The sequence below is a fragment of the Typha latifolia genome, chromosome 12 (genome assembly GCF_019914945.1).
Source record: "Typha latifolia isolate L0001 chromosome 12, TyphaL0001v2, whole genome shotgun sequence".
Lineage (NCBI taxonomy): Eukaryota > Viridiplantae > Streptophyta > Magnoliopsida > Poales > Typhaceae > Typha > Typha latifolia.
This window is the reverse complement of record NC_133097.1, coordinates 2,325,562-2,397,650: the sequence shown is the minus strand read 5'-3', so window position 1 is coordinate 2,397,650 and position 72,089 is coordinate 2,325,562. Positions and strand designations below refer to the sequence as shown.

At 42.6% G+C, this 72,089-nt stretch overlaps 1 non-coding gene across 1 annotated transcript; it reads right to left on the bottom strand.

The window, feature by feature from the left end:
- Nucleotides 1-37,128: 37,128 nt before the first annotated feature.
- On the bottom strand, nt 37,129-37,235 carry LOC140799465 (small nucleolar RNA R71). The gene has a single exon (XR_012110999.1). It is a non-coding gene; the product is annotated as a small nucleolar RNA R71 (small nucleolar RNA).
- Between the last annotated feature and the right edge of the window lie 34,854 nt (nt 37,236-72,089).

Genomic DNA, 72,089 nt, shown 5'->3' with positions numbered 1-72,089 from the left:
GGAGTACTTGGGGCATATAATCTCTGTAAAAGGAGTGGAAGCCGACCCAAGCAAGATCAAGAATATGGTGGATTGGCCGATTCCTACTAATCAGAGGGAATTGAGGGGATTCCTTGGATTGACAGGGTACTACCGGCGATTTGTTGCCAACTATGGCAAAATTGCTGCCCCACTGACCTCCTTACTCAGAAAAGGTGGGTTTTAATGGACGGGCAAACCAATGGAGGCCTTCGAAGCCTTGAAGATAGCTATGTCTACAGCTCCGGTACTAGCACTACCAGATTTCGGCAAGCCCTTTGTGGTGGAGTCCGACTCTTCGGGTGAGGGCATTGGAGTAGTTTTGTTGCAAGAGGGCAGACCCGTGGCATATATGAGCAAAGCATTGTCAAGTCAGTCGCGACAGCTATCTACCTACGAGCGCGAAATGCAAGCGATTCTACACGCCGTCACCAAATGGCGACCCTACTTGATTGGCCAACAATTTACTATCCGCACGGACCAGCGTAGCTTACCCTACTTCATGGAGCATCGTGTGCACACCCCAGCCCAACAACGGTGGGTCACAAAACTCCTTGGGTATGACTACGAATTAGTCTACAAAAAGGGGATTGAAAATCGAGCCACCGATGCTCTTTCGCGCCAACCGGACACAAGTGAGCTTGCCTCTCTTTCAGCACCAGCATTTCCTATATCTTCAGATATGTGGGGAACCAATGCAGAAGATCAGACCATGGAGGAACTTAAGCCAGAGTTCAAAGATCGCTTCACAAACTTCAAACCTTGAGGACAAGGTTGCGGAAGCATGGTGGATTGATACGATTCGGACTTCACCGACGTCGTCTCGAGCATGGATTCACTTTAGGAGTGTTTTTATTTCATGTTTTAGTGTTTAATTTCTATTAAAATAAGTTTTCTATAAGTCGCGTTCGAACGCGGGTGGAGTGAGTTCGAACGCACTGTGAACACCTGCATCGCGTTCGCAAATACCGACAGGCGTGTTCGATCACGCGTTCGAACGCTTGCATCGCGTTCGCAAATCCAAAAGAGCGAACTCGGTGCGTTCGAACGCGGTCGACGAAAATTATGTTTTTAGGGTTAATTTGAGTTGTTGGTTAGCCTATAAAAGGATGTGGTAGGCAACCAAATTGATTATTGATTATTGAGATTGAGTTTTGCCTTGCCTCCTTCATCTTCTTCGCTCCCGTTCTCTCAATCCCCGGCGACGCCGCTTCTAACCTCCCTCGTCCGTCTAATCACCCTAGTCCCTTAGGGGTGGCCCTCTTCTTCCCCTTCATCCAATCTATCCAACACTTGCCCTAATCCTTCCATTAACCACAACCCTTCCACCATCACTTTTCACCGGTGCCACCACATTAACGCCGGTCAACCTTCAACCACCATTACCTAGGATCATGTGCCTCCATCCAGAGATCCAAAACAGACCATCTAACCTTTGTCCACAAATCGGACGATATCTTGAGATCCCCACATCCGATTCGCCTGCAACTAGATTTGTTGGAAAGATCTTTTCTGGGGCTACAACATATCAAATGTCACGTCGATCCGACGGCGGCATATTTCGGAATCTTATTTCAAAGTTCCATGCCAGATCTAGTCCAGATCAAGAATTGGAAGAGATCGACCCTTCACCAAAAATGCAAGATCGTATCAAGCTGGTATCAGAGCTCCATAGCCAGAGGCATGATTGTATCAAGCTGGTATCAGAGCTCCATAGCCAGAGGCGTGATCGCAACATGTTCTTCCGCACGGAACTCGCCAGACCACATTCGAATGCACAATATGCGTTCTTTGTATTTGCGAACCTGATGTAGGCGTTCGCAAATGTGTTTGAACGCGACCCCTCCTGCATTCGAACACGACTTACAGAAATTTTATTTTAATAAAAATAAATAACTAATACAATAAAAAAAGATCCTAACTAAGTGTATCAGCCCACCATGCTTCCCCCACCTTGCCCTCAAGGTAAAAAGTCAGAGAAACGCTCCAAGATATCAGTCTCCAACTCTCATGTTGCCTCATCAGATGGCTTGCCAAGCCACTAAACTAGAATCTTCATCTCTAATCTAGTACCATGTCGTCGTCGTCGCCTAGCAAGTACTCGAACTAACTCTACGATCTCTGTCCCCTCCAATGGCTCCGATAAACTTGATCCAATGACCTAATGATCTCCAATCCGCTCCCTCAGCAATGAAACATGGAAGACAGGATACACTCTCGACCCCTCCGGTTGCTCTAAACGATATGCAACCAGTCCAATACGCTCCAACATACGAAACAGACCAAAGTAGCAATGTGCTAACTTTTGGTTACGCATCGGATGCAAGGTCACCTGTCGATACAGTTGCACCCTCACAAACACCCAATTGCCGATGTCGAACTCCTGCTCCCTTTGGCTGTGATCATAAACTTGCTTCATGCGGTTCTCAGCAGGTTTAAGATGGGCACGCAACGTCCTCAATGTGGCGTCTCTATCCATCAAAGCCAAGTCCACCTCCGTCCGATCTACAGATGCCACTGGATCATAAGCGCGTAATGTCGGAGCTGTGCGTCTATACCCCGCCTCAAATTGAGTCATGTCAATGCTGCTATGGTAGGCGGTGTTGTAGGACCACTCCGCCCACGGTAAGAACTCCAACCATCGTCTCAGCATCTCTCCAACAAAGCATCTCAAGTACTGCTCAATGCCTCGATTAACCACCTTGGTTTGGCCGACCGTCTGTGGATGGTAGGTCGAACTAAAATTCAATCGAGTCCCCTGCAATCTGAAAAACTCCATCCAAAAGTTACTCATAAATACATGATCACGATCCGAGATAATCGTGTGTGGCATGCCATGTAACCGAGCAACATCTCTAACATAAATTTCAGCTACTAACATAGTTGAAAATGAATGTGACAATGCCGAAAAGTGTGCATACTTGCTCAATTTGTCATCCACCACAAAGATAACGGAATAACCACGTACTAGCAGAAGTAATTCAGCCGGTTTCAATGTGGTTGCCTTAGCTCTTTGACAGACTTCGCAAATACGGAAAAAACTCCTCACATCCCGCCCTAATTCGAGCCATGTGCAACTCTAAGATATCCTCCTGTAAGTCCTCAAGACACCCTCATGACCAGCCTCTGGAGTTTGGTGGAAGTGCTCCAATAATTTTTGCCGCAATCCATCATTTGTGGGCACTCGAATGCATCCGCGATCCAGCAGTAAACCGCCTCGATTCTCTAACTCTGGATGTCACTCCGGACCATCCATCACCTCCTATAATAATCTCAAAATATCTGGGTCAAATGTACATGCATACCTTAACTCGTCAAGGAAGGGAAAGGTAGGAGAAGAATAGGCTGCAAGCTCGTCGGTATCGGGTTGGCCCGATAGTGCATCCGCCGCTCTATTTTCTGTTCCCTTCTTGTGTCGAATTTCATAATTATACCCCAACAATTTTGTTACCCATCTCTTCTGTGCCAGAGTGTGTATATGCTGTCCCATAAAGTTTCAAAGACTCCTTTGATCGGTTCGGATAATGAATCGTTTACCAATCAAATAAGGCCTCCACTTTGTCACCGCATGCAGAATTGCCAATATCTCTCTCTCATAAGTCGATAATTGCTGAAATTTTTGTGACAAAGCCTCATTAAGAAAGGCTATGGGACGTCCTCTTTGCATTAGTACAGCGCCTATGCCAACACCCGAAGCATCACATTCCATAATGAACTCTTTGGTGTAGTCCGGTAGCGCTAGAACGGCTGCCGTCGTCATTGCTATTTTAAATTTTTTAAAGGCTATAGTAGTTTTATCCGTTCATCTAAAAGAGTCTTTCTTCAACAAAGTAGTGAGAGGAGCAGCGATCTTGCCATATCTGGCGATGAATCGGTGATAATATCCAGTCAGCCTCAAAAATCCTCTCAATCTGGTGGTAGTAGTAGCAATAGGCCAAGCAGTCATACATGCAACCTTTTGAGGATCCGCCACTACACCATCCGCTGAAATGATGTGACCTAAATACTCCACTTGTGGTACTCCACATAGGCACTTGGAGTTCTTGATCTTCAATTGGTTTTGCTTCAACAAATTCAGCACAACCTCCAAATGCCGCCAATGCTCCAATTCAGTCCTGCTATACACCAAATTGTCACCAAAAAATACCAAGACATACCTTCGCAAGAGAGGTCTCCTTGTTGATGTCATCTTCCTTGTTTCAACCATTAATGGAGGTCTGAGGTTTAGCTGCCATTCACATATGTATAGAAGCTAGCCAACAAGTCGTAAAATAATATGTAACCCTAATTCTAGAGGATTCCTGTCAATCGGGTTCGAACGCACCAAAAGCTCCATCTCTGTATGTGCAAACGCGATGCAGGCATTCGAACTCGCCCAACCGTGTTCGAACGCACAATATGTGTTCTAAATTTTTGCAAACCTGATGCAAGCGTTCGCTAGGGCGTTCGAACGTGACCCCTTTTGTGTTCGAATGCGACTTATAGGAATTTTATTTTAATGAAAATAAACAACTAATGTAGTAAGAAAAGATCCTAACTAAGTGTATCATAATAATAATAATCATTAATAATAAATATATGACACAAAAAAAACATTATTGGTTGCGTGGCACGAATGTGCCATGCGAACAAAGCTGACGTTGTGGGTGCCACGCACCCCCAGCCGCTAGCCCGGCCAACTGGGTCGGGCCAGCGGGGGCGTAGTGGACCCCGCCGCCACACCCTTCACCGCCTCTCTCTCTCTCTCTATAGCGCTCTCTCTCACTCTCTCTCTTAGCCTCCTCTCGCTGTCAATCACCTCTCGTTCTCTCTCGAGCTCTCTTTCTCTCCTTCTCCTACCGATGCCGGCCTGCCGCCATCGCCGCAGCGCCCTCACCGCCCCCTTTCTATAGCTCTCTCTCTCCCTCTAAGACTCTCTCGTACTCTCTCTCTCACTCTCTCTTACCCTCCTCTCTCTCTCAATCGCCTCTCTCCCTCAAGCTCTCTCTTTCTCTCCTTCTCTTACTAATGCTAGCCTGCGCTGTCGTCATTGCCGCCACCGCCGCCGCCACCACCACTGCCACAGCCTAGGTGAGCCTCCCTCCCTTCCATTCTCTTCTTCCTCTTCTTCTTCTTCTTCTTTTAATTCTTTTCCTCTACTTCTTTTTCCTCTCTTCATTTTACCTTCTCTAGCAATAAAAGACCTGTCTAAATTACTTATGTTATTTAGTTAATCCAAATTAGATTTCTAGATATTTAAATTTTCAATAAATATATATTTAGTAACATGGTTATTAGATAAGTGTAATTAGTGTAATTTCAGTTCATTATAATTATAGATATTTGTACATAAATATATTATAACTTCATATATTTTTATTAGAATAATACATTGTCTTTATAATTAGGTGTATACATATATACAACTTATTATACATTATTATGCATGTAATAAAATAGTAGGCTTACTTAATGTTTATATTACATGATTAAGCAAAGATTATTTTATGTGCAACTCTTAATTTGTTTAGTAAGAGTAGTAGTGACAAAATAATTAAAGTATAATTATATAATATATGTACTTGTATTTTAAATTATATTATTGTACATGTAGCTCTTTTACGTTTTTTATCGAAAGAGGTTGACTATTATATACTTAATATATAATTAGCAAACTATGGTTTTATAAATAAATATAAAATTAGAATAATAGCATATTAATATAATTATACTTAAATATATGATATAAATCTAATCATTTAATAAAAATAAAAGAAGAAATTCTAAACCTAATAAATTATCATATGTTATCCAAACGGATTCTAATTGGATAAATAACTAACTATATAATATGTAGACATTTTCAGATCCCAACCCCCTTATTTGAGACCCCATGGACCCAGCTAGTGATGAGTTGATACTCAGTTGACGGATGTAAGAGATACGTAGTTTGTGTCTTCTAAACAAACGGTGAGTAGTCTTATCTCCTATATGCCTTTCTCAAATTAGGATATATTATATAATTATATATATGTCTGTTTTGGCCTCTAGCATAATAATATGACTTTATCTAGAGATAATTTCAGGCGAGCATATTTTCTCATGCATTTTATCAGGCTGATCTAGGATATGAGTACATTGGTGATATTTAGAGATGATTGGAGATAATTATACTATTATAATTTTATGTCAAGATGATCTCTATCATGAGTGTGCATGTGATAAACTAGCAAGAGTATGCATGTGTTAGATACATAGTTGGAGTTTGTATTGCATCATCTTTCTCTTGGGTTCTTTACCACCTAAATTTATGAGTTGCATGATCTATTGTAGTATTGGATATATGTATATAATCTATTATGTATTAGAAAATTATAAAATACATGTGTATGTGATGTGATAGCTAGAACAGTATATGGTCCGGACTGGTACTGGACATACTCTTAGCATATGGCACAGTATGGTGATGGCTGATGGTTGTACTCTTAGTGTATGACATGGTACAACTATCATTGATATACTCTTAGCATATGGTAGGGTATGATTATTTACTAAGATACCCTTAGTGTATGGCAGGGTATGATTATCTTCTAAGATACCTTAATGTATGGCAAGATATGATTTATCTCCAGAGATACTCTTAGCGTATGACAGGGTATGCTTTGAGCTTGTGGCATGATATGTATCGAGTTTGGGGTCGGGTACCGTAGTCCAACATCGTGGATGATATTCAGAGTTGAGATGGACGACTGTGATAGTGAGAAATATATGGATTGTATTTGATTCTAACATACATGATATCGAGTTATTAGCATGCATCATGCATCGATATTGATATGACTATTATCACTAGATCATGATTGTTATATTTCATATGTTATAATATTAGATGATGTTATATTATAATTTCATCATGAGATATATTTTTGGTTGAGAAAATAATATGCTCATCTATAATAATTGATTTCATTTATATATATGTTATCGAGGATACATATATACATGCTTTGATACACTTAGTTAGAATCTTTTCTTATTTCATTAGGTGTTTAATTTTATTAAAATAAAATTCCTGTAGGTCGCGTTCGAATGCCCTTGAGAATGCCTCCATTAGGTTCGCAAATACAAAGAACGCATATTGTGCGTTCGAACGCGGTCGGGCAAGTTTGAATGCCAGCATTCAAACGCCTGCATCACGTTCGCACATACGGAGATTGAGCTTTTGGTGCGTTCGAACACGATCGGCGAGAATCCTCTATATATATGTGGATGGCAGCCAAATTTATTATGCTATTGGATTCTTGATTTTTGGCCTCCTATCATCTCTCTAATCGCTCTCCCTCCTCCCTCTTCACCATCCTTCTACCTCTACCGTTGGCAAGGTTTCTCCAAACTTCTAATCTCCCTCATCTGTCGAGTCACCCCCCTTCTTTGGGATCTCGACCACTTCGTTCCCTTCGTCAATATCCTTAATCACATCCACCATCCACCTTTATCTCCATACCCATCCATAACTCTAACATCCACTCCACCCGTCACCACCACTATCACCCACGTTATTTCGTATTTTCATCCCTACTACAGTTCGAATTTGCAAAGGGTGTAAATACGAAAGTTGTAGATCAGAAAGTTGTGGATCTAACTCAATTAGTTTCATAATTTTCTGACTACCAGAGAATGTCGGACAAATATTTTCCCACGGTTGCATGGACTGATTCCTATAATATATCCAAATCTTGAAGGAATTGCTGCGTAGCCTATCTTTGGACACAAGAACCTAAAAATTAGTATCATACCTTATCATTGGTATCAGAGTAGGCAAACCTCAGACTTCCATTAATGGTTGAAACTAGAAAGATGACATCAACAAGGAGACCTATGGAGAGCACATTGACAAGGGATGACTCAATCCACAATGACCCTAATCGTGAGGTCGATTCCTTTGGAGCGACCACGGCAGGACCAAGTCAACCAACATCCATGGGTACGAATATGGATGAACTTAGGGGCATGTTCCAAACATTGTTGCATAGAGTTGACACAATACAAAAGGAACACAATGAATTCAAGGAATATGTCGTGAATTGATTGGGTTCATCATCTCCTCGACGACGATCGGAGTTTCAAGAAGGACCAGCGATGCGACCTCATCGAACCGAAACCTCACAAGTCTAGGTGCGTCCTATGAGTGTCAACGATCCCCTCTTACCTATGCCTACACATCATCCCCCACCTCCGTTACAAAACCCAAGACCGGTAGTGGTGGAACCCGAGAGGTGTGCGGCATCGGTGCGTTTTGTTAATGAGGAGGATTAGCACTTTGAGGATGAGGTTGATCCTTTTGGAGATGGTGATGGACGTGCTCGAGGATTTAGAGAAGGTGATCAACATGCACAAAGGTTTAGACCTGAACAAGGATCTTTCGTGAACCCGACAATGCTATTCGGGGGAGAACCGCACACTTGGACTTTCCAAAATTCCAAGGCGGTGATCCAACGGATTGGGTGTTTCAAGTTGAACAATATTTTGATTGTCAAGGTACAGCGGAAGATGCAAAGGTCCAGATGGCAAGCTTTCACCTCCAAAGAACGGCATTGCATTAGTATAGATCGGTTATTTGTGGTGCTGGATTTACCTGATGGGCTAATTTTTGTAGGAGGATTACACGTAGATTTGGGATAGCGTCATATGAAGATTTTGCTACCACATTAAGCAAGATGGTTCAGAAGACCAGTAGGATTTGGCCTATCTTCTTCAGTTAGGACCAGTAGGAGATGAGCCTTAAATAAGTTCAGGTACTACTATTGAATTGTCTAATTTATTAGATAACTTTTCTGGATTGTTTGAGGAGCCAAAGGAGTTACCATCGAGAAGAGGCGGTGGACCATCGCATAGAGATTGTACCTAGGGCTGCACCGGTGAATGTGAGGCCATATTGATATCCACATGTGTAAAAAGAAGTTATCTCCAAGATGGTAGCCGAGATGTTGGAGCAAGGCCTCATTCAACCAAGTCATAGCTCATACTCATCTTCCGTGCTATTAGTGCGAAAGAAGGATGGGACATGGCATTTTTGTGTCGACTATCGGGCACTAAACGCTATTACTGTCAAGGACTGGTATCCTATTCTGATTATCAAGATGTTGTTCGACGAGCTTGTAGGGGTGACTATATTCAGCAAGCTTGACTTGAGGGCCGGGTATCATCAAATTAGAGTTCACCTAACGGATGTGCACAAAACTGCATTCTAGACTCCGGACGGTCATAATGAGTTCTAGGTGATGCCTTTTGGTCTCACCAATACTCCAACTACATTTCAAGGCCTCATGAATGATATATTTCGGCCTTTATTGCGAAGGTATGTCTTAGTATTTTTTCATGACAGTTTGGTGTATAACAGGACTGAATTGGAGCATTGGCGACATTTAGAGGATGTGCTGAATTTGTTGAAGCAAAACCAATTGAAGATCAAGAAGTCCAAGTGCCTATGGGGAGTACCAAAAGTGGAGTATTTAGGCTAAATCATTTCAGCAGATGGTGTAGCGGCGAATCCTCAAAAGGTTGCATGCATGATTGCTAGGCCTACTCCTACTACTACCACCGAATTGAGAGGATTTTTGGGGCTGACCGGATATTATCACCGATTCATCGCTGCATATCGCAAGATCGTTGCTCCTCTCACTACTTTGTTGAAGAAGGACTCATTTAGATGGACGGATGGGATGAAGCTACTTCAGCCTTTGAAAAACTGAAAACAGCAATGACAACAGCGCCCGTTCTAGCTCTACCGGACTTACCCAAAGAATTCATTGTGGAATGTGATGCGTCAGGTATTGGCATAGGAGCTGTACTAATGCAAGGAGGACGTCTCATTGCCTATCGTAGCAAGGCTTTATCACAAAAATCTCATTAATTATCGACTTATGAGAGAGAAATGTTGGCAATTATGCATGCAGTGACAAAGTGGAGGCCTTATTTGATCGGTAGACGATTCATTATCCGAATTGATCAAAGGAGCCTTCCATACGTTATAGGACAGCGTATACACACTCTGTCATAGCAGAGATGGGTCACAAAATTGTTGGGGGTATTATTATGAAATTCAATACAAGAAGTGAACGGAAAATACAGCAGCGGATGCACTATCGCGCCAACCCGATACCATCGAGCTTGTAGCCTATTCTTCTCCTACCTTTCCCTTCCTTGACGAGCTATGGTATGCATATACATCTGACCCAAATGTTTTGAGATTGTTGCAGGAGGTGATGGATGATCCGAAGCGCCATCTAGAGTTGGAGAACTGAGGCGGTTTGCTGTTGGACCGTGGATGCATTCGGGTGCCCGCAAATGATGGATTGCAGCAGAAATTATTAGAGCACTTCCACCAAACTCCAGTGGCTAGTCATGAGGGTGTCTTGAGGACGTATAGGAGAATATCTTAGAGTTGCACGTGGCTAGGATTGAGACGAGATGTGAGGAGTTTTATTCGTGCTTGCGAAGTCTGTTAAAGGGCTAAGGCAACCACATTGAAACCAACCGGATTACTTTAGCCTTTACCTATATCAGACCGTGTTTGAGAAGACATTTCAATGGATTTCATAGAGGGTCTTCTGCTGGTAATTGGTTATTCTGTTATCTTTGTAGTGGTTGACAAATTAAGCAAGTATGCGCACTTTTCGACATTGTCACATCCGTTTTCAGCCAAGTCGGTGGCTAAAATTTTTATTAGAGATGTTACTAGGTTACATGGCATGCCATGCACAATTGTATCCGATCGTGATCGTGTATTTATGAGCGACTTTTTAACTGAGTTTTTGAGATTTTAGGGGACTCGATTGAACTTTAGTTTGGCCTACCATCCGTAGATGGATGGCCAAACCGAGGTGGTCAATCGAGGCATTGAGCAGTACTTGAGATGCTTTGTTGGAGAAATGCCAAGACAATGGTTGAGTTCTTACAGTGGGCAAAGTGGTCTTATAACACCGCCTACCATAGCAACATTGGCATGACTCCATTTGAGGCGGTGTATGGACGCACGGCTCCAACATTAGGTGCTTATGATCCAATGACATCTACAGATCGGACAGAGGTGGACTTAGCTTTGATGGATAGAGATGCCCCATTGAGAAGGTTGCGTGCTCATCTTAAACTTGCTCAAAACTACATGAAGAAAGTTTATGATTGTAGCCATAGGGAGCAAGAGTTCGACATCGACAGTTGGGTGTTTGTGAGGGTGCAACAATATCGACAGGTGACCTTATGTCCGATGCATAACCAAAAGTTAGCACATCGCTACTTTGGTCCGTTTCGGGTGTTGGAGCGTATTGGTCCAGTTGCATATCATATAGAGCTGCTGGAGGGGTCGAGAGTGCATCCTGTCTTCCATGTTTTATTGCTGAGGGAGTGAATTGGAGATCACGAGGTCGTTGGATCAGTTCTACTGGAGCCATTGGAGGAGATAGAAATCATAGAGCCAGTTTGTGTACTTGCTAGGCGCAGACGACGACATGGTACTAGATTGGAGATAGAGATTTTGGTTGAGTGGCTTGGCAAGCCATCTGATGAGGCGACATGGGAGTTAGAGACTGACATTTTAGAGCGTTTTCCCGACTTTTCATCTTGAGGGCAAGATAGGGGAGGCGTAGTGGGCTGATACACTTAGTTAGGATCTTTTCATATTACATTAGGTGATTATTTTTATTAAAATAAAATTCCTGTAGGTCACGTTCGAACGTAGGAGGGGTTGCGTTCAAATGCCCTTGCCAACGCCTGCATTAGGTTCGCAAATACAAAGAACACATATTGGGCATTCAAACAATATCGGGTGAGTTCGAACCTGTGCGTTCGAACGCCTATATCGCATTCGCACATACAGAGATGGAGCTTTTGTTGTGTTTGAACGCAATCGGGCACATTTGTGATACGATCACGCCTCTGGCTATGGAGCTCTGATATCAAGCTTGATGCGATCTCTCCTTTAGGGCTAAAGATCGATCTTTTCTAATTCTCAGATTTGGACTAGATCTTGCACGGAACTTTGAAATAAGATCCCGAAATGTTCCGCCGTCGGATCGATGTGAAATTTTGATATGTTGTAAGCCCATAAAAGAGCTTTCGAAAAAATAAAGTTTCAGGCGAATCAGAGTTGGGGATCTCGAGATATCATTCGTTTAGTGGACGAACGTCAGGATGCTCTATTTTGGATCCGTGGATGGAGGCACGAGATCCTAGGTAATGGTGGATGGTGGAGGACCGGCGTTAATGGGGTGGCACCGGTGAAAAAGTGGTGGTGGAAGGGTTATGGTTGATGGAAGAGTTAGGGCAAGTGTTGGATAGATTGGAAGAAAGGGGAGGAAAGGGCCACTCCTAAGGGATTAAGGTGATTGGCCGGTCGAGAGAGGTTAGAAGAGACGTCACCGAGGATTGAGAGAACGGGAGCGAAGAAGACGAAGGAGGCAAGGCAAACTCAATCCTCAATAATCAATAATCAATTTGGTTGCCTACCACATCCTTTTATAGGCTAACCAACAACTCAAATTAACCCTAAAAACACAATTTTCGTCGACCGCGTTCGAACTCGCCCGACCGCGTTCGAACGCACCGAGTTCGCTCTTCTATATTTGCGAACGCGATGCAGGCGTTCACACTGTGTTCCAACGCACCGCATTCGAACGCACAGTACATTCTCTTCACCACGTTCATAACCCTATTCACAAACCGCGTTCGAACTCACTCCACCCGCGTTCGAACGCGACTTACAGAAAACTTATTTTAATGGAAATTAAACACTAAAACATGAAATAAAAACACTCCTAAAATGAATCCATGCTCGAGACGTCGTCGGCGAAGTCCGAATCGTATCAATCCACCACGCTTCCGCAACCTTGTCCTCAAGGTTTGAAGTTTGTGAAGCGATCTTTGAACTCTGACTTAAGTTCCTCCATGGTATGATCTTCTGCATTGGTTCCCCACATATCTGAAGATATAGGAAATGCTGGTGCTGAAAGAGAGGCAAGCTCACTTGTGTCCGGTTGGCGCGAAAGAGCATCGGCGGCTCAATTTTCAATCCCCTTTTTGTAGACTAATTCGTAGTCATACCCAAGGAGTTTCGTGACCCACCGTTGTTGGGCTGGGGTGTGCACACGTTGCTCCATGAAGTAGGGTAAGCTACGCTGGTCCGTGCGGATAGTAAACCGTTGGCCAATCAAGTAGGGTCGCCATTTGGTGACGGCGTGTAGAATCGCTAGCATTTCACGCTCGTAGGTAGATAGATGTCGCGACTGACTTGGCAATGCTTTGCTCATATATGCCACGGGTCTGCCCTCTTGCATCAAAACTGCTCCAATGCCCTCACCCGAAGCGTCTCACTCCACCACAAAGGGCCTGCCGAAATCTGGTAGTGCTAGAACCGGATCTGTAGACATAGCTGTCTTCAAGGCTTCGAAGGCCTCCGTTGCTTTGCCCGTCTATTGAAACTCACCTTTTCTGAGTAAGGAGGCCAGCGGGGCAGCAATTTTGCCATAGTTGGCAACAAATCGCCGGTCGTACCCTATCTATCAATCCTAGGAATCCCCTCAATTCCCTCTGATTAGTAGGAATCGGCCAATCTACCATATTCTTGATCTTGCTTGGGTCGACTTCCACTCCTTTTACAGAGATTATATGCCCCAAGTACTCCACTCTTGTCTCCCCAAAGAGACTTGCTCAGCTTAACTTTTAGCTGGTTTTGTCGCAAGATATTTAATACCTCCCGCACGTGCCGCAAGTGCTCACTTCAATTCCTGCTGTATACTAGAATATCATCAAAGAAGACAAGCACGTACCGACGCAAGAGTGGGCGGAAGAGGTCATTCATCAGCCCTTGGAAGGTGGCCGATGCATTGGTGAGCCCAAACGGCATGACTCGGAACTCATAGTGGCCATCGTGAGTTCGGAACGCCGTTTTGTGTACATCTTCAGGGTCGACTCGGATTTGATGGTATCCCGCTCTTAAGTCAAGTTTGCTGAAGTAGGCCGACCCCGTGAGCTCATCCAGCAACTCCTCGATCACCAGTATTGGATACCGGTCCTTGACAGTAATTGCATTCAAGGCTCGGTAGTCGACGCAAAACTGCCAACTCCGGTCTTTCTTCCGAACCAGCAGCACTGGCGATGAGTAGGCACTTCTACTCGGTCGAATAATCCCTTGCTCAAGCATTTCCTCCACCAATTTATTGATCTCTTCCTTCTCGACATGCGGGTACCGATAGGGTCAGACATTTGCAGGTTCAACCCCTCGAATGATTTGGATGCGATGGTCATGACGACAGTTCGGCGGTAGTCCTCTGGGTTCCTTGAAGGGATCCTAAAACTCCTGCAGCAGCTCTTCCATGTCAGAGGCTACTTCCCTTGGTGGTGGATGTTCTGGTTCAACAACAGCCGTTTGCAATAGTAGAGCTCGATCCCCTGCACAAGGAAAACCCACAAGTGGTTGCAATGTCGGCCCTTGCCGCGGTTGATTTCCATCCAGTAGCACCCTTCTTCCATTCCTCTGAAATGTCAGTGTGAGGTTTGAGAAATCAAATGTTACGGGCCCCAAGCTTCGAAGCCATTGAGTCCCCAAAACAACATCGGCACCTTGCAAGGCCAACGGATAAAGATCCAATGTGAAAGTTTGGCCTTGCACCTTCAATTCTGCACCTCCACAAATAGAATCCGCTCGCAATGTGGTGCCATCTCCGATTATCACATCGAACCCTTCCGTGGGTTTCGACTCGAGCCCAATCTTCCTATGGAGCCTCTTGTCAATGAAGTTGTGGGTGGACCCGGTGTCAATCAAGATTCTCACTGTGGTTTTCTTGACTACCCCGTTCACCCACAAGGTCTTTGGTGCAACTGTCCCCGAATAGGCGTGGAGGGAGATTTCGGCTATCATGTCCTCCACGGGTTGCTCCTCAGCTTCTTCTCCTTGATGTCCAGCCACATCTGCACCTTCAGCTAGAAACTCATCCTCCGCTTCTTCCAATCCATCGATTAGCATCACCGATCCCATCGGTTTGGCGCAGCGATGCCCGGGTACAAACTTCTCATTACAACGGAAGCATAGGCCCTTGGCTCTTCTTTCTTCTACTTGGGTTGGTGTGAGTGCTCGTCCCGAACCTCTAGGTGCATACTTCACATCTTGGGATGGCTTCAAGGGTGTTCGAGGAGGTACCACTGTAGCAGCAACCCTTGGTACTCCGATAGTATTTCCCGCCGCTATGTTTGGTTGAGCTTGATTGCGGCTTCCTTGGCTCATCCAACTCTGTTTCAAGTGTATCTTCATGGCCCTATGTTTGTTTTCCATAAGAACCGCATCTTCGAAGGCCTCCTTTAAGGTTCTAGGCCTTAAAGCCCTCACATCGGCTTGTATGTCACCCCGCAGCCCGGAGATTAAGGTGCTGCGAAGTTGCTGATCCGTCCATGGTGGATGACATCGGCTACTAATCCTCTCAAATTCTTCTTGGTATGACACAACCGTGGTCTTTTGCACCATCTTTGAGAGGAGAGCATCAAAGTCTTCATATACCGATGCTCCAAATCGCCGTATGATATCGGCGCAAAATTCAGCCCAAGTTTCGATAGCCTAAGTGGCATTGGCTGCTTGAAACCAATGAAGCGCCGCATCCTAAAGGTGGAAGCTCGCAAGCGTCACCTTGTACTCTTCCGCCGTTCCTTGGTATGCAAAGAATTGCTCCGCCCTATACAACCAATCGATCGGGTCGCCACCTTTGAACTTGGGGAATTCGAGACGCATGACTTGTCCACGGATGCCATTGTCTCGTTCGGGATCATGTCCTTGTCTAACCGGGGGAGGATGCACCATGAAGGGTTGATGATCCCTCCTTCGGTTTTGATTAACTTGCCGTGGTTCCGGATCGTATTGACCCGCCCATGGATCTTGATCTCCAAGGCGGTCTCCATAGTGGTTCACCGGTCGGATGGGTTCACCTGCAACTGGACCTGGTGTAACCATCCTTGCTGGCCTCTGCCCATAGGGTGGTGGTAGCAGCGGCTCTTGTGGTTGCAAAGGCTGAACCGGTGGCGGTGGGTTCAAGGGGGTGGACTCGCATCGTGGGGTCGATGGTGCTTTCCCGTTCGCCATTGCTTCCCTTGTCGCCCGTAGTTCCCGCATCATCTCCATCATCATCTGGTTGTTGATGGCCATTTGCTCTGAAAGAGACCCCAACATGGCTTGAACGCTAGGTTCTTCCGTATTCTGATTAGATCGGGCGGTTCCACGGGTGGAAGTCCCTGCAATCGTTTCTCCCTCCTCTATTAGGAGAATCTCTTCTTCATCATCTCGCCGTGCAGCCATGGATCTGGTTGTCGTCATTGGAAGTGCTTGTCTGAGGAACGGTGGCTTTGATACCAGCTTGATACGATCACGCCTCTGGCTATGGAGCTCTAATACCAAGCTTGATGCGATCTCTCCTTTAGGGCTAAAGATCGATCTTTTCTAATTCTCAGATCTGGACTAGATCTTACATGGCATTTTGAAATAAGATCCCGAAATGTTCCGCCATCGGATCGACGTGAAATTTTGATATATTGTAGACCCGGAAAAGAGCTTTCTAACAAATCAAGTTTCAGGCGAATCTGAGTTGGGGATCTAGAGATATCATTTGTTTAGTAGACGAACGTCAGGATGCTCTGTTTTGGATCCGTGGATGGAGGCACAAGATCCTAGGTAATGGGGTGGCACCGGTGAAAAAGTGGTGGTGGAAGGGTTATGGTTGATGGAAGAGTTGGGGCAAGTGTTGGATAGATTGGAAGAAGGGGGAGGAGAGGGCCACTCCTAAGGGACTAGGGTGATTGGCCGGTCGAGGAAGGTTAGAAGCGGCATCGCCGGGGATTGAGGGAACGGGAGCGAAGAAGACGAAGGAGGCAAGGCAAACTCAATTCTCAATAATCAATAATCAATTTGGTTGCCTACTACATCCTTTTATAGGCTAACCAACAACTTAATTTAACCCTAAAATCACAATTTTCGTCGACCGCGTTCGAACGCACCGAGTTCGCTCTTCTGGATTTGCGAACGCGATGCAGGCGTTCAAACGCGCGATCAAATGCGCCTGTCGGTATTTGCGAACGCGATGCAGGCGTTCACAGTGCGTTCGAACGCAAAGTACATTCTCTTCACCACGTTCACAACCCCGTTCACAAACCGCGTTCGAACTCACTCCACCCGCGTTCGAACGCGACTTACAGAAAACTTATTTTAATGGAAATTAAACACTAAAACATGAAATAAAAACACTCCTAAAGTGAATCAATGCTCGAGACGACGTCGGTGAAGTTCGAATCGTATCAGTTTGAACGTGATTGGCGGGAATTCTCTAGAATGAGGGTTAGTTATTATTTTAGGACTTGTTGGCTAGCCTCTATATATATATGGATTGCAGCCAAATTCATTATGCTATTGGATTCTTGATTTCTTGCCTCCTATCATCTCTCTAATCGCTCTCCCTCCTCCCTCTTCACCATCCTTCCACCTCTACCATTGGCAAGATTTCTTCGAACTTCTAATCTCCCTCGTCTATCGAGCCACCCCATTCTTTGGGATCTTGACCACATTATTTCCTTCGTCTATATTCTTAATCACATCCACCATCCACCTTCATCTCTATACCCATCTATAACCCTAACATCCACTCTACCCATCACCACCACCATCATCCATGTTATTCCATATTTTCATCCCTGCTAAATACGAAAGTTGTAGATTAGGAAGTTACGGATCTAACTCAACTAGTTTCGTAATTTTCTGACAACCGGAGAATATCTGACAAATATTTTCTCACGGTTGCGCGGACTGATTTCTATAATACATCCAGATCTTGAAGGAATCATTGCAGAGCCTATCTTTGGAGACAAGAACCTAACAAATTGGTATCAGACCTTATCATGCTTATTCAGTATTCAGTATATGATTTATTCTCTATTTGACATCACTGATTCGGGGTAAAGTCTATTCATTGAGTCTTTTTCTTTTCTAATCCCCGCTAAATATTATGATACATGATAATGACTTAAAATATCCTAAGAAGATATTTTAGATCAAAGATGAGGTGAGCTATAGATGTGAGATGGTATAGAAGATAGTTTATTCAGATATTGAGTTGTACCATTATTTGATATTTGTATTTCATTGTATAAATGATTATTTGTATAATATGGGTCGGATTATAGTGTACTCATGTATCAGTTATTTTAGTTGTATCTTAATGGTTTGTCGTCGCTTGTGTAGGCCCTATCATATTCTGTAGCTGTCTAGTATGGCTGTTGTGGTTTTAGATATGGGTATGTTACGAGTTTATTTAGTTGACAGTATGATATATAATATGATAGATTATGTGAGAACAGGTGTATCTTGTGCGTGGCGGGCCTGCCCGTCCTATCGCATTCACTGCATGTGCCATGTGGGCACGTGGGTGTACACATGCTCGTGTCGGCCTGGGGCATTGCAGAAACCCTTGGCTACCTCAATAGGACCTCAGTTCTATCCACTTCCTAAGGGGATCACACATGTCAAGCACTTGATTAGTGAAGGAAGTTGGGAGGAGTTAGTAAGGGAGGTGTTCCCTATGGAGGTCGCAACAACCATTCTTAACATTCAGTTGGGATCGACGGCAGCTACTTCTCAAGATAGCTCATTTGGAGCCATACTCAGATAGAAGGGTTTTGAGCAAGTTCCTTTTATAGGGAGCGATGCAGTGAAGATAGGGCAAGCGCTTCTTCTCTTAGCAACACCAACAACATATGTGTAACAACCTATCCTTAAAAAAAAAATCTATTATGGGCACGACGTGGCCGACCTCATGCCCATGCATGAGACATGGGGGTGCCACGCACCCCCTAGCATTGTCGCAGCCAACTGGCTGTGGCAGGCCCCAACGCCGCCACAGTCGCCACCAACCCCCACTGCCTCTCTCTCTATCTTTTTCTCCTCCCCACTCTCTCTTTCAGTCTTTCTCTCCTCCCCGTTCCCTCAAACTCTCTCTTTCTCTCCCACTACCGACCCGCCGCCGCTGTCATCGTGCTACTGCAGGTGAGCCTCCTCCTTCTTCTTCCTTCTTCTCTCTCTCTCTCTCTATCTCTATCTCTCTCTCTTTCTTTGTTTCTTGCCTCGGGCTCGAGCTCGGCGGAGCCGAGCCGTTGGCAAGAGGCTGGCCGCTGGATGGCCACCAGCAGCCAGTGCCCTCCCCGCTAGCCCGGGTTCGCAACCCCCTCCCTCCCCTTCTCTCTTTTTTCTCTTCCTCTTCTCTCCTTCTTATTCTTTCTTCTTTCTTCTTATTTCTTATTTCTTCTTTCTTCTTTCTTTCTCCTTTCTTCTCGCTTAGCTTCTCCTCCTCCTCTTTCTACACAGTGCTGGGCTCGCACTATAATAGAGGTTTATTTATTTGTTTTATTTTAGTTTTGTTTATTTATTTAGTTAGGTATTGCTTTCTTAATTAATATAGATGACTTATTTAGACATTAATTATTTTATAATGATGTATATTCTTCAACATGATTATTGTTAATTATAATTAATTAATGATTAATTAGATTATAAACTATTACACATACATATAGGTAATACTTATATTTATTTATTTATTTACTTATATGTCTATTAGATTAATAGATAGATCTATAAATTATAATTATTAGATTTATATTCTAATATTCCTACGATATACATTTTAAGTAATTCTATTAATTTATTATATATTATTATTATTCTGCAACAAATAAAATACTAGGCTTATTTAGCTATTTATTTATTATTTTATCGAGTAAAGACTACATAGTCCCTAATTAATCAAGATAGAGTATGAATTATAAAATTAATTATAATTAGACCTTGTCTATACTTATAGTTATTTAGCCTTTTATTTTATAATTATATATTTAGAAATATTTTTATATAAATGGAAACATACCTCTTCTCCTTATACTATAATTAGCATTTTATGATAATAGTATAATTAAAGTATTTGAATCGTATCTGTAATATAGATCTAGTTATGTAATCAAAAATAAAAAGAAGTGATTCTAAACCTAATAAAACTTTAGATTTTACTTGAATTAATTCTAATTAGATAAACGACTAACTTCATTCTACTTAAACATTTTTAGACTTTGAATTTCCTTATTTGAGACCTCGTGGGCTTTGCTAGTGATGTGTGACGGTTGATTGGTGGACGTGAGGGATACGTGTATTGGATCTTCTGATCAAGATGAGTAGTCTTATCCCCTAGACGTCTTTCTCAAATTAGGTTATATTATATATTATGTACATACATGTTTTGGCCTCGAGCATGATTATATGACTTTATCTAGAGATGATTACAGTCAAGCATATTTTATCATGCATCTAACTAGGCTTGATCTTGAATACGAGTATGATGATGATATATAAAGGTAATTAGAGATGATTATAATGTTATAATTTTATATCTAATTGATCTGTAGCATGAGTATGCATGTTGTGATAGATTAGCATGGGTATGCATGTGTCGATTATATGATTGGATACTACATTGCATCATTTTTCTTTTGATTTCTATTCCACCTAAATTCTTGTTATGCATTGACTTGTTATCGTACTGGATATATGCATATGATCTGTCATTTAGAAAGAAAGCATAAAATATAATTGATAGGATAGTTGATAGAAAGCGTGACGATACCCGAGTGGGCGCGAGGGTCAAGACGCGCTTGGTGGATGATTGATCGCTTGTCATAGTCGCGATCCTATTGGCCATACGTCCGAGGTCGTTAGTTTGTGTGCGTAGTAGACATTCGGAACATATCGTTCGCTAGGGCATATGTGGTGAGTTATCCTCACAAGATTTCTATCAGCTAGAAGGGTGCCTGGTCTAGATGGATGTTGATACCCTTAGCAGATGGCATGGTATAGTTATATTTGAGATACTCATTGCGGATGGCAGAGAGTATGCTTTGAGCCTTCGGGCATGATGTTGAGACCCAGTATCGGGTGTTGACTGTGCAAAGTGGTCTAGTATGATGATGACATATAGAGCTGACATTGATGGCTGAGATGTTGAGAAATGCATATGATTTCATTACTATTTGATTACCTAATTATCGAGTGGTCAATATACATCATATATAGTTGCACTTGATATCATAGCATGGTCATGATCAGCATGCATCATGTGTCATATTAGAGAGAGAGTTATAATGTAGTATGACATGGAGATTTGTTTATTCATTGTCAAGGATTATATATTTTTATCAGTTATGACATGTTATCTTCTTTTCATTTATATATTATTGAGAATACATTCATATACTCATGACATGATGCTCTTTCTGATTTATATTATCCAGTAGATGATTTACTCTCTATTTGTCATCACTGATTCAGGGTAAGGTCTATTCACTAAGCCTTTTGCTCATAACTCTCTCTTTATTTCTTTTCTAACCCTCACAGATATTATGGTACGTGATAGCGACTTGAGATATCCCGAAAAGATATTTTAGATTGATGATGTGAGCTATAGGTGCGGGACGGTATAGATGATAATTTGTATAGAAATTGAGTTGTATCATTGTTTGTTATATTTGTACTTTATTGTATTAGACGACGAGTTGTATAATACATGTCAGATTATAGTGTACTTATATATTAGTTGCTTAGTTGTATTTTGATGGTTTATCGTGGCCTATGTGGGTCCTGCCAGATTATGTAGTGGTCTAGTGTATATTATTGTAGACTTGGATATTCATATGTTAGCAGGTTTATTTAGTTGATAATATGATTTATTTGGTGTTAGATTATGTGAGCATGGATATGCTACCAGTTAGTATTTGATGATGTCATAATTATATATGCACAGGAGTGTATCTGTGCATGACGGGCCCCGCCCGTCCTGTCGCGTGAGCCGCACGTGCCGTGTGGGTACATGGGCGTGCACTGCCTATGTCGGGCGGGGGCATTACAATATGGAATCCCAGTGCTAGCGGTGCAATCCTAGTACTAGCAATGCAAGAACTCCATACCGATGGTGAAGACATTCATTTGGAGAAGTTTAGAAGGTGCAATCCCAGTACTAGCGGTTCTAAACAAGTGAGTACCTATTGTTAACCATTGATGCCCGATGTGCAAATTAGTGGAGGAGACTATCGAGCATCTATTGTTGGGATGCAATGCTGTGAGGGCCATCTGGTTCGACTCGATGCTCGGAATAAGACTAGAGAGATGCCCCTAAGCCTGGAGGGATGGATCCTATATATAATGGATCATGATATGATTTGGAACCAAGATAGGCTACGCAACGATTCCTTCAAGATCTGAATGTATTACAGGAATAAGTCTGTGCAACCATGGGAAAATATTTTTCAGATATTTTTAGTAGCTATAAAATTACGAAACCAATTGTGTAAGATCCGTAACTTCCTAATCTATAACTTTCATATTTACGCCCTTTGCAGATTCGAAATATAGTAGGGACGAAAACACAGAATAATGTGGGTGATAGTGGTGGTGACGGGTGAAGTGGATGTTAGGGTTATGGATAGGTATTGGGATGAAGGTGGATTATGGATGTGATTAAGGGAAGTAGACGAAGGGAATGAAGTGGTCGAGATCCCAAAAAAGAGGGGTGACTCGATAGTCGAGGGAGAAACCATGCCAACTGTAGAGGTGGAAGGATGGTGAAGATAGAGGAGGAAGAGAGAGTTTAGAGAAGATAGAAGGCAAGAAATCAATAATCCAATAGCATAATGAAATTGGCTGCTATCCACATATTTATAGAGGCTAGCCAACAAGTCCTAAAACAATATGAAACCCTAATTCTAAAACTTTTCTGTCGATCGCATTCGAACGTGCCTGATCGCGTTCGAACGTACTCAAAAAGCTCCATCTCTGGATGTGCGAACGCGATGCGAGCGTTCAAATGCCGGCGTTCGAACGTGCCCTACCGTATTCGAACGCACAATATGCATTCTCTGTATTTGCGAACCTAATGCAAGCGTTCGCAAGGGCGTTCGAACGCGACCCCTCCTGCATTCGAACACGACTATAGGAATTTTATTATAATAAGAATAAACACCTAATGTAATAAGAAAAAAATCCTAACTAAGTATATCATATCACATAATGAGAGACCGGCTCACCTATGTCTTCACACTAATGTGGAGCATTTGGAAGGCCAGGAACAACCTGGTGTTCAAGAAGAACGAGATGAGTCCAAGAAGGGTGGTTGATGTGATTCGGACCTCACCGAGTCATCTCAAGCATAGATACACCCTACGGGAGTCTTTCTTATTATGTTTAGTTATTTATTTGAGAAAAATAAGGAATCTGTATGTCGCGTTTGAACGCGGGAGAGGGTGCGTTCGAATGCCCCTTGCGAATGCATGTAGGTGTTCACATCGATAGAGAACACAATTTGTGCGTTCGAACGCATAGACCCCGTTCGAACGCCTGTGTGTGAATGCCTGCATATGTTCGCATCGGCAGAGAACGTGAAATGCGCGTTCGAACGCGCTCGACCCCGTTTGGACGCGATCGGTGAGAATTCATTATTTCTAGGGTTATTATTTATCATTTTTGGCTTGTTTGGTTAGCCTCTTAAGGTTTGGATGTCAACCAAAAATATTATAATGAATGAATATTGAGTTATATCCCCTTTCTATCCTCTCTACCCTAATCTTCCTTCCCCTTTCTTCAAGCCCTAGTCGTGCGCCATGTCGACGTCGGTGATCCTCTAACCTCCCTCATCTATCGAGTCCTCCTTCCTCCTTGGATCTCAACCCCTTCTTCCCCTTCATTCCTAACCCCATCATCACCATCACTCGTCACTTTCACTCTCACCCTCATTTTTACATATTTTTGTCCCAGTTGTAGTCAGAATCTGTGAAGGGCATAAATACTAAAAATGTAGATCAGGAAGTTAGGGATCGACCACCCCTAGTTTCGTAATATTCCAACTACGGTAGAATATTTAGTAAATATTTTTCCTCAACTGTGCAGGTTGCTTTCTTATATTTGATCCAAATCGAAAAGCGGACGTACTGATCATACCAATGATGGAGGCAAATAGACTGTGGAAACCCAGTCCCAATTCCCTCAACAGCAACACCATGGTGATCGGAAGAAAGGAGGATGAGCTCCCTAGGCCTACTAATGGAGATTTAATTTACTAGGTGGATGCTGCATGGAAGGGGAGGCATACGGGAGGAGTTGGTATCACATTGACGAACTCCCCAAACAAATTTCTACAAGGCAAATCTATACATCTGGAGCACTATGAAAGTGCACTCGCAAGAGAAGCTCGAGCTATGCTGGAAGGGCTAAAGGAGATAGCTAAGCTGGATGGCCGAAACTCGTGTTGGCTATTCAGTGATTCCTAGCTAATAGTGAAGGCCGTTACTAGAGTATTATCAAATAATGATTGGACCATTCTCAGGGTTATTCATGAATGCATGGGGTGGTTATCTACCCTAACCCATGTTAAGGTACACTACACCAGTAGGAACAACAACGACGTAGCCCACAAGTTAGCAAGTTTGGCTGATCCAAGCAAACCTTGTATAACTTGAGTTGAATCGCCCCGGGATGTAAGTGGAAACTTTGGATTGAATGAAAGTCTCTAGTCTACAGACTGTTTATAAAGAAAAGGGTCCAATTGCACAGCTATCATTGACTTCTCGAAGCAAAAGTTGCCTCGAATTAGTTGCCTCGAAGCAGAAGTTGGCAACCTCTTCTCCAGCCAGAAGCGAGGACGTCATGAACTTCAGTAGGAGATGTTCGCTGCGTTGAATGCTCGCTTTGACCAACTTACGCCGCCGTGGTGAAACTTCTGTTGATCATTCCAATGGTCAGCATTCGACTGGTCATTATCCAGGAGGTCGTTCAATTGTTTCACGCCTAACCAAATAGGAGTTTCCTAGATATGATGGTAAGAACGATCCCACACAAGCTGATATGTCAAGTAGAGCAATTCTGGAGTTTCAAAATATTCTGCCCAATGAGCAAGTGGCCCTCGCCACTTATCATTTGGATGGTGACGCTCAACTATAGTATCAAATTGCCAAAGAGGATGGATGAATCTGTGCATAGGCCACACTCACAGGTGGTCTCCATATTCGTTTTGTCCCAACTCAATTTGAAGACTTCTTCGGCGATCTCACCAAACTACAGCAATGGGGAAGTGTTCGTGAGTATCAAACACAGTTTGAAAGATTACTAACTCGTGCAGGACCTCTTTCTCTAAAACAACAAATTGGGTGCTTTACTAGTGGTCTCAAGGAGTCCATTCGAGTGGCGGTACAGGCATCTCAACCCTCCTCTCTAACAGCTGCAGTTGGCCTTGCTAGGCTTTACGAAGCACGTGTCTTAGCTGCCAACAAGAAGTCACCAAGTTCGGCCAACCACGTTCTCTTGGCAAGGAGGGCTCGAAACACAGTTCTACTTCCATGCCGCTTGCTCGGAAGTTCACACTAGCAGAGATCAAGGAATGTCGTCATAAGGGACTATGCTTCGACTGCAATGACAAGTATGGTCCTCGTCATAGTCAAATGTGCAAGAAGTTATTCACTAGGGAGGCTTGTTGGCCTGATGACGATGACTCAGAACCAGACGAGCACCCTATCGAGCATCTTGAGAACTCGCCGGCCATCTCTCTACACGCCATGTCGGGCATCCGTGCTCCTCAAACTATGCAAATATTAGGAAGGGTTCTAAGCCACTCTGTCACCGCCCTCGTGGAGTCCGGAGCACCACAACTTTCTTAAGGAAGAGCTGGCTACACGAATGGGTTTACAACCCATTTTGTGCGGAAAATTGGAAGTCCAAGTTGCCAGTCGTGAAAGATTATCTAGCACCGGCCAATGCAAGGGAATGCCCATATCTCTCCAAGGTGTTGCACTCATTGTGGATTTTTACCTTCTACCCTTAGAAGGCTATAACGTTGTCTTGGGTGCACAATGGTTGCAAACCTTGGGACTAATCTTATGGGATTTCTTGAAATTTGAAATTGGAGGCACCAAGGTATGCTTAATTGGGTTATCTAATCCTACTAAAAAATTTGTGAATGCAACAGAGATCCATCAAAAGTCCCGACGATGCAAGAATGGCCTAGTTATCCAATTGCAGGCCATAACTGAGGTGTTCCAGTCGAGCTCCCCCATGGCTATACATCCGCAAATTCTCTCTCTCCTTGAGGAATTCAAAGATATTTTTGAGAAGCCCACGAACCTACCTCCACCAAGGGCTCATAATCACAACATTCCTCTGTTACCAACAACGTTCCAATCAGTGTTCGGCCATATAGATATCCTTATTTCCAGAAGACAGAGATTGAGAAAATGATTAACGAGATGCTAGCATCTAGCATTATCCGCCCCAGTAATAGCCCATACTCATCACCAGTCCTATTGGTGAAGAAGCATAATAGATCGTGGCGTTGACTATTGGGCTTTAAACAAAATCATAATCAAGGATACATTTCTCATCCCTATCATCGACGAGTTATTGGATGAGCTTTATGGTTCTCAATTTTTTACCAAACTTGATCTACAATCGGGATATTATCAAATCAGGGTCCGCCTAGAAGATGTGCAAAAAATAGCTTTCCATATTCATCATGGGCCATTTGGTTTTACTAATGCGCTATCAAACTTCGAATCATTAATGAATGAGGTATTCCAATCTTATTTGCGAAAATTTGTATTGGTATTTTTTGACGATATTTTAATCTTCAGCCACACGATGTAAGACCATATCCATCATTTGGATCTAGTACTTACTACATTACGAGCTCACAAACTATTCATCAAAAAAGAGAAGTGCACATTTGGCCAAACCCAAGTGCTCAACCTCGGTCATGTCATAAATAGGGAGGGTGTTAGTGTTGACCAAGAAAAAATACAAGCGATGTTGGATTGGCAGCGACCGACTACTCTCAAATCTTTACGTGGGTTTTTGGGTCTCACAAGGTACTATCGGAAATTCATACGGAATTATGATAGCTTGCTAAACCTCTAATCAATATGCTTAAGAAAGATAACTTTGCTTGGTCCTCAGCTGCAAAAGAAGCCTTTGAGAATCTCAAGCTTGCCATGACCACATCTCCTGTGCTTGGCCTTCCCGATTCCTCTCAACCATTCATGATCGAGTGTGATGATTCTTAATCAGGAGTGGGGGCAGTCTTGCAGCAGCAACAACGACCAATTGCCTTCTTTAGCCAAGCCTTGCATTGGCACAATTTGGAGCTCTCTAAATATGATAAAGAAATGCTTGCCATTGTTCTTGCCATCCAAAAATGGCACCCCTACCTCCTCGGCCGTCCCTTTATCATCAAGACTGATCAAAAGAGCTTGAAATACCTATGGGATCAGCGAATCTCTAGTGATGCACAACATCATTGATATGGACCGAGCGTCCACTACTCGATCAAGATCGAATGCAAGAAAGCAGCCCGGGCAGTTGGAGGAAAATAATCACCAAATATTCTACCATGGATAGAAAATTACAAAATTAGGGGTGATTGATCCAAAACTTCCTGATCTACGATTTCACTCTCTCACAAATTCTGACTACAACTAGGACGAATATATGTAAACGTGGGGGTGATGGTGAGGGTGACGGGTGATGGTGGTCATGGGGTCAGGGATGATAATGGTGATGGGATGGATGGATTGTGCTGTTGAGGGGATAAGGATGAGGGGGGAGAATGATAAGTCACAGAATAATTCCTTAAAGATTTACATTTATTATAGGAAGCAGTCTGCGCAACCGAGGAAAAATATTCACCAAATATTCTCCCATAGTCATAAAATTACTAAACTAAGTGGAATCGATCAGTAACTCCCTGATCTACATTTTCTGTATTTACTCCCTTCACAGATTCAAACTTCAACTGGGACGAAAGTATGATTTAGTGTGGATAATGGTGGTGGTGATGAATGGAGTGGAAGTTAGGGTTATTTATGATAATGGAGATGAGGGTAGATGGGTGATGTTGTTTAAGGGATAAAGACGAAGGGGAAGAAGTGGTCGAGATCTCAAAGAAGAGGGAGGACTCCATAGACGAGGGAGATTAGAAGTTAGGAGAGACCTTGCCAACGGTAGAGGTGGTAGGTTGGTGAAGAGGGAGGAGAGAGATTATGGTAGAGAGAATAGAGAGAAGATAAGAGCAAGAAACCAATAATCCAATAACATAATGAATTTGGCTGCCATCCACACCTTTATAGAAGCTAGTCAGCAAGCCCTAATAATAATAACCAACTCTAATCATAGTGGAATCCCGCCAATCGCATTCGAACACGCTCGATCACGTTCGAATGCACAAAAAGCGTTTTCTGTATATGCGAATGCGATGTAGGCATTCGAATGCACATTTTGCGTTCTCTATTTTTGTGAACCTAATGTAGGCGTTCGCAAGGGCGTTGGAACGCGACGTATAGGAATTTTATTTTAATGAAAATAAAAAACTAGTGCAATAAGAAAAGACTCTAACAAGGTATATTAGATAAGTGGTCAAAATCCCAAGGAAGGGGGGAGGACTCGACAAATGAGGGGGATTAGAAGGTCACTAGCGTCGAGATGGCGCACGACTAGGGTTTGAACGAAGAAGAAGAAAGATTTGGGTAGAGAGGAAACGAAGGGATAGAAATCAATATTTATTCCTCCTAATATTTTTGGTTGCCATCCACACCTTAAGAGGCTAAGAAAACAAGACAAAAATGACAAATAATAACCCTAGAAATAATGAATTCTTGCCGATCATGTTCAAACGGGGTCAAGCGCGTTCAAATGCGAATTTCGCATTCTCTGTTGATGTGAACGTATGCAGGGGTTCACACACGGGCGTTCGAACGGGGTCTGGGCGTTGCAACGCACAAATTGCGTTCTCTATCGATGTGAATGCTTGCAGGCATTCACAAGGGGCATTCGAACACGACCCTTCTGCATTTGAACATGAAATATAGAATCCTTATTTTCTGAAAGAAAAACAACTAAAACACAATAAGAAAAGACTCCCATACGGTGTACCATACTCGAAAAGACTCGGTGAGGTCCAAATCACATCATTCCACCATGCTTCAACTCACTTTGTCCTCAAAGTGCGAATTTAGGATATTGCCCCATCAAGGTTGCCTAGGGTTCCCATGTGGCCTGCTCTTGTGTCTGTCCCATCCAGCTTACCAGCACCTTTGTGACTATTCGTACTTCACGTCTGACCCTTCTTCGTGCTAGGACATTCTCTGGAGCGGGCTCAACTGCCTCTTATTTGGGCTCAGGTAGTTGAGCTGCAACTTGCTCAACTGGACCAACTCGGACTTTCAAGTTGGATACATAAAAAACCGGGTGAACTCAGAATGACTCGGGTAGTTCCACCTTATATGCAACCGCTCCCACCTTCTCTAGGATCTGAAATGGACCAAAGAAGTGATGTGCCAGCTTTTCATTTTGAATAGTTCGTACCGAGATTTGTCGGTACGATTGGAGTCAAACATAGACCTAATCGCCAACTTCATAGCTTCTTTTCTGGTATTTGCGATCATACACTTGCTTCATTCGGTTTTGCACCGTTGCTAGATGAAGCTTGTGATGAACTTAGTTAGAGTCTTTTCTTATTGCATTAGCTATTTGTTTTCATTAAAATAAATTTCCTATAGGTCGCGTTCGAATATTATTGAGATTGAGTTTTGCCTTGCCTCCTTCGTCTTCTTCGCTCCCGTTCTCTCAATCCCCGGCGACGCCGCTTCTAACCTCCCTCGTCCGGCTAATCACCCTAGTCCCTTAGGGGTGGCCCTCTTCTCCCCCTTCGTCCAATCTATCCAACACTTGCCCTAATCCTTCCATCAACCACAACCGTTCCACCATCACTTTTCACCGGTGCCACCACATTAACGTCGGTCCACCACCATCCACCATTACCTAGGATCTCGTGCCTCCATCCACAAATCCAAAATAGAGCATCCTGACGTTCGTCCACTAAACGAACAATATCTCGAGATCCCCAACTCCGATTCGCCTATAACTAGATTTTTTGGAAAGCTCTTTTACGAGGCTACAACATATCGAAATCTCACGTCGATCCGACGACAGCATATTTCGGGATCTAATTTCAAAGTTCCGTGCCTGATCGTAACAAGCTGGTATCAGAGCCTTAGCCCCAGAGGTGTGATCGTATCAATCTGGTATCAGAGCCACCTTTCCTCGGACAAGCGCTTCCAATGAAGACAACCAGATCCATGGCTGCACGGCGAGATGATGAAGAAGAGATTCTCCCAATAGAGGAGGGAGAAACGATTGCAAGGACTTCCACCCGTGGAACCGCCCGATCTAATCAGAATACGGAAGAACCTAGCATTCAAGCCATATTGGGGTCTATTTCAAAGCAATTGGCCATCAACAACCAGATGATGATGGAGATGATGCGGGAACTACAGGCGAACGGGAAAGCACCATCGACCCCACGACGCGAGTCCACCCCCTTGAACCCACCGCCACCGGTTCAGCCTTTGCAACCACAAGAGCCGCTGCTACCACCACCCTATGGGCAGAGGCAAGCAAGGATGGTTACACCAGTCCGATTGCGGGTGAACCCATCCGACTGGTGAACCACTATGGAGACCGCCTTGGAGATCAAGATCCGTGGGCAGGTCAATACGACCCGGAACCACAACAAGTTAATCAAAACCGAAGGAGGGATCATCAACCCTTCATGGTGCATCCTCCCCCGGTTAGACAAGGACATGATCCGGAACGAGACAATGGCATCCGTGGGCAAGTCGTGCGTCTCGAATTCCCCAAGTTCAAAGGTGGCGACCCGATCGACTGGTTGTATAGGGCGGAGCAATTCTTTGCATACCAAGGAACGGCGGAAGAGTACAAGGTGACGCTTGCGAGCTTCCACCTTGAGGATGCGGCGCTTCATTGGTTTCGAGCAGCCAATGCCACTGAGGCTATCAAAACTTGGGCTAAATTTTGCGCCGATATCACACGGCGATTTGGAGCATCGGGATATGAAGACTTTGATGCTCTCCTCTCAAAGACGGTGCAAAAGACCACGGTTGGGTCATACCAAGAAGAATTTGAGAGGATTAGTAGTCGATGTCATCCACCATGGACGGATCAGCAACTTCGCAGCACCTTCATCTCTGGGTTGCGGGGTGACATACAAGCCGATGTGAGGGCTCTAAGGCCTAGAACCTTAAAGGAGGCCTTCGAAGATGCGGTGCTTATGGAAGCCAAACATAGGGTCATGAAGATACACTTGAAACAGAGTTGGATGAGCCAAGGAAGCCGCAATCAAGCTCAACCAAATATAGCGGCGGGAAATACTATCAGAGTATCAAGGGTTGCTGCTACAGTGGTACCGCCTCGAGCACCCTTGAAGCCATCCCAAGATGTGAAGTATGCACCTAGAGGTCTGGGACGAGCACTCACACCGGCCCAAGTAGAAGAAAGAAGAGCCAAGGGCCTATGCTTCCGTTGTGATGAGAAGTTTGTACCCGGGCATCGCTGCGCTAAACCGATGGGATCGGTGATGCTAATTGATGGATTGGAGGAAGCGGAGGATGACTTTGTAGCTGAAGGTGCAGATGTGGCTGGACATCAAGGAGAAGAAACTGAGGAGCAACCCGTGGAGGACATGATAGCTGAAATCTCCCTCCACGCCTATTCGGGGACAGCTGCGCCAAAAACCTTGCGGGTAAACGGGGTAGTCAAGAAAACCACCGTGAGAATCTTGATTGACACCGGGTCCACCCACAACTTCATTGACAAGAGGCTCCTTAGGAAGATTGGGCTCGAGTCGGAACGCATGGAAGGGTTCGATGTGACAATCGGAGATGGCACCACATTGCGAGCAGATTTTATTTGTGGAGGTGTAGAATTGAAGGTGCAAGGCCAAACTTTCACATTGGATCTTTATCCGTTGGCCTTGCAAGGTGCCGATATTGTTTTGGGGACCCAATGGCTTCGAAGCTTGGGGCCCGTGACATTTGATTTTACAAGCCTCACATTAACGTTTTGGAGAAAAGACAAGAGAGTGCTGCTAGATGGAAGCCAACCGCTACTTGAACTTCCAAATGAAGGGGTCGCAAGGGAGCTCGCTTCTTTCTCGGCGTCCACCTTTCCTTTCTTCTCAGATCTGCGGAGAGCTAGTGCAGAGGATAGTGAGCTGGTCCAACTCATGGAGGAGTTGAGAGAGAACCCCTCAAGCCACCCCGAGCACGAGGAGCGCGATGGGTTAGTACTAGAGTGCGGGCGAATCAAGGTACCCCGGAACGAAGAGCTACGGAGACTATTGATGGCACACTTCCATGATACTCCTATAGCAGGGCATGAAGGGGTATTACGTACCTACAAGCGGCTGGCCCAAAACTGTACATGGACAGTGATACGATTCGGACTTCACCGACGTCGTCTCGAGCATGGGTTCACTTTATGAGTGTTTTTTATTTCATGTTTTAGTGTTTAATTTCCATTAAAATAAGTTTTCTGTAAGTCGCGTTCGAACGCGGGTGGAGTGAGTTCGAACGCGGTTTGTGAACGGGGTTGTGAACATGGTGAAGAGAATGTACTGTGCGTTCGAACGCACTGTGAACGCCTGCATCGCGTTCGCAAATACCGACAGGCGCGTTCGATCACGCGTTCGAACGCCTGCATCGCGTTCGCAAGTCCAGAAGAGCTAATTTCAAAGTTCCGTGCCAGATCGTATCAAGCTGGTATCAGAGCCTTAGCCCCAAAGAGAAGATCGTATCAGACAGCGATGAAGACGGACGTGAAGAAGTATGTGCGTGAATGTCAAATCTGCCAACGAGTCAAATCGGAGGCACTCAAGCCTAGCGGGCTGCTACAACCACTACCTATACCAGAGCGTATTTGGGAGGATATCTCCATGGACTTCATCGAGGGGCTGCTGGAGGTTCGGGGACAATCGGTGGTGTTGGTTGTGGTGGATAGACTGAGCAAATATGCTCATTTCATAACATTGTCTCACCCGTTTTCAGCAAAAAGGGTTGCTGAAATTTTTGTTCGGGAAGTGGCACGCTTGCATGGGATGCCTAGGACGATCGTGTCAGACCGGGATCGCATCTTCATTAGTGAGTTTTGGTCCGAGTTCTTCAGATTGCAAGGGACTCAAATCAACCTGAGTTCAGCTTATCACCCCGAGACAGATGGCCAAACCGAGGTGGTGAATCGCGGACTGGAGCAATACTTGCGATGCTTTGTGGCGAAACGACCAAAGGATTGGGTCAAATTCCTTCCATGGGCTGAGTGGTCATACAATACGGCTCATCACTCTAGCATCGGCATGACCCCCTTTGAGGCGGTTTATGGGCGCACTCCCCCTGTCTTGCGTGCCTATGATAGACTCGCGGCGGCGGATAGGACCGAGCTTGACTTGGAGCTTGCTGATCGAGATGAAACATTGAGACTGCTCAAGACTCACCTAGCCACAGCCCAAAACCGCATGAAGCAAACTCATGACAAAGGCCGACGTGAGCGAGAATTTGAGGTGGATCAATTGGTGTTCGTTCGAGCTCAACCGTATCGGCAATCCACATTGAGACCAATTTTGAACCAAAAGTTGGGTTCCGTACCGAGTGTTACAACGAATCGGTCCAGTAGCTTACCGGTTGGACCTACCTGAAGGAACCAGGATACATCCGGTCTTCCATGTATCAGCATTGAAGGCCCAGATCGGGCCTAACCAGGTGGTGGGTTCGGCCTTACCCGAACTAATGAAAGAGGATGGCCCCACTGAACCGGTCCGAGTATTAGACCGTAGGAGAAGACGCCATGGGACCAGATTAGAGACGGAAGTGCTAATTGAGTGGCTGGGCAAATCTACTGACGAGTCTACCTGGGAGCTAGAGTCAGATATCATGGATCGCTTTCCAAACTTCAAACCTTGAGGACAAGGTTGCGGAAGCATGGTGGATTGATACGATTCGGACTTCACCGACGTCGTCTCGAGCATGGATTCACTTTAGGAGTGTTTTTATTTCATGTTTTAGTGTTTAATTTTCATTAAAATAAGTTTTCTGTAAGTCGCGTTCGAACGCGGGTGGAGTGAGTTCGAACGCGGTTTGTGAACGGGGTTGTGAACGTGGTGAAGAGAATGTACTGTGCGTTCGAACGCGGTGCGTTCGAACGCACTGTGAACGCCTGCATCGCATTCGCAAATACCGACAGGCGCGTTCGATCACGTGTTCGAACGCCTGCATCGCGTTCGCAAATCCAGAAGAGCTAATTCGGTGCGTTCGAACGCGGTCGGGCGAGTTCGAACGCGGTCGGCGAAAATTGTGTTTTAGGGTTAATGTGAGTTGTTGGTTAGCCTATAAAAGGATGTGTAGGGCAACCAAAATTATTATTGATTATTGAGATTGAGTTTTGCCTTGCCTTTTCGTCTTCTTCGCTCCCGTTCTCTCAATCCCCGGCGACGCCGCTTCTAACCTCCCTCATCCGGCTAATCACCCTAGTCCCTTAGGGGTGGCCCTCTTCTCCCCCTTCGTCCAATCTATCCAACACTTGCCCTAATCCTTCCATCAACCACAACTGTTCCACCATCACTTTTCACCGGTGCCACCACATTAACGCCGGTCCACCACCATCCACCATTACCTAGGATCTCGTGCCTCCATCCACGAATCCAAAACAGAGCATCCTGACGTTCGTCCACTAAACGAACAATATCTCGAGATCCCCAACTCCGATTCGCCTGTAACTAGATTTTTTAGAAAGCTCTTTTACGAGGCTACAACATATCGAAATCTCACGTCGATCCGACGACAGCATATTTCGGGATCTAATTTCAAAGTTCCGTGCCTGATCGTAACAAGCTGGTATCAGAGCCTTAGCCCCAGAGGTGTGATCGTATCAACATATTTAGTAAATTTTAAACACAATCATAGCCGATTTCCAGCCGATTTGGAGCAGATTTTCATGCTCCAAGAAGTCTATAAATCGAGGGGTTGAGAGTTAGAGAAAAATGTCTTTTCTTGTGTATTTTCTGTTAAGTTTTTCTTTTGAGGAGTTGTAGTTTAAAATTCAGCATTTAAACTTGCAACTGTTTCAATTTAATTGACAACAATAGAGCACATTCGAAGAAATTTCAATCTTTATAAGTTAGCAAAGTTCATATTCTGATTTTTTTTAGCGTAATCTCTTGATTTTGGATTTGGATTTTGTTTTTGAAAGAAGTATTCTACAACTCTATAGTGCGACATCTCATGTTTATTTTTATTCAAGTTGTGTTATTAACTACTAAAATGAATTTCTAATTTTCTTAAGGTTGAGGATGAAGCTTGTTGAGAACATATTTCTTTTATTCTAAATCTCTTATGTGTTCTTAATTGCTTAATAGGTTCTTCTTTCTTCTACTTTAAATTTGTTGTTTACAATTTAGATATTAATTATTTTTCTTAAAAAGGATACATCTAATAATTTAAAATTCTTACTCCATATTTTCTAAAAATGAAGGAAGAACGTAATTTTTATGAAAATTGAATTGTTCATTCAAAGATAATCTTCCGATCCACTAGTGATTGATTTCTTGGTGAATGGTAGAAAAAGAAGAGATTTATGTTATCTAATAGAAATGTATTATCTACAAGTGGATTCCAAGACCTTATTTCTCACACTTAATTAAAAAAAATCTACAAGAATGTTTTCTTTCTCCATAAATCTCCTAAACCTATTTTCCAAATATGTTAAAACTATTTTTAAGATTTTCAAACACTTCATGTTTTTAAACAAGTCCTCGTGGGATCGATACCTTGCTTGCTGATCTACTCCATAGATTCATGCACTTGCGAGTATTACTTAATTTATCACAACAAGTTTTTGGCGCCGTTGCCGGGGACTTGTGTTGAAAACTATTTTGAAAATTTAAAATTAATTTTTCTACTAGTTGTTTAAATTTTTTTTTTAAAAAAATTAAGTTTTTTTAAAAAAAAATGCAAGTTTTGTTCTTGTTTTGAATTATTCTAGAGAAACTAAAGAACAATAGAGGATTGTACTTGAAGAAAAGAAAATTGCTTAAAAATTACTCCCAGCGGAGTAATTGCTAACCGGTTGATTGGAAGGTTTGAATTTTCTTAACCCTACCCATGAATCTCCTGTCAGTGGGTTATGAACTGATTCTGTGTGATTATTTGTGCATTCATATATGCATAAAATATTTAGTAAGGGTACAAACCTCACTAAGATAAGGAGTGGATTTAATCACCACATCCTTGCCCACTTAAGTTAATTCATTTAAAACCCAAGCCAAACATCTAACTTAAAATCAAGTAGACGTCAACCAAATGATTTCACATAGCTCATAGGAACCTCTCGGAAAGAGTTATCTTTTGGTAAGCCCAGTGAGCACCTTCCAAATTACAATGTCTAGGTAAGTTCTGTCAAAAAGGAGAGCCGTACTGAGGCGCCTAAGGGAACTGGTATTCTGAAGAGGCCAGTGCCCACTAGTATTCCTGGGAACTTACCTAGTTATGTTTTGGTAGGTCTTAACTAGTAATCCTCTAGCTTACTCTGAAAGGGAGTGGGAGCTCTCTAATTAGGAGAGAAGTGATTTTCTACAATATTAGAATTAAAAAAAATTGCTTGCTCTCATATTATACTTTAAAAACACAAACTGTTGACTATGATTTGCTTGGTAAGATTTGTGTTTGTGAAGCCTTTTCAAAACTTAGAAATTGGTTGGGTTCGATATTTCAGGTCGGCTTGCTAGGGAAGAAATGACTAAAAACCATCAATAGGTTCATGGTGATACCATAACTTTACAAGAGCGATTTGCCTCTAATGGAACCCAACCTTCAAAATGCATTGTGTTACCTAACACTAATGCAACTCATTTTGAATTAAAACCTGCCATCCTTCAATTGCTTCCTACCTTTTATGTTAAGAAAAATGAGAATCCATACTCTCATGTTGATAAATTCTTGGATATTTGTTCAACATTCAAATTTCAAAACTTTTCTGATAAATCTGTTAGGCTAAGGCTCTTTCCCTTTTCATTGAAAGACCAAGCAAGAGCTTGGTTGAATCACTTAGAGCCTAACTCGATCACCACTTGGAGAGATCTGAACTATAAATTTGTGTCCAAATTTTACCCTATGCCTAGAACAAACCAATATAGATTGACCATCTCCACTTTCAAGCAGAAAGAGGAAGAGAAATTTCATGAGTCATGGGAAAGGTTTTAGGATCTTCAAATTAATTGCCCTCATCACAATTTTGAGAAATGGTGGTTAGTCCAGTATTTCTACAATGGTCTGACCGACACAAATCGTAATCTAGTGGAGTCCATGACCGGTGGGTCATTCATGGCTAAGAGCACACTTGAAGCTTGGACTCTTTGTGAAAGAATAGCTAAAAATTTCCAACAATAGAATTTTAGTGCTGAAAGTCGAGGGATGTCACAGTCTAAGAGAGGAAGGGATATATGAAGTTCAACCTGATGTGAGTATGAATGCACGACTGGATAGTTTGTCTAGGAAAGTTGATGCCCTTGTGTTAAGTCAAACTATGAAACCTATAAATCAAGTGCAATCTGAAGTTTGTAATGTTTGTGCCAGTCCTATGCACACTGCAATAGTTTGCCCTTAGGGTACCAAGATGGGTTCAATGAACAAGTGAATATCAATTTAGGCAAGTGTTGGATAAATTAGAAGAAGGGGGAGGAGAGGGCCGCCCCTAAGGATCTAGGGTGATTGGTCGGTCGAGGGAGGTTAGAAGCAGCGTCGCCGGGGATTGAGAGAACGGGAGTGAAGAAGACGAAGGAGGAAAGGCAAAACTCAATTCTTCAATAATAATCTTCTGGTTGCCATCCACATCCCTTTTAGAGACTAACCAAACAACTCAAAATTAACCCTAAACAATACAATTTCGCCGACCGCATTTGAACGCGCTCAATCGCGTTCGAACGCACCGTGTTCGCTCTTCTTTGGATTTGCGAACGTAATGTAGGCGTTCGAACGCATGATCGAACAAGCCTGTTTTCCACTTCTCTGGATTTGCGAACGCGATGCAGGTGTTCACAGTGCGTTCGAACGCACAATGGATACTCTCCACCCACGTTCACAACCGTGTTCGAACTCACTCCACCTGTGTTCGAACGCGACTTACAAAAAAATTATTTTAATAGAAATTAAATACTAAAATAAGAAATAAAGACACTCCTAAAGTGAATCCATACTCGAGACTACATCGATGAAGTCTGAATCGTATCTTTTGGCAATATGACTGTTGAATTAAATATCTTTGATGTGAGCCATCAACCTTCTAAAACTGATGATGTTTTTGAGGTTGACATGATTGAAGGCTTATTAGAGAGCATAAATGAGCAGGCAAATGTTGAGATTCCTTTAGAAAAGTGTATTTTACATTTTGACGGTGATTTTGATTGAGAAACTTCTTTTGAGGAGGTCAATGCATTGTTAGAATCTGCACCTCTTATGGATTTTAATAAATGGCAACCCAAGATTGAACTTCTTCAACTATCTTCGCCCCCAACTCCTCCATCAATCATAGAACCTCCAAAGTTAGATCTTAAACCACTACCTAATACTCTTAAGTATGTGTTTTAGGCTCTTCTGAAACCCTTCATGTTATTATAGTATCTGATTTGGGTAAGGAACAGGAGGAGAAACTTGTGAGTGTCTTAAAAGAATACAAGGAAGCTATAGGATGGACCATAGCTGATATCAAGGTAATTAGTCCTGATGTGGTTATGCATCGAATCCATTTAGAGGAAAATGCAAAAAAATCTCATGAACTGCAACGTTGGTTTATATCCTATGATGAAGGATATTGTTAGAGTTGAAGTGCTAAAATTATTAGATGCGTGTATTATTTACCAAATTTCGGATAGTGCATGGGTGAGTCCAATTCATGTTGTGCCTAAGAAGTTTGGCATTACAGTAGTGCAGAATAAGAACGATGAGTTAGTACCCACTCGTGTTCAAACAGGGTGGCGTGTTTGCATTGACTACCGAAAACTTAATCTTGTAACTAGGAAGGATCATTTTCCCCTTCCTTTCATTAATTAGATGCTTGAAAGGTTAGCCGAACATGTTTATTATTGGTTTTTAGATGGTTATTCTGGCTATAACCAAATCCCTATTGCACCTGAGGATCAAGAGAAGACCATATTTACTTGGCTCTTTGGAGCATTTGCCATCGTTGCATGCCTTTTGGGTTATGCAATGCTCCTAGTACCTTTCAAAGGTGCATGATTAGCATATTCTCAGATATGGTAGAATGGTTCTTGGAAGTTTTTATGGATGACTTTTCTGTCTTTGGATCATCATTTGATGAATGCTTGCACCACCTGTCTCTAGTCTTAGAAAGGTGCAAAGAGAAAAGCTTGGTGCTTAATTGGGAAAAATGTCACTTTATGGTGAAGAAAGGAATTGTTCTAGGACATATTATTTCTAAAGATGGGATCGAAGTCGATAAGGTTAAGGTTGACTTAATTTCTAACATTCCATCACCTTAGACTGTGAAGGAAATCCGATCATTTTTGGGTCATGCGGGTTTTTACCGATGATTTATTAAGGATTTCAGTAAGATATCACGACCTTTATGTAATTTACTCGCTAAGGATTCTCAATTTGTCTTTAACGAAGAATCTCTTAAGGCTTTTCAACGATTAAAAACTAAATAGACTTCTACTCCTATCATTCATCTACCAAATTGGGATGAGCCTTTTGAGATTATGTGCGATGCATCTGACTATGCAATTGGAGTGCTTTTAGGACAACGGGTTAATACATTACCACATGTGATCTATTATGCTAGTAAAACTCTGAATGATGCACAACTAAATTATTCCACTACTGAGAAAGAGTTGCTAGCAGTTGTGTTTGCTTTAGATAAATTTAGATCCTACCTCTTAGGGTCTAAAGTCATCATCTATTCTGATCACGCAGCATTTAAATACCTTCTCTCTAAAAAGAATGCTAAAGTCCGTTTAATTCGTTGGATTCTATTGCTACAAGAATTTGATCTTGAAATGAGGGACAAGAAAGCTTTTGAAAATATTGTCACAGATCACTTATCTAGGCTTATCCTATAATCATCTTATGGATCCAAACTAATATCTGAATCTTTTTTTGATGAACAGCTAATGAGTGCTTCTCAGCTACCATGGTATGCTGATATTGTCAACTATCTTGCTACTGGTCAAATACCTCCGCATTGGACCAAGCAAGATAAGTCCAAATTTTTAGCTGAGGTCAAGTTCTTTTTCTGGGATGACCCATACTTGTTTAAGTATTACCTAGATCAAATCATTAGGAGATGTGTGTCTGATAATGATTTTAATAAAATCATTTCCTTTTGTCATGATCAAGCCTGTGGGGCAACAGGATACGCGAACGATGACATGGTACCAGATTGGAGATGGAGATTCTAGTTGAGTGGCTTGGCAAGCCATCTAATGAGGTGACATGGGAGTTGATGACTGATATCTTGGAGCGTTTCCCTAACTTTTCACCTTGAGGGCAAGGTGGGGGAAGCGTGGTGGGCTGATACACTTAGTAAGAATCTTTTCTTATTGCATTAGGTGTTTATTTTCATTAAAATAAAATTCTTGTAGGTCGCGTTCGAATGCAGGTGGAGTCGTGTTTGAACGCTTGTGAACCCTTGTGAACACATTGAGACCTTTTTCCAATGTTAGAGGAGGCACAAGACCCACCGTTTGAACTCTCACACCTGCCTAGGTGGAGGAGCGAAGAGCGAAGGGCCTTTGCTTTCGATGCGATGAACGTTTCACCCCTAGTCATCAGTGTTCCAAACCGATTAAGAGTGTGATGCTCATCGACGGTCTCGAGGAGGATAATGATGTAGTTGATGATGGAGCATGTCTAGAGGAGGTCCATGAGGAGGCCGTAGAGGAGGGCGCGGAGGAAGATATCCAAGCTGAAATATCGATGCATGCATATTTGGGTACTTTCGCGCCGAGGACGTTATGAATAGACGGACTCGTTAGAAAGCATTGTGTGCACATCCTCATCGATTCGGGGAGTACACACAACTTTCTAGACGAGAGGTTAGTGAGGAGATTGGGGTTGGATGCCGAACCGACCGTTGGATTTGACATTGCTATTGGAGACGGCACGAAATCATAGTTCATACTCATACCCCGTGCTATTGGTGCGAAAAAAAGATGGGACATGGCATTTTTGTATCGACTATCGGGCACTAAATGCTGTTATCGTCAAGGACCGGTAACCTATTTCGGTTATAGAGAAGCTGCTATACGAGCTTGTAGAGGCGACTATTTTCAGCAAGCTAGACTTGACGGCTGGGTATCATCAAATTAGAGTTCACCCTACGGATGTGCACAAAACTGCATTTCGGACTCCGGATGGGCATTACGAATTTTGGGTGATGCCTTTTGGTCTCACCAATGCTCCAGCTACCTTGCAAGGCCTCATGAATGATATATTTTGGCCTCTATTGCGAAGGTATCTCTTGGTATTTTTTAGGACATTTTGGTGTATAGCAAGATTGAATTGGAGCATTGGCGGCATTTGGAGGACGTGCTGAATTTGTTGAATCAAAATAAATTGAAGAGCAAGAAGTCCAAGTGCTTATGGAGAATACCACAAGTGGAGTATTTATGCTACATCATTTTAGCGGATGGTGTAGCGGCGGATCCTCAAAAGGTTGCATGTATGACCGCTTGGCCTATTCCTACTACTACCACCAGTATAGGTAAAGGCTGAAGTAATCCGGCCGAATTAAATATGGTTGTCTTAGCCCTTTGACAGACTTCGCAAGCACAGAAAAAACTCCTCACATCTCGCCTCAATCCTAGCCACGTGCAACTCTAAGATATCCTCCTATAAGTCCACAAGACACCCTCATGACCAGCCTTTGGAGTTTGGTGGAAGTGCTCCAACAATTTCTGCCACAACCCATCATTTGCGGGCACTCGAATGCATCCGTGGTCCAGCAGCAAACTGCCTCGATTCTCCAACTCTGGATGGTACTCCGGATCATCCATCACCTCCTATAACAATCTTAAAATATCTGGGTCATATGTACATGCATAACTCAACTCATCACAGAAAGAAAAGGTAGGACAAGAATATGCTGCGAGCTTGGCGGTATCGGGTTGGCGCGATAGTGCATCTGCCACTCTATTTTCCGTTCCTTTCTTGTATTGACTTTCATAATTATACCCCATCACCCATCTCTGCTGTGCCGAAGTATGTATACACTGTCCCATAAAGTACAGAAGGCTCCTTTGATTGGTTCAAATGATGAATCGCCTACCGATCAAATAAGGTCTCCACTTCCCCATCGCATGCAGAATTGCCAACATCTCTATCTCTCGTAAGTCGATAATTGTTGAGTTTTTTTTATAAATCTTTGCTAAGAAAGGCAATGGGACGTCCTTGATACACTTAGTTAAGATCTTTTCTTATTGCATTAGTTATTTATTTTTATTAAAATAAAATTCTTGCAGATCGTGTTCGAACGTAGGAGGGGTCACGTTCGAATGCCCTTGCGAACGCTTACATCAGGTTCGCAAATACAGAGAATGCATATTATGTGTTCGAATACGGTCAGGCGAGTTCGAACGCCTGCATCAGGTTCGCACATATAGTGAATGTCTTTTGTGCGTTCGAACCTAGCTTCTATTCAAACGGTCGGGCAACCCGTATTCAAACGCCTATGTCTTGTTCGCATATACAGAGAATGCCTTTTGTGCGTTCGAACGCGATCGGGCGCGTTCGAACGCGATCGGCAGGAATCCTCTAGAATTATGGTTACTTATTATTTTAGGACTTGTTGGCTAGCCTCTATATATATATGGATGGTAGCCAAATTCATTATGCTATTAGAATATTGATTTCTTGCCTCTGTATCATCTATCTACTCTAATCTCCCTCCTCCCTCTTCACCATCCTTCCACCTCTACTGTTGGCAAGGTTTCTCCTAACTTGTAATCTCCCTCGACTGTCGAGTCACCCCTCTTCTTTGGGATCTCAGCCACTTCGTTCCCTTCGTCTATATCCTTTAATCACATCCACCATCAACCTCCATCTCCATACCCATCCATAACCCTAACATCCACTCCACCCATCACCACCACCATCACCCATATTATTCCGTGTTTTAGTCCCAGTTGCAATTTCAGTCTACAAAGGGCCTAAATATGAAAGTTGTAGATCAGGAAGTTACAAATTGAATCCACTTACTTTTGTACTTTTCTGACTACCAAAGAATATTTGACGAATATGTTTCCACGATTGCGTGGACTGATTCCTGTACTACATCCAGATCTTGAAGGAATTGCTCCATAGCCGATCTTTTAGTACAAGAACGTCCGCATTTGAATGCCTGCATCATATTCGCACAAATAGAGAATGCCTTTTGTGCGTTCGAACACAATCGGGCGCGTTCGAACACAATCGAGCGCGTTCGAACGCGATAGGCAGGAATCATCTAAAATTAGGGTTAGTTATTATTTTTGGACTTGTTGGCTAGTCTCTATATATATGCGGATGACAGCCAAATTCATTATGCTATTGGAATATTGATTTCTTGCCTCTCTATCACCTATCTACCCTAATCTCTCTCTTTCATCTTCACCATCCTTCTACCTCTACCGTTGGCAAGGTTTCTCCTAACTTCTAGTCTCCCTCGACTGTCGATTCACCCCTCTTTTTTGGGATCTCAACCACTTTATTCCCTTCGTCTATATCCCTCAATCACATCCACCATCCACCTCCATCTCCATACCCATCCATAACCCTAAGATCCACTCCACCCGTCACCACCACCACCATCACCCACGTTATTTCGTATTTTTGTAAATACAAAAGTTGTAGATCAAGAAGTTACGAATCGAATCCATTTAGTTTCATAATTTTCAAACTACCGGCGGATATTTGAAGAATATTTCTCCTCGGTTGCGCGGATTGCTTACTTTAATAAATTCAGATATTAAGGGAATTATTTTGTAGCTGACCTTTTGGTACAAGAACCCATCAGTCCTCTTTGTATTAGTACAACTCCTATGCCAACTCCCAACGCATCACATTCCACAATGAACTCTTTGGTAAAGTCCGGTAGCGCTAAGATAGGCGTCGTCGTTATTGTTGTTTTTAATTTTTCGAATGTTGTAGTGGCTTCATCCGTCCATCTAAAAGAGTCATTTTTCAACAAATAAGGCAAAGGAGCATTGATCTTGCCAAACCCAGCGATGAAGCGGCGATAATATCCGATCAGCCCCAAAAATCCTCACAATCTAGTGGTGGTAGTTGGAATAGGCCAAGCGGTCATGCATGCTACCTTTTGAGGATCCGCCGCTACACCGTCCGCTGAGATGATGTGGCCTAAATACTCCACTTGTGGTACTCCCCATAGGCACTTGGACTTCTTGATCTTTAGCTGGATTTACTTTAACAAATTCAGCACATACTCCAATTGCCGCCAATGCTCCAATTCGGTCATGTCATACACCAAAATGTTGTCAACGAATACCAAGACATACCTTCGTCGTAGAGGCTAAAAAATATTATTCATGAGGCCTTGAAAAGTAGCTGGAGCATTAGTAAGACCAAAGGGCATCACTCGGAACTCGTAGTGCTCGTCCGGAGTCTGAAATACAGTTTTGTGCACATCCGCTGAGTGAACTATAATTTGATGGTACCCGGCCTCAAGTCAAGCTTGCTGAATATAGTTGCGCCTACAAGCTCACCAAATATTTTCTTATAGTCAGATAATTATAAAACCAAGTGGAATCAATCTGTAACTCCCTAATCTATGTTTTTCGTATTTAGTCAGAAGGAATCATTCCGTAGCCCTATCAATTGGTATCAGAGCTAGGCGAACCTCAGACCTCCATTAATAGTGGTAATAAGGAAGATGACAACAACAAGGAGACTAATGCAGAGCACACCGATAAGAAAAAACTCAACCCATGATAACCCTAACCGTGAGGCCGATTCCTTTGGAGGGACCACGGTAAGACCGAGTCAACCAACGTCCATGGGTATGAATATGGGCTTAGCGGATGAACTTAGGGGCATGTTCCAAACATTGCTGCATAGAGTTGACGCAATGCAGAATGATCATAATGGTTTAAAAGAATATGTCATGAATTGATCGACTTCGTTATCTCCTCGACGAAGATCGATGCCTCAAGAAGGACCAGTGGTGGGACCACATCGAACCGATACCCCATAGGTTCAGGTGCAACATGTGAGTGTCAATGATCTTCTTTTACCTATGCCTACACATCATCCCCCACCTCTGTTACAAAATCCAAGACCGGCGGTGGTGGAACCCGAGAGGCGAGCGACACTAGTGCACTTCGTCGATGAGGAGGATTGGCACTTTGAGGATGAGGTTGATCCCTTCGGAGATGGTGATGGACGTGCTCAATGATTTAGAGAAGGAGACCAACATGCACAAAGGTTCAGACTTGAACCAAGGATCTTTCGCGAACTCGACAATGCTATTTGGGGGAGAATCGCACGCTTGGACTTTCCAAAATTCTAAGGCGGTGATCCAACGGATTGGGTGTTTCAAGTGGAGCAATACTTTTATTGTCAAGGGACAACGGAGGACACAAAGGTCCAAATGGCAAGCTTTCACCTCTAAGGAACGGCATTACATTGATATCGATCGGTTATTCGTGGTGGAGGATTTACCAATTGGGCTGACTTTTGTAGGAGAATTACACGTCGATTTGGGACAGCGGCATATGAAAATTTTGCTGCCACGTTAAGCAAGATGGTTTAGAGGACAACCATATTAGTGTACTAAGCAGAATTTGAAAGAGTTAGTAGTCGTTGTGAGCCATCTTGGCTCGAACCGATATTGATGAGCATATTTATTTTAGGGTTCCAAGAGGAGATACAAGCGGATGTTCGTGCTCTATGTCCAACCACTCTTGAGAAGGCCTTTGAGAAGGCCTTGAGGATGGAGCAAAAGCATAAGGCTCTTAAGATGGCAGCGAAAACAAGTTAGGATAACCGAGATGGGCACTTTCTACCTAGAATGCTGGCTGGAAATTTTTCGGGTTTATAGACAGTGGCTGCTAGTACTAGACCACAACCACCTTTGAGACCTTCTTTCGGGTTCAAACTCTCACACCTGCCCAGGTGGAGGAGCGAAGAGCGAATGGCCTTTGCTTTCGATGCGATGAACGTTTCACCCCTAGTCATCGGTGTTCCAAACTGATTAGGAGTGTGATGCTCACCGACGGTCTCGAAGAGGATGATGAGGAGTTGATGATGGAGCATGTCCAGAGGAGGTCCATGAGGAGGCCATTGAGGAGGGCGCGGAGGAAGATATCTAAGCTGAAATATCGATGCATGCATATTCGGGTACTTCCACGCCGAGAATGTTATGGGTAGACGGACTCGTTAGAAAACTTGGGACCAGTCACGTTTGATTTCCGAAGCATGTAGATGAAATTTAAGCAAGGAAACAAAGATGTGTGGCTTGATGGTATTTGATCGCGGCCGATCTGCGCGATGCAGCCGATGGTGGGGCTGCCATGTGAGAGTGATTTAGCCTGTCTTCTTAGTTAGGACCAGCAGGAGACGAACCTCAAATGAGTCCATATACTACCATCGAGTTGTCTAATTTATTAGACAAATTTGCTGGACTGTTTGAGGAACCAAAGGAGTTGCCACCAAGGCGAATGGCGGACCATCTCATAGAGATTGTGCCCGGGGCTGCACTGGCAAATATGAGGCCATATCGGTATCCACATGTGCAAAAGGAAGTTATCTCAAAAATGGTAGCTGAGATATTAGAGCAAGACCTCATTCAACTAAGTCATAGCTCTTATTCCTCGCCCGTACTATTGGTGCAAAAGAACGATGGTACATAGTATTTTTGTGTCGACTATTGGACACTAAACACTATTACCATCAAGGACTGCTATCCCATTCTAGTTATAGAGGAGCTACTGGACGAGCTTGCAGGGGTGACTATATTCAGCAAGCTTGACTTGAGGGCCGGGTATCATCAAATTGGAGTTCACCCGATGGATGTGCACAAGACTGCATTTCAAACTTCAGACGGGCATTATGAGTTCCGGGTGATGCCTTTTGCTCTCATCAATGCTCCAGCTACTTTTCAAGGCCTCATAAATGATATATTTTGGCCTCTATTGCTAAGGTATGTTTTGGTATTCTTTGATGATATTTTGGTATATAATAGGACTAAATTGGAGCATTGGCGGCATTTGGAGGATGTGTTAAATTTGTTGAAGCAAAACCAGCTGAAGATCAAGAAGTCCAAGTACCTATAGGGAGTATCACAAGTGGAGTATTTAGGCCACATCATCTTAGCCGAAGGTGTAGCGGCGGATCCTCAAAAGGTAGCATGCATGACCGCTTGGCCTATTCCTACCACCACCATAGGATTGCGATGATTTTTGGGGCTGACCAGATATTATCGCCGCTTCATTACCGAGTATAGCAAGATTGTTGCTCATCTCACTTCTTTGTTGAAAAAGGACTCGTTTAGAAGGACGGATGAAGCCACTATAGCCTTTGAAAAAATAGAAAATAGTAATGACGACGCACCCATTTTAGCGCTACCAGACTTCACCAAAGAATTCATTGTGGAATGTGATGCGTCAGGAGTTGGTATAGGAGCTATACTAATTAAAAGTAGGAGGTACCATTGTCTTTCTTAGCAAAGATTTATCACAAAAGTTTCAGCAATTATCGACTTACGAGAGAGAGATGTTGGCAATTCTACATGCGGTGACAAAGTCGAGGCCTTACTTGATCGGCAGGCGATTCATTATCCGAACCGATCAAAGGAGCCTTCCATACTTTATGGGACAGCGTATACACACTCCGGCACAATAGAGATGGGTCACAAAATTGCTGGGGTATGATTATGACATTTAATACAAGAAAGGAACAGAAAATACAGCGGAAGATGCATTATCATGCCAACCCGATACCGTCGAGCTTGCAACCTACTCTTCTCCCACTTTTTCCTTCCTTGACGAGCTGAGGTACGCATGTACATCTGACCCAGATGTTTTGAGATTATTGCAGGAGGTGTTGGATGATCCGAAGTGCCATCCAGAGTTGGAGAATCGAGGCGGTTTGCTGCTGGACCGCGGATGCATTCGGATGCCCGCAAATTATGTTATTGCGGCAGAAATTGTTGGAGCACTTTCACCAAACTCCAGAGGCTAGTCATAAGTGTGTCTTGAGGACTTATAGGAGAATATCACAGAGTTGCACATGGCCAGGATTGAGGCAGGATGTGAGGAGTTTTGTCCGTGCTTGCGAAGTCTGTCAAAGGGCTAAGGGAACCACATTGAAATCGACCGGATTACTTTAGCCTTTACCTATACCGGACCGTGTTTGGGAAGACATTTCTATAGATTTTATAGAGGGTCTTCCGCTGGTACGTGGTTATTCTGTTATCTTTGTGGTGGTTGATAGATTGAGCAAGTATGCGCACTTTTCAACATTGTCACATCCACTTTCAGCCAAGTCAGTGGCTGAAATTTTCGTGAGCTATGTTGCTCGGTTACTTGGCATGCTATGCACGATTGTCTCAGATCGTGATCATGTATTTATGAGCGACTTTTGAGACTCGATTGAACTTTAGTTCGGCCTACCATCCATAGACGGACGGCCAAACCGAAGTGATCAATTGAGGCATTGAGCAGTACTTGAGGAGCTTTGTTGGAGAGATGTCGATACGATGGTTGGAGTTCTTACCATGGCGGAGTGGTCTTACAACACCACCTACCACAGGAGCATTGAGATGACTCCATTTGAGGTGGTGTATGGATGCACGGCTCTGATATTACGCGCTTATGATCCAATGGCATCTGCAGATCGGATAGAGGTGGACTTAGCTTTGATGGATAGAGACGCCACATTGAGAAGGTTGCGTGGCCCTTTTAAATTTGCTCAAAACTGCATGAAGTAAGTTTATGATCACAGTCATAAGGAGCAGAAGTTTGACATTAATAGTTGGGTGTTTGTGAGGGTGCAATTGTATCGACAGGTGACCTTGCGTCTAATGCGAAACCAGAAGTTAGCTCATCGCTACTTTGGTTCATTTCGGGTATTAGAGCTTATTGGTCCGATTGCATATCGTTTCGAGTTGCCGAAGAGGTTAAGAGTACATCTTGTCTTCCATGTTTCATTATTGAGGGAGCGGATTAGAGATCATGAGCTCGTTGGATCAGTTCTACCGGAGCCGTTAGAGGAGACAGAGATCGTAGAGCCAGTTCATGTACTTACTAGGCGCCGACAACGACATGGTACCAGATTAGAGATGGAGATTCTAGTCGAGTGGCTTGGCAAGCCATCCTATGAGGCGATATGGGAGTTAGAGACTAATATTTTGGAGTGTTTCCCTGACTTTACACCTTGAGGGCAAGGTGGGGGAAACATGGTGGTCCCTTGCTTGTAAACTTCTTTAGTAGGGCGGGTAGCTTTGGAGATCCTATTCCTCACGTTTATCGTTGTCCCCAGACTGAACTCTTTCAACACTTGTCTACTTTCCTGGTACACCTTATTTGAGTCTTTTCTTATTGCATTAGTTATTTATTTTTATTAAAATAAAATTTCTGTAGGTCGCATTCGAACGTGGAAGGGGTCGCGTTCGCACATACAGAGAATGTCTTTTGTGCGTTTGAACGCGATCGGGCGCGTTAAAACACGATCGGTGGGATTCCCCTAGGATTAGGGCCAGTTATTGTTATTAAGGCTTATTGGCTAGCCTCTATAAAGGTGTGGATGGCAGCCAAATTCATTATGCTATTGGATTATTGATTTCTTGCCTCCTTTTCTCTATTCTCTCTATCCTAATCTCCCTCCTCACCAACCTACCACCTTTACCGTTGGCAAGGTCTCTCCTAACTTCTAATCTCCCTCGACTGTCGAGTCCTTGCTCTTCTTTGGGATCTCGACCACTTCTTTCCCTTCGTCTTTATCCCTTAAACAACATCAACCATCCACCCTCATCTCAATTATCATCCATAACCATATCATCCACTCCACCCATCACCACCACCATTATCCGTATTAAATTATAATTTTGTCCCTGTTGAAGTTTGAATCTGTAAAAGGCGTAAATATAAAAAATGTAGATCAGGAAGTTACAAATCGATTCCACTTAGTTTCATAATTTTTTTACTACAAGAAAATATTTGGTGAATAGTTTCCCTAGGTTGAGTGGACTGCTTCCTACAATAAATCCAGATCTTGAAGAAATTATTTCGTAGCCCTATCACGGTCATTGATGGTAATAGCATATACTGCCCGATAGTCAACACAAAAACACTATGTCCCATCCTTCTTTCGCACCAATAGCATGGGCGATGAGTAAGAGCTAAGACTTGGTTGAATGAGGCCTTGCTCCAACATCTTGCTCACAATGACTACCAACTCTTTCAAATTCTGCTTGGTACTCCAATACGGTCGTCCTCTGAACCATCTTGCTTAATGTGGCAGCAAAATTTTCATATGCCATTGTTCCAAATCTGCGTGTAATTCTCCTACCAAGGTCAGCCCATCTGGTAAATCCTCCACCACGAATAACCGATCAATACCAATGCAATGTCGTTCCTTAGAGGTAAAAGCTTGCCATCTGGACCTTTGCATCCTCCACTGTCCCTTAACAATCAAAGTATTGTTCAACTTAAAATACCCAATCCGTGGGATCACTGCCTTAGAATTTTGGAAAGTCCAAGTGTGTGGTTCTTCCCCGAATAGCATTGTCGGGTTCGCGAAAGATCCTTGGTTCAAGTTTTTAACCTTTGTGCATGTTGATCTCCTTCTCTAAATCCTCGAGCACATCCATCACCATCTCTGAAGGGATCAACCTCATTCTTAAAGTGTCAATCCTCCTCATTGACGAAGTACATTAGTGTCGCACGTCTCTCGAGTTCCACCACCACCGGTCTTAGGTTTTGTAACGGAGGTGGGGGATGATGTGTATGCATAGGTAAAAGAGGATCATTGACACTAACATGTCGCACCTGGACCTATGGGGTATCGGTTCAATGTGGTCCCACCACTGGTCCTTCTTAATGCACTAATCATTGTCGAGGAGATGACGAAGCTAATCGGTTCATGACATATTTCTTTAAAACATTATGATTAATATGCATTGCGTCAACTGTAACGCCCCCGCCCGTCACGGCACGTGCACACCCACGCGCCCACACGGCACGCACGGCGCACGCGACAAGTCGGGCGGGGCCCGTCCCACACAGATACTCTCCTGTGCACATATAATCATGACATCATCAAATAAAATCTGTTAACCTATCCATGATCACATAATCCATCACCAAATACATCATACTATCAACAAAATAAACTTGTTAATATACGAATATCCAAATTCATAATAATATACACTAGACCACTACATAATCTGGCAGGGCCCACACAGGCCACAACAAACCATCAGGATACAACTAAACAACTAATAAACGAGTGCTATAAATTCTGATATATACTATACAAATCATCATTCGATACAATAAGGCACAAATATAACAAACAACGATACAACTCAATGTCTGGTTAAACTATCTTCTATACCGTCTTGCATCAATAGCTCACCTCATCATCACTCTAAAATATCTTCTCAAGATATCTCAGGTCGCTATCACGTACCACAAATTTGAGGGGTTAGAAAAGAAATAAAGAGAGTCATGAGCAAAAGGCTTAGTGAATAGACCTTACCGCGAATCAGTGATGCCAAACAGAGAGTAAATCATATACTGAATAATATGAATCAGAAAGAGTATCATGCCATGAATGAGTATATGAATGTATCCTCAATAATATATAAATGAAAAGTAGATAACATGTCATAACTGATAAAAATATATATAATCCTCGACCATGAGTAAACAAATCTCTGTATCATACTATCATCATAACTCTCTCTCAAATATGACACATGATGCATGCCGACCATGACCACGTTATGATATCAAATGCAATCATATATGATGAATATTGACCACTCGATAATCATGTAATCAAATGATAATGAAATCATATGCATTTCTCAACATCATAATCATCACCGACATCTCAGTATAATATCGACATACTAGACCACTTTGTGCACGAGTCAATACACAGTACCCGGTCTCAACATCATGTCCAAAGGCTCAGAGCATACTCCGCCACCCGCAAGAGTATCTCTAATATAACCATACCCCGCCACCCGCTAGGGTATCAACATCCATCCAGACCAGACACCCACATAGTTGATAGAAACCTCGTGAGGATAACTCGCCACATATGCCCTGGCGAACGGCATGTGTCTGAATGTCTGCTGCGCACACAGACTAACGACCTCAGACATAAGGCCAACAGGATTGCGACTATGTCGAGCGATCAATCATCTCCAGGCACACCCTAACCCTCGCGCCCACTCGGGTATCCTCACGCTTTCTATCAACTATTCTATCAATCACATTTCATGCTTTCCTTCTAAATGACAAATCATATGCATATATCCAGTACGATAACAAGTCAATGCATAACAGAAATTTAGGTGGAATAGGAATCAAGAGAAAATGATGCAATGTAGTCTCCAACTGTATCGTCAACACATGCATACTCATGCTAATCTATTACATGCATACTCGTGCTAATCTATTACATGCATACTCATGCTACAGATCAACTCGGTAAACAATCATAACAGTAGAATCATCTCTGATCATCTCTATATATATCACCAATGTACTCATATTCCAAATCAGTATAAACGAATACATGATAAAATATGCTCAACTATAATCATTTCTAGATAAAATCATATAATTATGCTAGAGGCCAAAACATGCATATACATAAATATACAATATAACCTAATTTGAGAAAGGCGTCTAAGGGATAAGACTACTCACCGTCTGATCAGAAGATACAAACCACGCATCTCTCACGTCCGTCAGGTAACCAAGTGACACTCATCGCTAGCAAGGTCCACGGGGTCTCAAATAAGGGGATTCGGGATCTGAAATATTTAAGTAGTATGATGTTAGCCGTTTATCTAATTAGAATTAATTCAATTAAAATATAAAGGTTTATTAGATTTAGAATCAATTTTCTTTATTTTTGATTACATAACTAGGTCTATAATATAGATACGATTCAAATATTATAATTCTTTATTATTATAAAATGTTAGTTATAATATAAGGAGAAGAGGCCTGTTTCTTTTTATATAAGAGTATTTCTAAATATATAATTATAAAATAAATAAAATAAAATAAAAGGCTAAATAAGTATAGAGGTGGTCTAATTTTAATTAATTTTATAATTCATACACTATCTTGATTAATTAGGGACAACGCAGTCTTTACTCAATAAAATAATAAATAAATAACTAAATAAACTTAGTATTTTATTTGTTGCAGAATAATCATAAGATTAATAGAAATACTTAAAATATATATGATGAGGGTATTAGAATATAAATCTAATAATTATAATTTACAAATCTATCTATTAATCTAGTAGATATGTAAATAAATAAATAAATATAAGTATTACCTATATTTATACCTAATTAATCATTAATTATAAAAATTATCATTAATAAAATTATATTGAAGGATATATAATATTATTAAAATAGTTAATGTCCAAATAATCTATTTGCATTAATTAAGAAGAAAAATACCTAAATAAATAACATAAATAAACTAATTATTTAATAAATTAATTACATCTGCCATCAGTGCTGGGCTCGGCCCAAGATCGTTTACTATAGTGTTGGGCCGAGCCCAACACTGTGCAGAAAGAAAGAGGAGGAGCTAAGGAAGAAGGAGAAAAAGAAAGAAGGAGAAAAAGAAAGAAAGAAAGAAAGAAAGAAGAAGAAGAAGAAGAAGAAGAAGAAGAAGAAGAAGAAGAAGAGAAGAGGAAGAGAAGAAAGAGAGGAGGTGAGGGAGGAGGTTGCGGACCCGGGCCGGCGGGGAGGGCACCGGCTGCTGCTGGCCAGCCAGCGGCCGGCCTCTCGCCGGCGGCTCGGCTCCGACGATCCCAACCTTGGGCAAGAGAGAGAGAGAGAGAGAGGGAGGGAGAGAGAGAGGGAGAGAGAGAGAAGGAAAGAGAGGGGGAGTGAGAGATCTCACCAGCGACGGTGGCGGCTCCAGGGAAGGTGTCGGTAGAGAGAGAGAGAGAGTAGAGTGAGAGGGTGGCCGAGAGAGAGAGAGAGAGAGAGAGAGAGAGAGATTTAAAGAGAGAGAGAGAAGGTGGTGGAGGAGGAGTAGTGGCGGCGTCGGGGCCTACCACGGCCAACTAGCCGCAGCCGGTTGGCTGCGGCAGTGGCCGCAGGCGCGTGGCGCCCCACCAAGCTGCATGAGCAGCTGGCATGGGCACGAGGCCGGCCACAGTGTGGCCGATCGCGTCATGCCCATGAAATTTTTTTTTTGTTTTTGTTTTTGTTTGGGATTGGGTTGTTACATCAACTCTATGAAGCAATGTTTGTAACATGCCCCTAAGTTCATCCGCCAAGCCCATATTCACACCCATGGACGTTGGTTGACTCGGTCCTGCCGTGATCGCTCCAAACATATTAGCCTCACGGTTAGGGTTATCGTGGGTTGAGTCTTCCCTTGTCAGTGTGCTCTCCATTAGTCTCCTTATCGATATCATCTTCCTTCTTTCAACTATTAATGGAGGTCTGAGGTTTGTCTAGCTCTAATACCAATTGATAGGGTTCTACGGTACTGATACGATTCGCACTTCACCGATGTCGTCTCGAGCATTGATACACTTTAGGGATGTCTTTGTTTCTTGTTTTAGGTTTAATTCATGAAAAAAATAAGTTTTCTATGTCACGTTCGAACGCGTTTGTGAACGCCTACATCAGGTTCGCACATCCAGAGAGTGTGAATTGTGCGTTCGAACACACCTGTGAACGCCTGCATTGCGTTCGCACATCCAGAGAGTGCGGAATATGTGCGTTCGAATGCGATCGAGCGCGTTCGAACGCGGTCGGTGAAAATCTATTATTTTAGGGTTAATAATTGCCATTTTTCAATTGTTTGATTAGCCTCTAAAGGTGTGGATGGCAACCATGGAATCAATTATTGAATGAATTGAGTTTTGCCTTGTCTCCTTCGTCTTTTTCTCTCTCGTTCTCTCGTTCTCTCGTTCCCCGGCGTCGCCGCTTCTAGCCTCCCTCGACCAGCCAATCACCCTAGTCTCTTAGAGGCGGCCCACTCCTCGCCCTTCTTCCAATCTATCTATCACCTTGCCCTAACCCCTTCCATCACCCATAACCCTTCCACCACCACTTGTTCACCGGTGCCACCCCGCTAACACCGATCCACCAACCTCCATCATCATCAAGGATTTTGTGCCTCCATCCATGGATCCTAAGACAGATGCCCCGATGTTTGTCCACTAATCGGATGATATCTCAAGATCCCAATATCCGATTCATCTGAAACTTGACCTTTTGGAAAGCTTTTTTCTGGAGCTACAACTTTTAAAATCTCACATCAATCTGATGGCGGCATCTTTTGAGATCTATTTTTAAAATTCTGTGTCATATCCTGTCCAGATTTGAAAATTGGAATAGATCGAGCCTTGGTCCAAAGGGGAGATCATATCAAGCTGGTCTCAAAGCCACCGTTCCTTGGACTGTGCTTCCTATGACGACAATCAAAGCCATGGCTACACGGCGTGATGAGAAAGAAGAGATTCTCCCAATAGAGGAAAGGGAAACGGTTGCGGGGACTTCCACCTGCGGAACCGCCCGACCAAATCAGAATATGGAACAGCCTAGCGTTCAAGCCATGTTTGGGTCTCTTTCCGAACAAATGGCCATCAACAACCAGATGATGATGGAGATGATGCGGGAACTACGAGCGACAAAGAAAGCCATGGCGAACAGAAATGCACAATCGGCTCCACGACGCGAGTCCACCCTCATGAACCCGCCGCCACCGATTTAGAATTTGCGCCCACAAGAGCCTTTGTTGCCAGCACCATATGGGCAAAGGCAAGCAAGGATGGTTCCACCAGGCCTAGTTGCGGGTGAGCCCCTCCAACGAGTGAACAACAATGGAGATCGCCTTGGAGATCTAGATCCATGGGCGGGGCAATACAAACCGGAACCACGTCGAGTTAATCAAAATCGAAGGAGGGATTATCAACCATTCATGGTGCGTCCTCCTCCGGTTAGACAAGGACTTGGACATGATCCGGATCGAGACAACGGTATCTATGGGCAAATCGTGCATCTTGAATTTCCCAAGTTCAAAGGTGGCGATCTGATCGATTAGCTGTATAGGGCGAAACAATTCTTTGCGTACCAGCGTACAATGAAAGAATATAAGGTGATGCTTGCGAGCTTCTACCTTGAAGATGCGGCGCTTCACTGGTTTCGAGCAACCAATGCTTGTAAGACGATTAAAACTTGGGCCAACTTTTACATCGATATCATGCGACGATTTGGAGCGTCAGGGTATGAAGACTTCGATGCTCTCCTCTCAAAGATGGTGCAAAGGACCACGGTTGGGGCATACCAAGAAGAATTTGAGAGGATAAGTAGCCGATGCCAACCCCTATGAACGGATCAGCAACTTCGCAGCACCTTCATCTCTGGGCTGCGGGAAGACATACAAGCCGACGTGAGGGTTTTAAGGCTTAGAACCTTAAAGGAGGCCTCCAAAGATGCGGTGCTCATGGAAGACAAACATCGGGTCATAAAGTTACACCTGAAACAAAATTGGACGAGCCAAGGAAGCCGTAATCTGGTTCAACCAACCATAGCGGCAGGAAATGTTACCGGTGTATCAACGACCATTTCTGCAACAGTGCCTCCTCGAGCACCCCTGAAGCCATCCCAAGATGTAAAATACGCACCTAGAGGTCCGGGACGAGCACTCACACATGCTCAAGTGGAGGACTGAAGAGTCAAAGGCATATGCTTTCGTTGTGATGAGAAGTTTGTACCCGGACATCGCTGTGCTAAACCGATGGGATTAGTGAAGCTATTCGACAGATTGGAGGATGTGGAGGATGAGTTTGCAACTAAAGATGAAGGTGTGGCTGGACATCAAGGAGTAGTTGAGGAGCAACCCGTGGAGGACATGATAGCCGAAATCTCTCTCCACGTATATTCAAGGACAGCCGCGCCAAAGACTTTGCGGGTGAACGGTGTAGTCAAGAAAACCACAGTGAGAATCTTGATTGACACCACCCACAACTTCATTGACAAGAGGCTTCTTAGAAAGATTGAGCTCGAGTCGGAACCCACAGAAGGGTTCGATGTGACAATTAGAGATGGCACCACATTGCGGGCAGATTTTATTTGTGGAGGTGTGGAATTGAAAGTGCAAGGCCAAACTTTCACATTGGATCTTTATCCGTTGGCATTGCGAGGTGCCGACATTGTCTTAGGGACCCAATGGCTTCAAAGCTTAGGGCCCGTAACATTTGATTTTTCAAACCTCACACTTACATTTCGGAGGAATGGTCAAAGAGTGCTGCTGGATGAAAACCAACCGTGGCAAGGGCCGATATTGCAACCACTTTTGGGACTTCCTTGTACAGGGGACCAAGCTCTACTATTGCAAATGGCTGTTGCTAAACTAGAACATCCACCACTAAGGGAAATAGCCGCTGACATGCAAGAGCTGCTGTAGGAATTCAAGGATCTCTTCGAGGAACCCCGAGGACTGCCGCTGACCCGTCGGCACGACTATCGCATCTAGATCATTCCAAGGGCTGAACCAGCAAATGTTCGGCCCTATTAGTCCCCACATGTCCAGAAGGAAGAGATCAGCAATTTGGTGATGGAGATGCTAGAGCAAGAGATTATTCAACTGAGTAGAAGTGCCTACTCATCGCCGGTGCTGCTGGTTCGAAAGAAAGACGGGAGTTGGTGATTTTGCGTCGACTACCGAGCCTTGAATGCGATCACCGTCAAAGACCGATATCCAATATTGGTGATCGAGGAGTTGCTGGATGAACTTACAAGGTCAGCTTATTTTAGCAAACTTGACTTAAGAGTGGGGTACCATCAAATCTGTGTCGAGCCGGAAGATGTGCACAAAATGGCATTTCGAACTCACGATAGCCACTATGAGTTTCGAGTCTTGTCGTTTGGGCTGACCAATGCACTGTCTACCTTCAAAGAGCTAATGAATGACCTTTTCCGCTTGCTCTTGCATCGGTACGTGCTCATCTTCTTTGACGATATTCTAGTGTATAGCAAAAATTGGAGCGAGCACTTGCGGCATGTGCGTGAGGTGTTGAATATCTTGCGACAAAACCAGTTAAAAGTCAAGATGAGCAAGTGCCTTTGGGGAGAGCCATGAGTGGAGTACTTGGGACATATAATCTCAGCGAGAGGAGTGGAAGCCTATCCAAGCAAGATCAAGAATATGGTGGACTTGGCCGATTCCCACTAATCAATAGGAATTGAGGGGATTCCTTGGGTTGACGGGGTACTACCGGCGATTCATTGCCAACTATGGCAAGATTGCTGCCCCGCTGACCTCCTTACTCATAAAAGGAGGGCTTCAATGGATGGGCAAGGCGACAGAGGCCTTCGAAGCATTGAAGACAGCCATGTCTACCGCACCGATTCTAGAACTACCGGATTTCAACAAGCCCTTTGTGGTGGAATGCGACGCTTCGAGTGATGGCATTGGAGCTGTTTTCATGCAAGAGGGCAGGCCGTGGCATATATAAGCAAGGCATTGTCAAACCGGTCGCAACAGCTATCCACCTATGAGCACAAAATGCTAGCAATTCTACATGCCGTCACCAAATGGTGACCCTACTTGATTGGCCAATGGTTTAAGCGTAGCTTACCCTACTTCATGGGACAATGTGTGCACACCCCAGCACAGCAACGATGGGTCATGAAACTCCTTGGGTATGACTACGAACTAGTCTACAAAAAGGGGATCGAGAACCGAGCGGCCGATGCCCTTTCGCGCAAACCGGACACAAGTGAGCTCGCCTCCTTTTCAGCACCAACCCTTCCTCTATTTTTAGATATGTGGGGAACCAATGCAGAGGATCAAATCATGGAGGAGCTTGAGTCATGGTTCAAAGATCGCTTCCTTAATTTCAAACCTTGAGAACAAGGTTGCGGAAGCGTGGTGGATTGATACGATTCGGACTTCACTGATGTCATCTCGAGCATGGATACACTTTAGGGATGTCTTTATTTTTTATTTTAGGTTTAATTATTGAAAAAAATAAGTTTTCTATATGTTGTGTTCGAACGTGGGTGGAGTGCGTTCGAACGTGGGTGGAGTGCGTTCAAACGCGCTTGTGAACGCCTAGATTAGGTTCACACATCCAGAGAGTGCAAAATATGTGCATTCGAACGTGCCTACGAATGCCTGCATCGCGTTTGCACATCCAGAGAGTGTGAAATATGTGCATTCGAATGCGATCAGGCGCGTTCAAACGCGGTCGACGAAAATCTACTATTTTAGGGTTAATAATTACTATTTTTGAATTGTTTGGTTAGCCTCTAAAGGTGTGGATGGCAACCATGGAATCAATTATTGAATGAATTGAGTTTTGCCTTGTCTCCTTCGTCTTTTTATCTCTTGTTCTCTTGTTCCCCGACGTCGCCGCTTCTAGCCTCTCTCGACCGGTCAATCACCCTAGTCCCTTAAGGGCAGCCCACTCCTCCACCTTCTTCCAATCTATCTATCACCTTGCCCTAACCCCTTCCATCACCCATAACCTTTCCACCACCACTTATTCACCGGTGCCAGCTCGCTAATGCCGGTCCACCAACCTCCACCATCTTCAAGAATTTCGTGCCTCCATCCACGGATCCTAAGACAAATGCCCCAATGTTTATCTAGTAATCGGATGATATCTCGAGATCCCAACATTCGATTCGCCTGAAACTTAATTTGTTGGAAAGATATTTTCTGGGGCTACAACATATCAAATCTCACGTCGATCCGATGGCAGAATCTTTCAAGATCTATTTTCAAAGTTCCATATCAAATCCTGTCCAGATTTGAAAATCGTAATAGATTGAGCCTTGGACCAAAGGGGAGATCGTATCAGGTACCAAACTTGATAGGCTATGATACCAACTAATAGGGTCTAAGGTACCAAAAGATATGCTCATATACCAATGATAGAGCTACGGAACAATTCCTTTAAGATCTAAATTAATCATAGGAAGCAGTCCGTGCAACCAAGGGAAAATATTCACCAAATATTCTCTCGTATTCAGAAAATTATGAAACCAAGTGGAATCGATCCTTAACTCCCTTATCTACGCTTTCCTATTTACGCCCTTCACACACAGATTTGAACTGAAATTGGGACTAAAGTACGATTTAGTGCGGGTGATGGTGGTGGTCACGGGTGGAGTGGAAGTTAGGGTTATGGATGATAATAGAGATGAGGGTGGATGTGTGGTGTAGTTTAAGGGATATAGACGAAGGGAAAGAAGTGGTCGAGATCCCAAAAAAGAGGGAGGACTCGACAGTCGAGGGGGATTAGAAGTTAGGAGAGACTTTGCCAACGGTAGAGGTGTTAGGTTGGTGAAGAGGGAGGAGGGAGATTAGGGTAGAGAGAATAGAGAGAAGATAAGAGACAAAAAATTAATAATTCAATAGCATTCTGAATTTGGCTGCCAACCACACCTTTATAGAGGCTAGCTAACAAGCCAAAATATAATTATTAATCCTAATTCCAAAAGATTCATGTCGATCACGTTCGAACGCACAAAAGGTGTTCTCTGTATGTGTGAACGCGATGCAGGCGTTCAAACGTGGCGTTCGAACGCGCCCTACCGCATTCAAATGTGGCGTTCAAACATGCCCGACCGCATTCGAATGTGCATTTCTCATTCTCTGTATTTGTGAACCTGATGCAGGCATTCACAAAGGCATTTGAACGCGCCCCCAATCGCGTTCGAACGTGACCTGCAGAAAATTTAATTTAATAAAAATAAATAACTAATGCAATAAGAAAAGATCCGAACTAAATGTATCAAAAATCTTACATTTGAATATGAAAATGTCGCAGATATGCAGAACATTGGAATAGATAAAAAAGTGATGATGTAAAAGACATAAGTTGTCAATGTTCCAAGATCTTCACATCCAAAGAAATTGTTCCTATCGAGTACATGATGATGCATGCATTTTCATATTAATATATTATTATTATGGAAGATATTAAGCTGAAGGGTATATGGATGGATTGCCTGGTTACATATGTTAATGAAGATAATATGAATAAATGGATACCAAATGAGGTATTTAGTTGCAATGTTTTCTTATACTGATTTCCTAGCATAAAAGACCAATTAGTTGTTTGATTATTGTTAGGTTATTAATTTATGTGTAAAAATATTGAACTATGATAAAAGCACGGCTAGGTCACATGTTTTGTATGAAAGCACATACCAATATCAATTGTTGCATGGATTGGGGAAAAATTATAAAATTAATCAGAAATGTAGCAAAAGAATTGAATCACGAATCAAGAAGATCGGTGATAGTTATCTTAGAAGTGACATGATAAATTCAATGTATATTTTTTTAAGCTATAAATGTCTTATATTATTGATTCAATTTGCAGGTCTTTATCCTAATGAATCAAAATAATAATTATTGATTTGTTGCTGTCCTACATATCTTACATAAAGAGTTTCAAATATTGAACTCCTTAGCCTTTGGTATAAATTATTATGAAGAAGCTATAATAACTTAGTATGTATATTTTATATACTAAATTTTATAAATTATTCAATGATGTTATTATAGAAAACTAATAATTATTATGTAGAGAATTGGCATACAATATTGTGTGATCATAACAATTAATTAGTCATCTAAATTGAAAGAAAATTATAATCATCTCAATATTGTAGAGTGGACAATTAATGTCTTCAAGAATATTTCACAACAAACTGATATGTTTCTTTCCGGGAATTTTCTATTTTGTTTAGTTATATTATGATCCAACTTATAGATTATTGTTCTCTATTGCAGCTGCTCATGCGGCATATTTACAATAAAATATATGCAATTTTGGGATGGATTAAAATTGACCAATAATTTTACATAGGTATTATTATATAATTTCTTGTTCATTTATATATTATCTAATAGTCATTTTCACTCATTAGTATAATAAATATTTATTTCTTTTATTTGATGTTTCAAGCAGATATGGAGTATTTTAGAAAATAAATGATTATAGAATTAATATTTTTGACACTAAATAAAAGGAATAATGTGAAACATGAATTACAGATGATGATAAAGTAAAATTCTCAATGTATGTGATGAATTACAGGGAGAGTATTCTATGTTTATAGTAGCACCATAAAATTCTCAATGTATGTGATTTGATAAAGCTTCAAAAAAAAAAAAAAATTCTTTATAAACCCCAAAATTGTGGAGTGATTGGATTTCCAATGGTACATTATTTGATGAGATCTACTTCCATATTTCTATTACAGAAATGTTCGATCCTCCAAAGTAATTTTGCTTTCGGTGAATTATAAATGTTTGATGAATTATAAATATCTTTATGTTTATTCTTATCCTGTTTGATTTTATAATATGATGATGTAAGAAATTCATTATTTTAAGGATTTTCAATAAAGAAATAGAAATATTAAGATTTTGTATTTTATAGAAAATTCTTATTTATCATTCTTGGAAAAAAAAAGGGATTTTATTTTTATTATTTTTCAGATTTCATAGTATTTATTTTTATTACAGAAAATAAGATATAAATTGGAATTACTTCAATTTAAAGGAATTTCGGATTTGTAAAAAAAATATTTATTATTATATTTTATTTTCAGAAAATAATAGAGGAGATCTTTATGCTAATATATTTTATTTTCTATAAATAAAATATAAGAGATCTTTATTTTTTTAGAATATGATCAAAAATAAGATATTGTTTTTGAGACGTGAAATTTTACAAGATTAAATATTAGATTATTATTTATTCGTGTTTTCTGACCTATTAAGAATGACTTATATTATATATAAATTAGAGGAAATAGTAGTATTTGAATTTATGGATTATTCGTGTATATATTGTATTTGAAGAATTGAGAATTTTGGCAATTGAGAAATTTGATACTTGAAATTTAGAATGAATTAGTAAAGTTGAATACTGATAAAAGTGAGATCTAGAACCCAATTTGTTTTCAATAAGATAATTCCAAGGAAAAGATTCTTAGAATGTAACATTGCGACGTGCTACCAAGTGACTCTAGTGGGATTAGGGAAAAGCTCCCTAAATTTTTGTCCTGGTGACTCTAATCTTTCTCAACGGCTAGTGGAAAAATCAGTAGGGCTGTATAGTACTTATTGTAACACTAGACGGATCGACTATCTAGAAAAGTCCCGGGCGCCATCTCGATGATGACTAGGTAGTGCGATGTGGCCACGGGTCAGAGTACCCATTAATGAGACAATATGGCATTTTATCAGTTTTGGTAGGTTTTCATGATAGTACAGTTTTGGCAGAGATCGACTGCTTTTATATTGATTTATTCAAATTGGGATATTATAAATGATTTATGATTCGATTTCCATGATAGTACATTTTTAGTAGAGATTGATTTGTTTTATATTAATTTATTTAAATTGAGATATTATAAGTGATTTATAATTTGATTTTCATGATAATACACTTTAGTGGAGATTCGTTTTATACTGATTTATTCGGATTGTGTTAATATGAATGATTTATGATTTGATTTCTATGAAAATATACTTTTAGCGGAGTTTGATTTATTTTATATTGATTTATTCAAAATAAGTTAATATGAATAATTTATGATTCTAATTTAGTATATATGGATTTTGAAATTCTATATAAGAGAAAAGAAAATTATTTATTTTTCAAGATAGCTTATGTATTATTATTATGATTCTTTTTCTACTACTATATGTATCACTGATACGATTCGGACTTCACCGACGTCGTCTCGAGTTTGGATTTATTTTAGGATAAGATTGAGTTTTAGGATAAGATTGAGTTTTAGGATAAGATTGTGTTTTAGGATAAGATTGAGTTTTAGGATAAGATTGTGTTTTAGGATAAGATTGAGTTGTTGGTTATCCTATAAAAGTATGTGTAGGGCAACCAAAATTGGGATTTGAATATTGAGAATTGAGTTTGCCTTGCCTCCTTCATCTTCTTCGCTCCCGTTCCCTCAATCTCCCCGGCGACGCCGCTTCTAATCTCCCTCGACAGGCCAATCACCCTAGTCCCTTAGGAGTGGCCCTCTTCTTCCCCTTCTTCCAATTTATCCATCGCTATCCCTAACTTTTCCATCATCCATAACCCTTCCACCATCACTTTTACACCGGTGCCACCCCATCAACACCGGCCCTCCACAATCCACCATTACCCAGGATTTCGTGCCTTCATCCACGGAATCCAAAAACAGAGTATCCTGACGTTCGTCTACTAAACGAACGATATCTCGAGATCCCCAACTCCGATTCGCCTCAAACTAGATCCGTTGGAAAGCTCTTTTCCGGGCCTACAACATATCAAAATTTCACAGTGATCCAACGGCGGGATATTTCGGGATCTTATCTTAAAGTTCCGTGCAAGATCGTAACAATCTGGTATCAGAGCCATAGCACCAAAAGAGGGTTCGTATCAAGCTGGTATCAGAGCCTATAGCCGAGGAAGGATCGTACCAAGCTGGTATCAGAGCCTATAGCCGAGGAAGGATCGTACCAAGCTGGTATCAGAGCCTATAGCCGAGGAAGGATCGTACCAATCTGGTATCAGAGCCATAGCACCAAAAGAGGGTTCGTATCAAGCTGGTATCAGAGCCTATAGCCGAGGAAGGATCGTATCAAGCTGGTATCAGAGCCACCATTCCTCGGACAAGCGCTTCCGTATTCCGACCACCAGATCCATGGCTGCACGGCGTGATGATGAAGAAGAGATTCTCCCAATAGAGGAGGAAGAGACGATTGCGGGGACTTCCACCCGCGGAACCATCCGATCTAATCGGAATACGGAAGAGCCTAGCGTTCTATCCATGTTGGGGTCTATTTCAGAGCAGATGGCCATCAACCACCAGATGATGATGGAGATGATGCGGGAACTACGGGCGCCAAGGGAAGCAATGTCTAACGGGAAGGCACCATCGACCCCACGACGCGAGTCCACCCCCTTGAATCAATCCTCACCGGTTCAGCCTTTGCAACCACAAGAGCCGCTGCTACCACCACCCTATGGGCGAGAGGCAAGCAAGGATGGTTACACCAGGACCAGTTGCGGGTGAACCCATCCGACGAGCGAATCACCATGGAGACCACATTGGAGATCAAGATCCATGGGCGGGCCGATACGATCCGGAACCACGGCGAGTTGATCTAAACCGAAGGAGGGATCATCAACCCTTCATGGTGCATCCTCCGCCGGTTAGACAAGGAGTTGGGCATGATCCGGAACGAGACAACGGCATTCGTGGACAAGTCGTGCGTCTCGAATTCCCCAAGTTCAAAGGTGGCGATCCAATTGATTGGTTGTATAGGGCGGAGCAATTCTTTGCATACCAAGGTACGGCGGAAGAATACAAGGTGACGCTTGCAAGCTTCCACCTTGAGGATGCGGCGCTTCATTGGTTTCGATCAGCCAATGCCATTGAGGCCATCGAAACTTGGGCTGAATTTTGCGCCGATATCACACGGCGATTTGGAGTATCGGGCTATGAAGACTTTGATGCTCTCCTCTCAAAGACGGTTCGAAGACCACGGTTGGGTCATACCAAGAAGAATTTGAGAGGATTAGTAGCCGATGTCATCCACCATGGACGGATCGGCAACTTCGCAAACCCTTCATCTCCGGGCTGCGGGGTGACATATAAGCCGATGTGAGGGCTTTAAGGCCTAGAACCTTAAAGGAGGCCTTCCAAGATGCGGTGCTTATGGAAGACAAGCATAGAGCCATGAAGATACACTGGAAGCAGAGTTGGACAAGCCAAGGAAGCCGCACTCAAGCTCTACCAAACATAGCGGCAGGAAACACTAGCGGAGTACCAATAGCTGCTACGGCATTGATACCTCCTCGAGCACCCTTGAAGCCATCCCAAGATGTGAAGTACGCACCTAGAGGTCCGGGGCGAGCACTCACACCTGCCCAAGTAGAAGAAAGAAGAGCCAAGGGCTTATGCTTCCGTTGTGATGAGAAGTTTGTACCAGGGCATCGTTGTGCTAAACCGATGGGATCGGTGATGCTCATCGATGGATTGGAGGAAGCGGAGGATGAGCTTGCAGCTGAAAGCACAGAGCCATAGCACCAAAAGAGGGTTCGTATCAATCACATGCTGATCTTTGTCATTAGACATATTATTAGTAGAGTGGGTTACTTGTTGGGCGTCTAGCTTATGAGGACTTATTATTTTGCAGGAATTTAAAATGCCGCTTAGTGAGGACTCTGAAAGACGAGTACCATTTTTGTTGTGTCAATCCATTTTAGGATTTAATTACTATTTGGGCTTTCGTGTTTTCTCCGAGTTTTATCCTAGAGATTCATAGTCATCATGTTCCCGGATCGGGGCATGACACCAACCAATTGGAGCTGAATTGGTAGGAGATTAGAGCTGATCCGGAGAGCCATCCTGATTTGGAGGATATAGACGGGTTATTGCTTGACTGCGAGTGCATCCGATTGCCTGCGATGTGTCGTTGTGGTCCAAGCTGCTGGAACATTCCATAACACTCTAGAAGCGTGTCATAAAGGTGTTCTAAGGACTTATAAGAGGCTATCTTATAGTTGTCCCTCGGTCAGAATGAAGAAGAATGTCAAGGCACATGTGAGGGCATGCGAGACGTAACAACAAGCAAAGACGAAGACCTTGAAGCCAACTTGACTTCTTCAACTTTTTCCCGTGCTAGATCGTGTTTGGTAGGACATCTCTATGGATTTCATAGAGGGATTACCACTGGTATATAGATATTCAGTAATCTTTGTTGTGGTGGATAGGTTGAGCAAATATGCTAATTTCTTAGCCTTGGTGCACCATTTTTTCGCCAAATTGGTAGCCAAATCATTTCAGATTGTGATCGAATATTTATCAGCAAGTTTTGGACTGAATATTCATGCTGTTCCGCTGGACACTCTGCAAAATAGGTCAAGTTCTTATGACAGCACGAGGAGTTTTCTTCAATATGATGATGGGAGTTTTTTTTTCCGAATGAAGTTATTTCGAGAATCAACCAACCGACAAATCCATAGCCCATTCTGTGACCACGCTCACAATTGGATCTATTTCTTTCACACGGCCCTTTTTAGGAGCTCTATCTTCATTTTCGATTAAAAATTCTCCTGAAAGAGAGAGTGTAAGAAAATGGAGCAAGGGACTTATGAATATTCGAGGAGAAGCTTTGAACGGGAGTGAAAGACCATTGGCAGGAAGGGAAGGATTGGTCTACCAAAGCTGACACTCGTACTAGGGAAAGGTCTTCTCAATGCTCTAACGCCCGAATCCATGAATTTCTGGGGGCAGACGCACGAGCAAAAATGGGCACGAAGAGGGTTCGCCCTCCGCCATTAAAGAAGGGGAGATAGAAGAGATTGATTTTTGCAAACCCCCTTCCCCATCCATTAGAAGACTCCATCCTGTCAAACGTCATAGTTCTATAGTATGATAGTTATTGTTAAGTAGTATTGTTGCTTTAGCTTTACTCACGTCTGTAACAACCCAATCCCAAAAAAAAAAAAAAAAAAAAAAAAAAAAAAAAAAAAAAAAAAACTAGTTCTATGGCACGACGTGGCCGACCACAGTGTAGCCGGTCTCGTGCCATGCAGTGGCTGGAGAGGAGCGTGCCACGCCCCCCTCGCGTTGCCGCAGCCACCGCCAAGACCCTCCCCCACCGCCTTCCCTCTCTCTCTTTAAATATCTCTCTCTCTCTCTCTCTCTCTCTCTCTCTCTCTCTCTCTCTCTCTCTCTCTATCTCTCTCTCTCTTTCTCGTCGAGGCCGGTCACCTCCGTCGCCACCTCCACGAGCGCCGGTGAGCTCTTTCTCTCTCTCTCTCCCTTCTTCTCTCTTCTTCTCTCTCCCTCTCACTATCCCTCTCTCTCTCTCTTTTTCTTACTTTGGGCTCGGGCTCGTTGGATCCGAGCCGCCGGCGAGAGGCCGGCAGCTGGCTAGCCACCAACTGCCGGTGTCCTCCCCGCCGACTCGGTTCCATAGTTCCCTCCCCTCCTCTCTTTCTTCTCTTCTCTTTTCTTCTTCTTCTTCCTTCTTTCTTCTTCCTTCTTTCTTCTTCCTTTCTTCTTCTTCTTCCTCAGCTGCTTCTCCTCTTCTTATTTTCTGCAATAGTGCTGGGCTCGGCCCAGCACTGTAGCAGGCTAGTGCTGGGCTCGAGCCCAACACTATACCAGGCCAGTGCTAGGCCCGAGCCCAGCACTATAGCAGAGATCCTTTATCCTTTTAATTTTATTATTTATTTATTTAGGTATTTCTATCTTAATTAATACAAATAGATTTAGACATTATTTATTTTAATAATAATACATATTCATCATTATGATTATTATTAATTAAAGTTTATTGATGATTAATTAAGTTATAAACTATTACACATAAATATAGGTAATACTTATATTTATTTATTTGTTTATTTATTTATTTACTTATATGTATATTAGATTAATAGATAGATTTGTAAATTATAATTATTAGATTTATATTCTAATATTCTTATGACATACATTTTAAGTAATTCTATTAATTTATTATACATCATTATTTTGTAACAAATAAGATAATGACTACATAGTCCCAAATTAATCAAGATATAATTTAATTATAATTAGGTTTTTTATCTATATTTATATTTTATTTATAATAAAAATCTAGCCAATTACAAAATTAAGTAGAAATTCTAAAATATAATAAATCATCATATTTTACTCGAACGGATTATAATGGAATAAACAACTAACTTTTTGCTACTTAAACATTTTTAGATCCCGAACATCTTATTTGAGACCCTATGGACCTTGCTAGCGAGAAGTGTCACATGGTTGATGGGCGAATGTAAGGGATACGTGATTTGTATCTTCTGATAAGTGTGAGTAGTCTTATCCCCTAGAGATGATTACAGTCGAGCATATTTTTATCATGCATATAATTAGGTTGATCTTGAATATGAGTATGATGATGATAAATAGAGATGATTAGAGATGATTCTACTATTATGATTGTTTACCGAGTTGATCTGTAGCATGAGTATGCATGTAATAGATTAGCATGAGTATGCATGTGTTGACGATACAGTTGGAGACTACATTGCATCATTTTCTCTTGATTCTTATTCCACCTAAGTTCCTATTATGCATTGACTTGTTATCATACTGGATATATGCATATGATCGGTCATTTAAAAGGAAAGCATGAAATGTGATTGATAGGATAGTTGATAGAAAGCGTGAGGATACCCAAGTGGGCGTGAGGGTTAGGGCGTGCTTGGAGATGATTGATCGCTCGACATAGTCACGATCCTGTTGGCCTTACGTCTGAGATCGTTAGTCTATCTGCGCAGCAGACATTCAGACACATGTCGTTCGCTAGGGCATATGTGGCAAGTTATCCTCACGAGGTTTCTATCAACTATGTGGGTGCCCGGTCTGGATGGTTATATTAGAGATACTCTTGCGGGTAGCAGAGTATGCTCTGAGCCTTTGGACATGATGTTGAGACCGCGTACCGGGTATTGACTGTGCATATCGGTCTAGTATGATGATATTATATCAAGATGTCGGTGATGATCGTGATGTTGAGAAATGCATATGATTTTATTATTATTTGGCATACCTGATTATTGAGTGGTCAATATACATCACATATGATTGTATTTGATATCATAGCATTGTCATGGTCGGCATGCATCATATATCATATTTGAGGGAGAGTTATGAAGATCATATGATGTGGTGACCTGTTTATTCATTGTTGAGGATTATGTATTCTTATCAGTTATGACATGTTATCTACTTTTCATTTATATATTATTGAGGATACATTTATATACTCATTCATGACATGATACTCTTTCTGATTCATATTATCTAGTACATAATTTACTCTCTGTTTGACATCACTGATTCGGGGTAAGGTCTATTCACTAAGCCTTTTGCTCATGACTCTCTTTATTTCTTTTCTAACCCATCAGATTTGTGGTACGTGACAGCGACCTGAGATATCTTGAGAAGATATTTTAGAGTGATGATGATGTGAGCTATTGATGCGAGACGGTATAAAAGATGCTACTTTTAATAGCAAGGCGGTGACACTGCCGTTCCAAAGCTTTCATGCCACCAGTTTAACCAGACATTGAGTTGTATCATTGTTTGTTATATTTGTACCTTATTATATCAGATGATGATTTGTGTAGTATATGTCAGATTTTATAGCAATCGTGTATCAGCTGTTTAGTTGTATCTTGATGGTTTGTTGTGGCCTGTGTGGGTCCTACCAGATTATATAGTGGTCTAGTGTATATTATTATGGACGTGGATATTCATATGTTAACAGATTTATTTGGTTGATAGTATGATTTATTTGGCGATGGATTATGTGATCATGGATATATTAGCAGGTGTTATTTGGTGATGCCATGATTGTATGTGCACAGGAGTGCATCTGTCGCGTGCGCCGCACGTGCCGTGTGGGCGCGTGTGCATGCACGTACCCGTGCCGGGCGGGAACGTTACAACATCAGTGGCATATTTTTATGTGGGTCTCCATTATCTTTCTTTGGCTGAGTGGTAGGAGGTCGTAGACCAAGAGAAGAGATCCTATTTCTCTGTGGATCAAGCTCCGTGTATTCAAGTGAATATTTCAAGGGTTTTAGCCCGCACCTCAGTCTTATTTCACATGGAGTTTACTTGTTTTAGCTCCGTGTATTTATTTGTCAGACTGCAAATCGTGCGGGATGGCAGAATCAAATATGAAATCTCTGTCTTCTTCGGATATTCTATCTCTGCTTTGTCAAGCATTCCCTTGAAATAAAATAAGGCAAAGCTGTTAGGCTATCGGGAGTTTGATTCCACAAGGAATTCGACTTTCATACAATATCTTATTTTTTTTAGCCTTTTCACTCTCTTGTCTTTAATCAAAGCATCTCTCGTCTTGTCTACGGGCTTCATTGACATTACCAGTTTCGAGGTGCGGTGGCATACCACTGGAATAAGCTAGAATAAAATCCTATTGAAATTCCAAGCACATATGATCGTTCCAAATCCCAGAAGGTGATCTCGAACATCACAATACGAGAAATCGAAAGTAAGGAAAATGGACATGTAAAATATCCTGATTTTGTCCCGGATACACAGGTTTCGATAAGAAGTAGGGGATCCATTCGTGCCAACAATCTGACGGAATGGTCTAGGAAATACTGTCTTAATTTCAGTGATGCGCATACCAATGCTAAACAAGTAAACTCCATGTGACTTATATTGGCTTTCATATGGGATTCATTCACTTGCATTCCTACTAGCACTACAAAAAGCTCCGTCTTAATGCCCCTACAAAAGCTGTGCAGCCTTTCCTCGGGTTCGTAGAGTTGGGTTTCCCGTTTACCCACAATGGAGGAGCCGCCCCCATCCGGAAAAAGGAAACGGAAAGCAGAGATTGGATAGCATGCTTCGGAAATGCAGTGACTCTGATTCCCCTCCCTCCTTATTTTTTCGATTTGTGCTCTCCATACTACCGGGAAGGTGAATCAGAGCAAAGGAAGCCCTCGTTAAGTGAACGTGTGGATGTCCTGTTATGCCTTCAGTGAAGCTAGCTTGTAGGCCACAAAACTGAACTTGAGCTCGGCATACCACCCATAAATTAATGGGCAAACAGAGGTTGTTAATCAAGTAATTGAGCAAATACCTTCGGTGCTTCATGGGTGATCATCCTAGACACTGGTTGGAGTATCTTCCATAGACTGAGTGGTCGTATAACACCACTCATCACAGCAATACCGGCATGACCACGTTCAAGGCAGTATACGGGTGGGCGGTACCGGCATTGCACGGGTATGATCTGGCAGCTTTATTGGAGCGGACTGAGGTTGATATGGCATCGATGGATCAC